This window comes from Lathyrus oleraceus, chromosome 5, assembly GCF_024323335.1.
Source record: "Lathyrus oleraceus cultivar Zhongwan6 chromosome 5, CAAS_Psat_ZW6_1.0, whole genome shotgun sequence".
NCBI lineage: Eukaryota > Viridiplantae > Streptophyta > Magnoliopsida > Fabales > Fabaceae > Lathyrus > Lathyrus oleraceus.
This window is the reverse complement of record NC_066583.1, coordinates 389,157,936-389,230,024: the sequence shown is the minus strand read 5'-3', so window position 1 is coordinate 389,230,024 and position 72,089 is coordinate 389,157,936. Positions and strand designations below refer to the sequence as shown.

Below are 72,089 nucleotides of genomic sequence, written 5' to 3'. Positions count from 1 at the left end.
ATATTCGAAGGCAACATCCGAGGGACTATAATTTATTTTATGATGATTTAACCGAAGGGTCTTTGCTAAGGGTATCCCCACGTTCGCGGGACATGACCGTAATATCGTAATCGTAAGGCAACAAAGAGAGGTCCAAGATCACTTATTCAAAGGCAAAGTTTTACAATTAATTATATAATTAGGATGAAACTCCACATTAAAATTATTAAAAATAATATATTAAAAAATTAATACATTAGAAATTAATACATTAAAAAATTAATTTAGGGTGAAACTCCACAAGGGTATCCCACAAATAAAGTGGAATACCTAGCCAATAACCTTTTCCTGGGATATGTGAACCTTTACGAAACTCAAAAAAAGAAACATGTCAGAACACCAAATCAGGGTGCAATCGAAGATTACACCGGAGAAATATCACAACAATAAATAGGATAGGATGAATAATGCATGGCTATGATAAAACATAAAAAAAAAAAACAGAATAGAAAAATCAGCTACTGTCTCGTTCGCCTCTGCCTCGCCTAGCGAAGGCCAGGCGAATACTCGCCCCAGGCTCGCCTAGCGAGGTGCTAGCGAGCGGCCATGGGTTTTGAATTTGAAAACAGCCCCACGTTAGGAACTTTGAATTTTATGGCATTTTATCACAGGAATAACATGATCAAACATTCAGGGTATTCAGGCATATTTAAATTCCCATACGAAAGCAAATTATATATCAACATTTAATCATGATGCATTATATATGTAGATATGGCCAATTGAAAGTATAAACAATAGAGATACGCAAACCTGTTTGCCAATTCAAGGTTGAAGGGATTGACCACTTGTAGTATCGGAATAAGTTAGGCAGCGGGAATTGGACGGCGATGGCTTCGGTGCAGATGGGCTGCCTTCAGGGTTTCTTTACTCTGAATTCTCCGGGTAGGCAGGGTTCCTATGCCAAAACTTCTATTCGTTCTTCTCTGTTCTCCTCCTCTTTTTTTTCCCAGTGAATCTCCCAGTGTAACTCCAAGTGTGACTCCCCTACTGAAACTTCAGTATTTATAGACTAATTTCGTGGGTAATGGGCTTGGAATGAGGGAGACCCAAGTCCAAAATAATTTGTTATATTTTATTTATTTATTTATTTTAATTATTTAATTAATTAAAAAAAATTTCTTTTCTTTTTTTTTTTTTTTTTTTGGGCTCAGAATGAAGCTCGAAATTTTTGTTGTCTGTCAGCTTCGCTAGGCGAGCGCGTAGCGAACAGGCCAGTTTGGGCCATTTTCTGGATTGGGCCATCCGTGAGCTGGGCCTTTGTTTCTTCAAGATCAATGTTATATATGAGTCGGAATGCCTTGCAAAATATCTTGAAATATTAATGGGCAAATTTTGGGGTATGACACACACCATTCTCCTATATTTTTGGCATCAGAGACGTTGAGGCCTATTTGCACGCCTGACCATTTGCCACGTGAAGACCTTTGACGCGGAATACTTTTGGAAACAGTTACAACAAGTGACCAATATAAATAGTAACCTTACGGAAAACCCAAAAGGTTACACGCTTCTTCGCCGTTTTCTCTTTTTCGCATTTTTTCTCTCCCAGCAGTACAAGCGCATTTTTTACAGCATTACTTTTACAATTTTTATATTGTTTCCTTTTCAATTTCTATTTTCTTTTCCAACAATTAATTAATTTTTCGCATAGTAGTTTCTACACCGGAAACTATTGTGTACCTTTCACTAGATCTAACCTTACGTTAGACCCTAGATTTTTATTCCTTCACTTTTATTTTTCTGTCTGATTGAAGAATTCAAGAACAAATCCAACCGGTCTGTGGTGGAATGTTCAAGACTGCTATTTAATTACTCAGGTTCTTTAATTATAGTTTGAATTTATATATGCTTTGTTTTACTGTTTATTTATGTTATCTGCCTGAGATGAAATTATTTATGCATGCTGATTATTTAGATCTGTTTAGTATGTCTGGCTAATTTATTTAGGTATCGGTATGTAAAGTTAGCGGAATGAAGGAATCAAAACTAAGTTGGTTTAATTAAGTTTAAAATCAAAATCACTCTTTTTACGGTCTCAATTTACAGGTTTAATAACAAAGTTTTTGTACGAAAGTAAAAGGCATAAAGAAGTTAAAATCAATAGAACGAGAGTTTGAGTTTTTAACTGGACAGTGTAAATTGGACATTAATTCTAGATCAGGGCGAAAGCAATTTTTAGAATAAATTAAATTCTAATATTTTTCAAAAAGTATTTTTAAAGGTTGAATGTGAGGACGAGAGTTAAGCATTTGAATTTAATTGTATGACCTAAGTCAACAGAGCGAGAGTTTGAGATAAGGGTATTTAAACGATTAGTGTTTTCTTAAAAGGAGTTTCTACGGACCTTATTGTTTTCAAAAAGTGGTTTTTGACTTAACTAATAAGTGACAGCTACGTTAATATAAAACCATAGTTTATTCAACAGAGCGAGAGTTTGAGATAAGACTTTTAGACAATAGTGTCAACTGAAAGGATTTATTTTAAAACCAAGAAACCAACGAAGAATTGATTCCCTAATTACGACGAACTGCATACCGATATCCGCTTAACTGATATTTAATTTAGATCCTATTTTTTTTTAGTTTTAACTTTTTCCCTAATCAATCAAAGTATTATCTGCCTTAGCTTTACGAAGTAACCTTAGAAAACGGTATATCGATTCATAAGTCCCTGTGGGATCGATATCTTTTAAAACTACGCGATAGAACTGTGCACTTGCAGTTTGTACCCCAAATTCGACTCATAAAGTCGCGATCAAGTTTTTGGCGCCGTTGTCGGGGACTTTTATTTAACTCGATATCGTAACTCTTCTGTTACGCTGTAGAGACTAAGGCTTTTCTTTTTTCTTTTCTTTCTATTGTTGATTTGTATGCCACATACTCGCTCACAAGGCGAACCGTACTACTTACGAATCAACGATATCGAACTATATCTCCGAGTCTTACGACGAATTCGGGAATATCGTGCTGCAAACAATCTCCCTCCTGTCGAAATTCCTGATTTCAAAAATCTTTTCCCTTCTATACCCGAGATGGCAGAACCAGCTCGTGCTCTTCGAGATTACACCGCTCCATCGCAAGATGAGCCGCATTCGAGTATTGATCCACCCGCAATCGAAGCAAACAACTTTGAACTTAAACCTTCACTGTTGCAGGTAGTACAACAGAACCAATTCTCTGGAAATCCTACCGAGGATCCGAACCTTCATTTATCCGTATTTGTCCAATACGCTGATACTGTTAAAGCTAACGGTGTCACTTCAGAGGCAATTCGACTTCGTCTTTTTCCTTTCTCGTTAAGAGATAGCGCTAGAAGATGGCTTCAATCTCTTCCTTCCAACTCAGTCACCACATGGAACGAGTTGAAGAAAGTTTTTCTTGCCCGATACTTTCCGCCGAGCAAAACAGCTATGTTAAGAGCCCAGATAAATGGATTTAAATAGAAAGATAACGAATCTCTCTTCGAAGCATGGGAAAGATATAAAGACATGATGAGACTTTGTCCACACCATGGTTTAGAAGACTGGTTAGTAATTCATACCTTCTATAATGGTCTCCTGTACAACACGAGGTTAACAATAGATGCCGCCGCAGGTGGTGCACTAATGAACAAACCTTATGCTGATGCTTACCAACTTATCGAAAGCATAGCCCAAAACCACTATCAGTGGGGAAGCGAACGAACAATGGTGGAAAAACCTCAAACGAAAACTGGAATGTACGAGATAAGTAACCTTGATCATGTTAATGCAAAAGTGGATGCTCTGGTCCAGAAAATTGAAAGTTTAAATGTATCACCTCCAGCCACCGTGGTTGCCATAACTCAGAATTGCGAAGTCTGTGGAATCCAAGGTCACACTCCTGCAGATTGTCAACTCCTAACAGGAATCCAAGCGGAGCAAGTAAGCTATGCTAAAGGAAGCCCCTACTCGCATACCTATAACTCAAATTGGAAGAATCATCCCAATTTTTCATATAAGAGTAATAACGCTTTATACGCACCTGGACAATCTCCAAATCAAGCCCCAGCTATACCTCAGGGATATCAAAAGCCAATCCCATCTACATCTAACAATAACGCCCCTAGGAAATCCAACTTGGAAATCATGATGGAAAACTTTATAGCCTCTCAACAGCAAACCAATAAAGATCTCTTAAACCAGAATGTACACACTGGCGAACAAATAAAATAACTAGCAAGTAAAATAGATGCCCTGGCTACCCATAACAAAATGCTGGAAACGCAAATATCACAAGTAGCTCAACAACAAGCGCCTACTGCTGCCCCAACTGGTACATTTCCTGGCCAACCCCAACCTAACCCGAGAAGCCACGCTCATGCAATTATACTGAGAAGTGGAACGGAAGTGGAAGGACCGTCTGACCCAAGGATAGAAAACCAAAACTCTAAAAAGTCAACTGAGGAAGAAAATAAACCTAAGGAAAAGGAAGAGAGTAATAAGGAAACCATAGAAAAGAAGGAACCTTATGTACCTCCACCACCTTATAAACCACCTATCCCTTATCCTCAAAGGCTTATTAAAACCAAAGATGCGGGCCAATTTAAAAAATTTGTTGACCTACTAAAACAATTAAACGTCACAATTCCGTTTACAGAAGCTATAACGCAGATGCCATCATATGCCAAGTTCTTAAAAGAAATTCTTTCTAATAAAAGGAAACTTGAAGATAGCGAAACCGTTACACTCACCGCTGAATGTAGCGCTATAATCCAGAATATGCCTCCTAAACTTAAAGACCCAGGTAGTTTCTCTATACCCTGTCACATAGGAAAATTTGTCATTGACAAAGCCTTATGCGATTTAGGAGCCGGTATTAGTGTTATGCCTTTATCCATATGCAAGAAACTGGAAATGGGAGAATTAAGACCAACTAAAATGTCTGTGCAACTAGCAGATCGTTCCGTTAGATATCCTGTAGGAATTCTTGAAAACGTTCCAGTGCGCATAGGTCAATTCTACATTCCAACTGATTTTATAATTATGGACATTAGAGAAGATGAAGTTACACCCATTATACTGGGAAGACCGTTCTTAGCAACTGCCGGTGCAATCATAGACGTAAAACGAGGACGACTCACTTTCGAAGTAGGAGAAGAGAAAATTGAGTTCATTCTTTCCAAATTTTTGAAAGCACCTGCAATAGAAGATACATGTTACTTCATGGATATCATCGATGAATGCATAAAAGAAACAGAGTTAGAAAAAGACAAATCATCTGACTATCTTGTAGAAGACAAACTTAACCAATGTTTGGCAATAACACCGGACCCTACGCAATGCCTTAAGAAACCAACCCTAGATCTGAAAACACTTCCCAAAAATCTGAGATATGAATTCCTAGACTTAGAACTTGAACGACCAGTGATAGTTAATGCAGACCTAGGAAGACTCGAAACAGAAAAACTCCTGCATATCTTAAGAAAATATCCAACCGCACTAGGATACAACATCACCGATCTTAAAGGAATAAGTCCTTCTATTTGTATGCACCGCATCATGCTAGAAGAAGACTGTAAAACTTCTAGGGAACACCAGAGGAGACTAAACCCAATCCTGAGTGAGGTAGTGAAGAAGGAAATAACCAAATTATTAGAGGCAGGTATCATATATCCTATATCTGATAGCAAATGGGTTAGTCCTGTACACGTAGTACCAAAGAAAGGAGGTGTAACAGTCATTGAAAATGAAAAAGGAGAAACTATAACCAAACGAATCGAATCGGGATGGAGAATGTGCATTGACTATAGGAAACTAAACAAAGCAACCCGAAAAGATCATTTCCCTTTACCATTCATTGACCAGATGTTAGAACGGTTAGCAAAACATTCACATTTCTGTTATCTAGACGGTTATTCAGGCTTCTTTCAAATACCAATTCATCCTGATGACCAAGAAAAGACAACGTTCACGTGTCCTTTTGGTACCTTCGCTTATAGACGAATGCCATTTGGCTTGTGTAATTCTCCTGCAACCTTCCAAAGGTGCATGATGGCAATATTCGCCGATTTTCTCGAAAACATCATGGAAGTATTTATGGATGACTATTCCGTATGTGGACAAAGCTTTGAGGAATGTCTTGAAAACCTAGAAAGAGTTCTAGAGCGATGTGTAAAAGTAAACCTAGTACTTAATTGGGAAAAATGTCACTTTATGGTACAAGAAGGAATTGTTTTAGGACACATTATATCAAATAGAGGAATTGAAGTAGACAAAGCCAAAATAGAGGTAATCGAAAACCTTCAACCCCCGAAAACTGTGAGAGAAGTACGAAGCTTCTTAGGACATGCCGGTTTTTACCGACGATTCATTAAAGACTTCTCTAAAATAACTAAACCTGTAACCGGACTATTGATGAAAGATGCTGAATTCGTATTCGACAATAACTGTTTAGAAGCATTTCAAACGCTTAAACAATCACTGATCTCCGCGCCCATAATGCAGACACCAGATTGGAACGAACCATTCGAAATAATGTGTGATGCTAGTGATTACGCTGTAGGTGCTGTTTTAGGACAACGAAAGGATAAAAAGCTTCACGTAATATATTACGCAAGTAGAACTCTAGATGAAGCACAAATGAATTACGCCACAACCGAGAAAGAACTCCTAGCAGTAGTGTTTGCGCTAGATAAATTTCGTTCTTACTTGGTCGGAGCCAAAATAATCGTCTACACTGACCACGCTGCTATCAAATACCTCTTAACAAAAAAGGATGCTAAACCTAGACTCCTAAGGTGGATCCTGTTGCTACAAGAGTTCGATTTGGAAATCAAAGACAAGAAAGGAACTGAAAACGTAGTAGCAGATCACCTCTCGAGACTTGAGAACCTTGAACCGGAAAGAACATCAATTAACGATGATTTCTCGTACGATAAGCTTATAGCTACTTTGGAAGAAAATAACGCTGATAAACAGGTAGAAACCACCTTAGCTATATCTGTTACACCGTGGTACGCTGACCTCGTCAATTATTTAGCTGCCGGAATAGTTCCACCTACTTTATCCTACCAGCAGAAGAAACGATTCTTCTATGACATAAAACACTATTACTGGGATGACCCCTTACTCTTTAAAAGAGGCCCCGATGGTATTTTCCGTCGGTGTATACCCGAAGAAGAGGTAGAAAATATAATCCAACACTGTCACTCCGCTCCTTATGGTGGACATGCAAGTACATCCAATACCTGCTCTAAAATCCTACAAGCCGGTTTTTATTGGCCAAATATATGGAAGGATGTGCATGTAGCTATTAAGAAATGTGACAGATGTCAACGCACAGGAAACATATCTAGACGTGACGAGATGCCACAGAAGGGCGTTTTGGAAGTAGAGATTTTCGACGTGTGGGGGATAGACTTCATGGGACCTTTTCCATCCTCTTTCGGTAACAAATACATACTCGTGGCGGTTGACTACGTTTCAAAATGGATTGAAGCTATAGCTTCTCCAACAAACGACACACGAGTAGTAACTAGACTCTTTAAGAATATAATATTTCCAAGATTTGGTGTCCCAAGAATAGTAGTCAGTGATGGTGGATCGCATTTCATATCCAAGGTACTCGAAAAACTACTGCTTAAGTATGGCGTAAGACATAGAGTAGCGACACCTTACCACCCTCAAACAAGTGGGCAAGTGGAAGTGTCTAACAGAGAAATCAAACAGATATTAGAAAAAACAGTCGCCACCACAAGGAAAGACTGGTCATTGAAATTACCAGAAGCTTTATGGGCTTACCGAACTGCTTACAAAACTCCCATAGGGACAACCCCATTTAAGCTTATTTATGGAAAATCCTGTCACCTCCCGGTAGAATTAGAACATAAAGCCTATTGGGCTATTAAAAATCTAAATTTAAACTATAAGGCCGCCGGTGAAAAGAGAATCCTTGATATAAGCGAATTAGAGGAACTCAGAAGAGACGCTTACGAAAATGCCAGAATCTACAAAGAAAGGACAAAACAATGGCATGACAAGCGCATATCAAGGAAAATCTTCAAACAAGGCGATACAATCCTTTTATTTAACTCTAGGCTAAAGTTATTCCCGGGAAAACTACGATCTAGATGGTCAGGTCCTTTCCAAATCACAAATGTTTTTCCCAGTGGAGCGGTAGAAATTAAAGGCAAATCTATGGAACCGTTTACCGTAAACGGGCAACGTCTAAAACATTATCACTATGCAGAAAACAATGAAGATTCGCAAGTCTTGCACTTAGACGAAATGCCTCCAGAACTTATAGATTATAATTGATAGTTTTTATGTCGAGCTTGCGACATTAAACAAAGCGCTTAGTGGGAGACAACCCACCAATATTTATTTCTTCCTTAATTATTCTTTTAAATTTTATTCTTTCTTAATTTATTTTAATTTATTAAAAACCTTTTTCTTCTTCTTTCGGCATTTGGCCAAATCCTGACTAAAACTCATGTTTTTTTTTCTTTTCTCTAGCTAACATTTACCTGATGGGACAAATTGATCGTATGGGTATCAAATTCAGAGGGAAAGCTCAGAAACAAAAGTTTGAGGAACTAGCCACGAGAGAGATGCTACCTAGCTTGTATGCTGATGACTGGGCAATGACTGCCCTTGGACTAAGACAAAGTGTCCTGTATTTGTTGAATCAGATTGGGTGGGAAACCTCTCCTATCCGTAGACATTTCGTCACTTACCGGAGACTAACACTAGAATTCCTTAGTTCCCTGATCTATCTACCCAGCCATGGAAAAGGAATAAGCAGAGGTTTCATCCAGTTCAGAATGTTTAACATGGAGTACCAATTTAATATTCAAGACTTTACCAACCTTTTAGGTTTCCCTACCTCCTTTGACACATTCACAGTGAGCCAAGAAGAACTTTTTGAATATAGAGAACTTGAACACTTCTGGGGTAACTTGACTGGAAATGACGATCCCGAGGAACATGAGTTTCTCTCTGGAAACATACATAACCCGGCCTTCCGTTATTTCCATAAGATCCTGACCCACACCTTATTTGGGAAGAAGCCAAACAGTACCACAGTTTCACGTGATAAACTCTTCATCATATTTTGTGCTTCCCAGAACCGTCCAGTAAACAGTGCCACTTTTATGTTGGCAAACTTAGACCACCTTATCCAAGAGGAACGAGCACCAATTCGAATAGGCGGTCTGATAACTATGATGGGTAATTCTATCGGATTACGTCAACCTATGCTTGACTTAAGCCCTTTTTGTGGCATTACTATTATGAGTATACCCTTCCTCTTCAACACTATGTTTATAGCAAACCTAGGGTCTGATGAGTTTGAGCTTATAATTAATAACCAAGTTCTTTGCCTATTCACCATGCCCGATCCTAGGACTAGTGTCCATAACCGCAATAACTGGCTCTACAATCTGAACGCAACACCCTCTCCTGCTAGATCCATTGAATCCATCCAGGACTATGAGATTTGTGATGACCAGATTCCTTATGCCGAATCTGACCCTCAGACACCCTCTGGTTATTATGATATTGATCCTCCTCCTCAACCTGTTCAAACCGAAGAATCGGCAATACCCGACCTTAGACATCATATGCCCGGATCTGATTATAACACTGCCATTGAAGCTTTGATGTCAGAAGAAGACGTCCTCAGAGAAGAGTTCGCTAGCATGAGACACGACTTTCTGGGAAGCATGAACCGTATGACAAATCAGTTTCACAAGTTGTTAAACCGTGTTAACTCCTTTGCTCCTTCGGCCAGAGATCTGCAGATGGATAGAATTTATTTTTCTTTATTATTTAGTTTTAAGTTAGATTATTCATTAATGTTATTTCAATTTATGTTCGTATTTGTTTCTCTTTCGCATTTTTTTTTTGTTTTTTTTTTCTTCCAATGTTACATTATGATTATTTTATTGAAGCTATTTATTTATTTTACTTTATTATGCAATATCTATCAATAATGCTCTCTACTGCTACTGCCTACTGTCGCATCCGCGAAAAACAACCGGCGGGCTAAAACAAAACAACACAGAGCCGCCACCGTGCGTTATTTATCCCAAAAGAGGGAAAGGAAACGCTCGAAGTAAACCTGGGAAAAGCATGGCCTCGCGACCAAAGAGAATGGGATCGGGAGTCGGTTATGCGAAGGGAAGGTATTAGCACCCCTACGCATCCGTCGTACTCGACGGGATCCATGCTCTAAAAGAAAGAAAAGGTTGCTAAAACAAACATCACACACACACACTGAAGACAACACAGGTGGGGAAAGGGGAGAGGGCTCGCTAGGACATCGCATCCTATGCCTACGTATCTCGTCTGGAACGAGAATCAGAGCTACCGTAGTTCGGCTCACGCACGCCGAAACAAAACACACGCACAAAAAGGCAAACATGGAACCCGAATGCCAATTGCTGGACTTACATCAGCTTCCGAACCAAACAAACCCACACTGGAAACCAGATGCCACTTGATGGACTTATACCGGACTCCAAGCACACAACAAGAGGATACGGAATGCCAATTGCTGGGCTTACATCCATCTCCTACACACACAAGAAGAACAAGCAACAAGCTACTAAGGAGTCGGGAACTCGAGCCTAGCAACTGTCAAGCAAACACACACAAGAAGAAAAAGGGTGAAAAACAAAAGGGTGCCCGGAGAGATCTCGTACGACCTCCTGCCTACGTACCTCATCTGGTATGAGGATCAGGGCAACGTAGTTCCCCTTAACAGGGGAGATACTCTCTCCTAACCAGAGACTGGGAAATGACCAACTAAAAGGGAGACTGACTCGAGCCTAATAGTTATCATGTATTCCACAATTGTCCTAGGTTGAGTTTTCTATCTACTTGCACAGCAGCAAGCTAATCCTAACCAGGCAAAGCAAAGCATGCAAGCACAATCAAAACAAAGCAAACATTCACAGTTAGCACACACTATATACATACAGATGTGGCTCAATCAAGGGTTAGGCTGCAAAAGCAAGCCAACTGTATCAGGGTGAGGTTAGCTCTTAACCCTGACATTGAGAGTCAGGGTGAAGCTGATGAAAGGTGAGTGAAGATTAGACTTCACAGCTCTTATCCCTAGCCAGGGAGAGCTTCAGACAAAGAAGTGTGGGTTCAGAAAGTGGGAACCCTTCTACACTTATGACTCTGACTCAACTGTACAATTGTACAAGGATCTTGGGTTAATATCCCAATGCATCAACACCAGTTGTGTGAGCAGAGGGACGACTCAACAGAAGAGCAGGAGATGGATTGCACATCTCTTGTGTCTGCCAATTGCCTTATTCAAGGTCTTTTCCTGCTTGGGGACAAGGATAAACAAGCACAATCATTGCCTCTTAAGGAGGACTTCAGACAGGTGCCTGACCAAGTAACAGACCAGGTCTTCCAGACTACATGGAGTTAGTGATGTTATACCTCTATTGGTTAATCAACCAAGCAACAGCAAAAGCGAGTTCTCAAGGAACTATAGCAACTAAGGTACCTGAAATCAATCTAGCATGATCAGTATACAGCTCAAACAGTTAAACAGACAAGTTAATGATTACACAGTTAACTGTACACAAGCAATGCATCAAGCAAAGCATAAGCCAATGCTCAACATAAATGAATTAGAAACCATCTACAAAACAAAATTAATGTTAATCAACATCAATCAACTTAGCAACTCAAACCAAGTGCATTAATTCCTCCATTCCATTTGCCTTTTGTCCTGAAACACAATCCAAACATGAGAAACAAAACCCTAGGACAAAGCCTAGGGTCCAATAGGGATCAAAAATTCAAAACAGAACATGAAAATTATCAAAAATCAAGTTCAATCAATTTAGAAACAAATCCAATTGATCCCATGCTCATATCATTCATCAATTTCATTTCATGAAAGAAATAGTGCAAAACATGTCATTTAGAAGCTCATTGGACCAAACAGAATGCATCAAGTCAAATACAAACCACAACAATTCAATAAATCTCCAAACAATTCATGGCTAAACAGCATCCATAACATATCAATCACACCAAATTTCAAGTTAATTGGACAATGGGAAGCAAGTCAATTAAATTCATCAAGTTAAGTCATGCTCATACAAGTCCAAACAAGGCACAATTTCATGTATCAACTTCAAGCAAGCATAAAACAGTGTATGAACATGATAAATGCACCAAACCAAAACCATGACAAACTTCAATGTGTCTATAATCACTCCACAAAATTTCAAGTCCATCCAATACATATCCAGAATTTCACAAAACATTTAAGAACATGACTCACAAAAGATCCACATTCGGTCAAACAGAAAGGAAATTCTCAATCAAATTGGAAACACATCCAAAAATTCCAGAAAACTTCACATTTGAACCTAACATCCATAAATATCAACATGCCAAATTTCAGCTCATTTCAAGTTCATATGGCATGGCAACAAAATTCATGAAGCTAGACAAAAAATGGTGTCACACAAATTGTCACACCTCTAAAGATCATGTCATATCTCTCAATCCAGGAACTCAAAAATCACAAACCATATACCATAACGTCCATAAAGGTTTCTAGAATAAGCATGCAAAATTTCAATAATTTCTAATTAAGCATCATCATTTCATGATCAAAATACCAAGCAAGGTGCAACAAATGACACATCCAAGCAAACCCTAGGCCATTCCAAAAATTACACGTGCACAATTTCCACAAAAATCACCAAAAAATAGTAGAGACTACAAGGATCATTCAACAAAAAATCTCACATTATTTGGACAAAAATTGGATGAGATATGAATTTTCTAAGGTCATGAAAAATTAAAAAAACGTGAAATGAAGGCATGAAGTTATATGAAGCACATGAAAAATAAATGGAAAAGCCAAATGAGAAAGCGCTCTAGCGGAGAATCGAAGCGAGGTCCGAATTTGAAAAAGTGGCGCCCAAACACATTCCAGTATGAACAGTAACGCGGAATTTGGATCTAGCAAGGCTTTTTTTGAAATTTTTCAAGTGTTCTTCATGTTCTTCACACATTCATAGGTCCAAGAACAAATCTCCACCAAATTGGACAAACTTTATATCAACGGAAAGGTCTTTCAACGTACATCATGAATCCATAATTATTTAAGCCTAATTCCTCATGATTTAAAAAATTCGAATGTAAACATGTTTGTGCATAAAACTTCAAATCATCATAACTTCCTTGTTTCTCAACCAAATTTAGTGGTTCAAATTGCAGAATTCTCTACTAAACAAGATCTATCCAAAGCATCAATCAATTTCAAGAATCATTGAAGTCGAAAACTCACCTTAATTTGAGGACAGTTGCTAAATCGCGCGTTTTAGGCCTTGAAATGTGAAAACAGAACTTCTATGATGCTTGTAGAAGTGAATGGAACAAGTCTTGTTGCTCAATTACGCACGATCTTGATGAAATCTTGAATTGCCATTGTTGAACCTCACTTTAACAGTCCAAAATTTGGCTTGGAAATGATGAATTCTTGCTTCAATTAGCTTCAATAATGCATGTGGATGATGAAACAATGAAGATCTAAGCAAGGTTTTTGAAGAAATTGCAAAAAAAGTGAAGATGAAAAGTTGAGAGAATTGGAGATTTTGGATCTAGATCTGAAATTCTGTTATGATTTTTCATGAAAACAGTTATGATTAGCAATATATATGTGATGTTAATCATGTTAGTAATCAAGATTAGTGTTAATGAAGTGGATTAGTGAAAATGCATTTTCATGCTAAATGGCAATTTGGTCATTTCACCTCACTTATGCCAAACCAATGTAACAGTGAAAATTCTTTGTTGCAGCAAGTTACAAATGGTGTATGTGAGCTAATGCAAAAGGAATCATGTGAAAACAATGAATATTTTGCAAAATCACTTTTTCCCTCCACTTTTAAAAATTAAGTCCACTTGAAAAATGGCCTTTTTATGTGATGAGTTTTGATGAAATGTAATGATGGAACATGATATTACATGTCAAATGGAGTTTGCTCAAAGAAACCTCACTCAATTTGGCCTTTTGGTTCAAGAGTTATGCCACTTTGAAGTTCAACTTTTTTGGACAATGATCAATCCATAACTTGCCAACCACACATGAGAAATTCATGTTCTTGGACTTTTTGGAAAGGTGAGAGCAAGATCTACAACTTTCATGTTGAACAAAATTTCATTTGAAGCATGCAATTTTGAATTACAGGTCACTTTCTATTTTTGGAAAGTTTCCATCTGACTTTATTTTCTTCATTCTTGATGTTTGAAATGTCAAATGAAACTTGTTTGGACATGAATGAAGTGTATCTAACTCTCTCCCACCTCCAAATCCATCAATTCAGGCACAGTTGACCACATTTGACTTTTGTTGACTGATAGATGAATTTCAGCTTGACTGATGCACTTGAGCTCCAAACTCCTGATGAAATGGCTCAATGATGCAACCCTAGCTTCCATAAGCTCAATATAATCATATGATGATCCCCATATCCATTGAAAACCTCATCTCCTTCACAAGCCCTGATTGGCCCAGTACAACTGATTAGGGTTGACCAGAGGTCAAAACCCTAATCTCAAGGTATCTGATCAAGCATGATGAATCTCTTGGTGATGACAAGACCATGATGATGATGATGTACCATTTCAACCAAGATAAAGCTCAACCTCCTTGAGAAATCATGAAACCCTAATTTGAATCACAAACCCTCAGATGGCTAGTGATCAATTCAATCAATGAAACCCTCAGCTTGCATCTCAACCTCTTTATCTTCTAACCAAGACTTATGAGGATGACTTGCACAATGTTTCCACATGATATGCAAATATGTAATGCCTAATGACCTAAAAATGATATGCAATATGTTAAGCTAGTCCCAAGAGAGGAGGGCAAATTTTGAGGTGTTACAGCTGCCCCTATTCAATCCACTGTGAACTTGTCGATATGAATAGCCTCGGCTTTCAGATGACCAGGATGAAGAGTGATTGAATACCAAGAACAGACGAACAATTTGCACTCTGATGGGAAATAATTAACAATGCCTGTCAGAATCGGCAAAGAACACAATCTTGAAGAAAAATCCGTCTGGTACGGAGAAAGTCGGCCTGATCACCGAAACAGGACCGTCGACCTGTATACCAAAATAAATGGTAACACAGGGATAACCATGGCCTGATCACCACATCCGCTGGGGATTATTACTACTTTTCTTTTTTTTCTTTTCTTGAACCCCGAAATTTTCTGATGATTACTCTCTTTTTCATTTTCTTGAACCCCGAAAATTTTCTTTCGCGTAAATGATCCCAGATCACCGCATTGGAACCCCGACATCCTGTTTTCCAAATAATGAACCCCATTCTCCATTTGAACCCCAGTCGCCTGACGATAACTTGTGATCGCCATTGTGAACCCCGTTCTCCAGAAAATGCCGCAACATTTCCCTTTCTCCATTTGAACCCCACTCTCCAGAAAATGCCTCAACATTTCCTTTTCTCCATTTGAACCCCGCTCTCCAATTTCTTGTGATAATTCCGCTGGCAACGTCGGAAATAACACCAAACACCACTCTGAGGGCGACATATCAGAGGGTACACCTTCGACCAGACATTAACCAATGACTGGGAGGAAACTCGACGTTTACTGGACATCGAATCAATGATGTTGACAGACACCAAAGAAAACTCGACCAGACACTTACTGATGACTGGGAGGAAACTTGACGTTTACTGGACATCGAACGATGATGTTTACAGACATCGAACAATGATGTTTACTGGACATCGAACAATGATGTTTACAGGACGTCGAACAATGATGTTTACTGGACATCGAACAATGATGTTTACAGGACATCGAACAATGATGTTTACTGGACATCGAACAATGATGTTTACAGGACATCGAACAATGATGTTTACAGGACATCGAACAATGATGTTTACTGGACATCGAACAATGATGTTTACAGGACATCGAACAATGATGTTTACAGGACATCGAACAATGATGTTTACTGGACATCGAACAATGATGTTTACTGGACATCGAACAATGATGTTTACAGGACATCGAACAATGATGTTTACAGGACATCGAACAATGATGTTGACTGACACCAAAGAAAACTCGACCAGACAGGGATCGACACGACACTTACTAGTATCGCAAGGACGACATCCACCTATGTCAAAACCAGGCAGACGCTTGCCAGGGACTAACTGGGAAATACTGGTGCTCCAAAATCCCGATGCTGAACTTCTTAGAGTAACATCTTCCAACTTCTGTCGAAACCAATTCTCAAACGATGACCACGGCTTGAGTCGCGCTGATCGCGTAACATTTCCGTCTCTGTCCGACGGAAAAGTCTCCTCCAGTATCGCACTACTGGGGAATATTGACGTCACAATGCTAAACTCCTCAGAGCAACATCGTCTCCATCCGGTGAAGCCAAATCTCAAGCGGTAACCACGGCTTGAGTCGCGCTGATCGCGTAACCTTTCCATCTCTGTCCGACGGAAAAGTTTCCTCCAGTATCGCACTACTGGGGAACACTGCTGACCCGACGTCATGATGCTAAACTCCTCAGAGTAACATCTTCCAACTTCTGTCTCGCACGACAGGAATCTCCTCCAGTATCGCGCTACTGGGGAATACTGTTGATACCGTACCAAACTCCTCGGAGTAGCATCTTCACCTTTGGGCAAAACTACCTCTCAAACGATGACCACGGTTTGAGACTAGCTTATGCTTGCAATATGATGCATGATTGATTTTTCTGCGTAATGCTCCATAATTATGGAAATGCTACGCGATTTATTATGCATTATGCTATGCTTATTTTTTCCATGATGAATGTATAAAAAGCATCCCCCTCAAGGGACTCTTCTGGGGAGCTCGATACACTCTGCTGAGGAATTCGTCAACACTCCAATTTCCACCCTGATGGGGAATATCACTGCTGCTGGGGAAAGGCAACCCTTGCTGGGGATAACCTTCTTCTTTGGACCCAATCCGCTTGGGGAATTGCCGGGGAAAGAACCACCAACGCTCTGTGGGGATACACCAGTCTTTGACTTGCTGGGGATATCAATCCCGGCTCTGCTCGGGGAAACCACCACTCACAGATACCTCCGCTGGGAAACAGCAACCTTCAGGCTTGGCTGCTGGGGAAGCATCGATCTACAACCTGCTGGGGATAACCATCCTGACCCGGCTAGGGAAGCCACAGACCTTGAATCTGCTGGGGAATCAGTCATCCGACTCTGCTTGGGAAGGATGAGGAAACTCTGACAATGAACACCCGTCGACTCGTCGAACCATGGCATTCATATCCAATTCCCATGTCAGCTTTCCAATTTTGAGAACTCCCAGACTCGTCTGGACCTTTTCCGCTCCATCATCTTGTATTCCCAACCGCTCCGCACTCGACGGAAAGCGAACTCCTGGGATTTATACAGTCTTTTCAATCTTCAAACTTTGAAGAGTCTTCTTTATTAATTCCAAGGATCGTCATACGTCTTGTATTCTTTTTCACCGTTCTCATCCATTCATTTGTCCCTGACCGGACTCCATGGGGATTTGTTTTGTCAAAAGCTTCCACACCACAACCTGCAAGTGAGTGAAAATACCTAACAGCACCTGCAAAACAGATCGTTAGAAAAAAAACGTGCCCCAGGCGTGTTAAGATTTCAACACTTGGGTCACTCAACCTTCCGAATAAGATTTCAAGCTTACAATCTTATAAGCATGCATTGGAAGGGACCTGTATGTTTTAAAATGCAAAGATTCTTTATCAAAATAATCGGATGTTTTTGCAATCAAAGCGGCAATGAAAAACAAAAACAAAATTATTTGACTGAATATGCATTTTATTGATTGAAAAGTGTGGCTCATAACCGAGCAATACAAAGGAAGCAATTCCTGAAAAGAGGTAATTGCGTACAAAAGGAAAAATCTATCCTAATGGCAATGTGAAACCCGTGATCTCATCGAGTCTCAACTCGGTTACACCCCATATATCCTCAGACTCTCTGTGCTTTCTGCCTTCTGAACAAGACGTTTCCGATTGATCCCTACCGGGGAATTATCCATGTGCCTTAACCAAAGCACAAACGATCATGCTAGACGCAGTTGTTCGTTTCAATCCCTCTTTTGCCTGGACCGCCCTTTCGGGTTTTTAGTCCACCGGGATACCCTTTTTTGCCCAAGTCGCCTTTTCAGGTTTTCGACTTGCCGGGTGTACAGTTTTTCTTTTTATCCCTAATTTTTGCCCGAACCTTTTCTTTCTGTTTTTTGGTTCGCCGGGATGCCCATTTTTGCCTGGACTATTTTATTCTTTTCGTCCAGCGGGTCTCTTTATACGAAGTATTTTTTAACTGCGTCCGCGTTCACAGGGGATGGAAAGTCCTCGCCATCCATGGTCGTCAGCAACAAGGCTCCGCCAGAGAAAACCTTCTTGACCACGAATGAACCTTCATAATTGGGTGTCCATTTGCCCCTACGATCGTTTTGAGGAGGAAGGATCCTTTTCAGCACCATATCACCTACTTGATATACCCGAGGTCGTACCTTTCTGTCAAAAGCACGCTTCATCCTCTACTGGTATAACTGCCCATGACAGATGGCTGACAGCCTCTTCTCTTCAATTAGGCTCAACTCTTCGTACCGGGTCCTTACCCATTCCGCCTCTTGCAATTTCACATCCATCAGGACTCTCAAAGAGGGAATTTGAACCTCAACCGGTAGCACGGCTTCCATCCCATATACCCACGAGAATGGCGTTGCCCCAGTAAATGTGCGTACCGCCGTTCGGTACCCAGGATACCAACTTCCTACTCAATCACACCGTCGGTACATTCAAATGTTATCCGGGCAACAAAAGGAATTGGGATCCTTTCGGTGTAACCAAAGCAGTAATAACTCCTTCACATTAGCCCCATCAGACATCAGAATCCGTTCGGATTCGGGGTCAGGCCCCTCCTCCGGGATCGGTTACTCTCAATCTTTCGATTTGAGCACCTCGAGATGTCCTCATCAGGGAACTCAAACCTCACCGGTTGATAATCCTCTACGGGTTGTGGGGCAACGTAATCAGACAATACACTCCCCTTGATTGCTTTCTGAGAGGTATATCGAATATCGTATTAAATCAAAATCATTGGCCCTTTCGCAACCTGTCCGGTCATTGCTGGCTCTTCAAAAATCTACTTGATCAGATCCATCTCGAAATCCACAAAGTGGTATGAACCAGCATACACGGTCTCGGTCGGCGAGCAGCCTATGCCAAAGTACATCAAGTTTTCTCGAACAGTGAATGTATTGTTTCACAGTTGGTAAACTTTTTGCCAAGGTAAATTGCATGCTCTTTTCGACAAGACTTGTCATGCTGACCCACTACACCTCGTAGACCCCTCGAAGGCCGTCAAGTACAGATTAACAATTGCTTCTCCCACAGGAGGCATAAGAATCAGAGGTTCCTGCTACTCATTCTTTTTATTTTTTTTTCAATGCCCCTTGGCAATCATTATTTCACCTGACCGTTTTTTTTCCCAACAGCTTGAGTATAGGTTCACACGTGGATGTTAGAGGAGATGTGAACCATGACATGTAGTTCAATCTACCTAATAGACCACGAACCTCTTCTTCTGTTTTCGGTTCAGGCATTTCTTGTTTTTTTTTTAGCAGGATCAACCTCGATTCCTCTTTTCCAATGAACCCCAGCGGCTTACCGGACCGCACTCTGATAGTGCCCTTATTTGAATTCAACCTCAGTTTGAATTGTCTCAACTGGTCTACTCAGCTTGGCCAGATCTGCCAGATGCCCCTCTTCTGCTTGGGACTTTGCTATCATGTCATCAACATAGCATTCAATTTCATGATGAATCATATCATGAAACAAAGTCACCCTGATACGTGGCACCGACGTTCTGCTTCTCTGGAGGACAGTCTTCTCTCCATGATAGCTTGTGTATAATGACATCGGTATCCGACCCTGGCCTATCCTGACACGACCAGGCGAAGGTGTCCACATGCTCCTTCAATAAGACTACCATTCTGCTCTCGACTCGCCTTTGAAACGGCCCCAATTTTCATTTCCTTTCTGACCTCGACGGCACTTGGAATAACAATCTTGACTCGCTCCTCGTGCGGCTGAATCACCTTCTCCTCTTATTTCAACAACCTGGCTAATTCCAGCAGGTCACAATCTTCTTCGCCTTCTTCTTCGGCATGATAGATCGGATTGTCGAAGTCATATGAGGTGTAACCAAATTGTTATCAATGAGATCCGGAAAATTACTGTTCGGAGCCGGAACGAGACAAATCAAAAAGGGGGAAAAATGAAAACAAACATTGCCATTTTTATTTGTTTTTATTTTTAAACTGTAAAAATAAATGAAAAATAGGGAACACCGCTTTTTATTGAAAAACATCCATTCATTTATGATGCAAAATGTTGCAAAATGAAACATGAGGTGGCCCTTACAATGAACCATTACGTTTCGGGCAAAACGTATGGCTTTCATGCAGATACAATCAAAAACAAAAAAATTACTCTTCCAGTAGAATGACAGTGATGATCTTTTCAGGCCTTCCAGTTCCCTGGTACGCACGGCTTTATCCAACCATCAAACTCGCAGTCACTGTCAGTCCCTTCACCTACCGCATAGGCGTGATCCGAATCTTCAGCAATTGCACCCACCATCGCCTGACCATGTGCCGACATGGGATTGGCATTAACATTCGGTGATGGTGCAAAATTGATGGCCTTGGAGTCTACCAAATCCTGGACAACATGCTTGAATGCTCTACAACCCTCAATGTTATGCCCCGGTGTACCCGAATGGAATTCACACTTGGCGTTCTCATCATAGTTAGGAGGCCTTTGATCTGATCTTAACGGAACCATCGTCCTTGGCTGAACCAACCCAAGATCCATCAACTTTTTAAACAGAACAGCATACGTCACGGGCGGCTTATCAAAATGGCGATCAATCCCCTTTCCTCTCACCTGATATCCGGCTCTCTGTTGAGGTGGCTGATGTTGCTGTCGTACTGACTGATTACCAGCAGGGGTGGTTACCGCAGCAGTGTGCTGGTAGTAACGATCCCTACCGTGTCCTCTCTGGGCATACACAGCACTCGATTCACCTTCATTCTTGCGCTGACCATTCCCGAATGGCTTCTTCGATGCTGATGACGAAGCATTACCTTGTATTTTCCCCATTCTTAGCCAACTTTCAATTCTTTCTCCGGCCACCACAATGTCTGCAAAGTTAGTCACCGGGCATCCAACCATTCTCTCAGCAAAAACCCCTTGCAAGGTCCCCATGAATAGATCAGACATCTCCCGATCCACCAGCGGAGGTTGAACTCTGGCCGCCAACTCCCTCCACCTTTGTGCATATTCTTTAAACCCTTCGCTCGGCTTCTGAGACATACCCTGCAGCTGGGTACGGCTAGGAGCCATGTCAGCGTTGAACTGGTACTGTTTAAAGAATGCATCTCCGAGATCCTGCCAACTCTTGATATCCGAAGACTTCAACTTGGTATACCATTCAAGAGATCCACCAGACAAACTGTCTTGGAAAAAGTATATCCAGAGCTTCTGATCTGTTGTATAGGCAGAGATCTTCCGGACAAAGGCCTGAAGATGAGTTTCCGGGCAGGAACTGTAACACCCTTCTAAAATACCCCAATAATTAATTAATTCAACAAAATATAAATCAGAGTAGATATGCAATTTAAGGGTGTCACACTTGACACTTCACACCATTCATCAAAATAGCTTGTCATGCTCATTTATAAATCAAATTAAGACATTGCACAATTCGCAGCGGATAGAAGATCTAACAGTATACAAACCATGTAACACATTACATGTAAACTGTTCAACAACCAACAAATGAAACAAGGTAAAACATCCCGTCCCGATGTTACATCTACCAGAGCATGACCCACTAAGGAACTACACAAGACTCCAAGCACTAGCTTCTACTCAATCACTGCTCGTTACCTGAAACATAGTTGTAAGGGTGAGTTCCTCAATCGATATAATAAGCATTATAAAATATCATGTAATGCTAAGTAAATTAACACATTTCATCACCCAAATCAGATCACACATTCAGCAACGGCAACATCAATTCAAAATCATAATCATACTCAACTCAACACCAAACACACGTATAATATTGGAATACATCCATTCATATTATACGCCATACATACATTATGCAATGAGACTCCATGCATGCGGTACCGACTATTCGTGAACACATAGTTCAACCTCACCGATCAAATCCAGATACGGCTACCAAGCTCACTAGTCCCACTCATTTGAGACCTAGTGACTCACATCACTAATTCCTCACCATGGGAATTAGCTACCACCCCAAGGGCTATGCTATGCACGCTAAATCACCTAGCATGCAAACATCAACAACAATCCACAATAACTCATCACTAATTCCTCACCATGGGAATTAGCTACCACCATAAAGGCCATATTATGCACGCTAAATCACCTAGCATGCAACCATCAACAATCCATAATGAACATATGCTCACACTCTAAGCCATAAACAGTCCATTCACAATTTCATACATAATAGATATATTCACAACATTATGCACACCATCATACATCATCAATACAATTATCACAGAATCATATCATGTCATGCCACATAATCAATCACAGCATTAGCACACTCTACTAATACCTACACTGCTCAAAACAACGGGAATTGATCCCTCCCATATCATACACCAATATAGGCCAATCATCAATTATTCACAATATTTAAAATATCAGTTTTTCTACTTTTCAAACAGTGTTAACCGGTTAACGCCCTGGGTTAACCGGTTAACGCAACACAGAACACGCTTCCTGGCACATTTTAACAGTGTTAACTGGTTAACACCCTGGGTTAACTGGTTAACGCAAGACAGACAGCAATATTTCACAATTCATAACAGTGTTAACCGGTTAACACCCTGGGTTAACCGGTTAACGCAAGACAGAAAGCTGTTCCTGCGCTAACGCGAAGCAGAATGCAGAATTCTCCGCATTTTCCGCCGTTGGAGGACTTCCGGACCTCCGATTCCAATTCCATAAAAAGTTACACGTTCGGAAAATCACAACTCATCCAAATATAGATTCAATCACAGTTTTTAACGAAATTTGATCATCACAATTTGCAACATTCATCATCCAAATTAGGGTCAATTCAACGGCTTATTACTACCCATTACATGTTAACCCATAATACCCATTAAACGACGATAAACCTCCCTTACCTGAGTTAATCCGGCAAATCCTTTAGCTTCAAGCTTTTCCCTTCTTCAACCCTCGTTCTCTTGCTCTTCCTCCTTGCCCTTTTCTCCCTTTCTGTCGCTTCTCTGGTTTTCACGTGAAAAACCCTTTTTACCAAATGGAACTCTTTATATATATTCCAACTTATTATTCCAATAATAATAATTCCAAATAATATTCCAATAATAATCCAATTATTTAATTAAATTAATAAATATACTATTAACTTAATTTAAATAATTATCATATTTTATCGGGGTGTTACAACTCTCCCCCACTAAAAGAGTTTTCGTCCTCGAAAACATACCTCAAGTGAATAACTCTGGATAAGACTCCTTCATCTGACTCTCACGTTCCCAAGTCACATTGCCACCTGCTGGTCCTCCCCAAGCTACCTTTACCAAAGCAATCTCTTTACCCCGCAACTGCTTCAACTCTCGATCCTCGATCCTCATAGGTGATATTTCAACAGTCAGGTTATCTCTCACCTGTACATCATCTACTTGGACTACATGCGACAGATCAGGAATGTACCTCCTCAACTGAGACACATGAAAAACCTCATGCAAATTCGCAAGTGACGGCGGTAAAGCGATACGATAGGCTACCTCCCCTATCCTCTCCAAAATCTGATAAGGACCAATAAATCGAGGTGTCAACTTCTTCGACTTCAAGGCTCGACCAACCCCAGTTATCGGAGTAACACGAAGAAACACATGATCTCCCTCTTGAAACTCAAGTGACTTCCTCCTCTTGTCGTGATAACTCTTCTGACGACTCTGAGCAATCCTCATCTTCTCTTGAATCATCTTAATCTTTTCCGTAGTTTGTTGAACAATCTCCGGTCCAACCACAGCACTCTCACCGGACTCATACCAACATAAAGGTGTCCGACATCTCCTACCATACAAAGCTTCAAACGGTGCCATACCAATGCTCGAATGAAAACTATTGTTGTAGGTAAACTCAATCAAAGGTAAATAACAATCCCAAGCACCTCCCTTTTCCAAAACACAAGCCCTCAAAAGATCCTCCAGTGACTGAATCGTCCTCTCAGTCTGACCATCAGTCTGCGGATGATATGCAGAACTCAATCTCAGCTTAGTTCCCAAAGCCCTCTGCAAACCTTCCCAGAACTTCGATGTAAATCTAGGATCTCTGTCCGAAACAATACTCGACGGAATACCATGCAAACTTACAATTTTCTCAATATACAACTCAGCTAATCTCTCTAACGGATAATCCATTCTGATCGGAATGAAATGAGCCGATTTAGTCAATCTGTCAACAATCACCCAAATAGCTTCAAAATTCTTAATTGTCCTCGGTAAACCTGAAACAAAATCCATACTGATACTATCCCACTTCCACTCTGGAATAGCCAACGGTTGCATTAGCCCAGACGGCTTCTGATGCTCAATCTTTGACTTCTGACAAGTCAAAAAAGAATAAACAAAACTCGCAATTTCTCTTTTCATTCCCGGCCACCAAAATAACTTTTTCAAATCATGATACATCTTCGTAGCCCCAGGATGAATACTCAGGCCACTACGATGTCCTTCCTCAAGAATACTCTTCTTAAGTTCGGTAACATCCGGAATACACACCCGATTACCAAATTTCAAAACACCATTCTCATCAACTCTGAATTCACCACCTTGACCTTGATTCACTAGAGTCAACTTATCAACCAAAAGCACATCGGATTTCTGACCCTCTCTAATCTCATCCAGAATACCACTCGTTAACTTCAACATTCCCAATTTAACACTATTGTGAGTACTTTCACACACCAAACTCAAGTCTCTAAACTGCTCAATTAAATCCAATTCCTTAACCATTAACATAGACATATGCAATGATTTCCGACTCAATGCATCAGCCACTACGTTTGCCTTACCCGGATGGTAATTCAAACCAAAGTCATAATCCTTCAGAAACTCTAACCATCTCCTCTGTCTCATATTCAGCTCTTCCTGATCAAACAAATACTTTAAACTTTTATGGTCACTGAAAACCTCAAATCTTGACCCGTACAAGTAATGCCTCCATAACTTCAGAACAAATACCACAGCTGCCAACTCTAAATCGTGTGTCGGATAGTTCCTCTCATGAACCTTCAGTTGTCTCGAAGCATAAGCTACAACCTGCTTATTCTGCATCAAAACACCACCCAAACCCAACAATGAAGCATCACAGTAAACCTCAAATGGTTCCGATGGACTCGGTAATATCAGAATAGGAGCAGTAGTTAACCTTCTCTTTAACTCTTGGAAACCTTCTTCACATTTTGAATCCCAAACAAACGCTTGGCCCTTTCTAGTCAACATCGTCAACGGTAACGCCAACTTAGAAAATCCCTCAATGAATTTCCTATAATAACCTGCAAGTCCAAGAAAACTCCTTATCTCAGAAACTGACTTCGGAGCTTCCCACTTAGATACCGCTACTATCTTAGAAGGATCAACAGCAACACCACCTCTTGAAACCACATGACGAAGAAAACTAACCTCTTCTAACCAAAATTCACACTTGGACAGTTTAGCAAATAACTTCTTTTCTCGTAGAACTCCTAAAACCACTCTCAAATGTTCAGCATGCTCTTCTTCAGATTTCGAATACACCAAAATATCGTCAATAAACACCACAACAAACTTGTCTAGGTACGGATGGAAAATCCTATTCATATACTCCATAAATACCCCAGGCGCATTAGTCACACCAAAAGGCATTACAGAATACTCATAATGTCCATACCTTGTTCTGAAAGCAGTTTTCTGAATATCCTCAGTTTTCACACGTATCTGATGATACCCCGACCTTAAATCTATTTTGCTGAACACACTCGCACCAACCAACTGATCCATCAAATCATCAATCCTCGGCAAAGGATACCGATTCTTGATCGTCACTTTATTCAGTTGCCTGTAGTCCACACACAACCTCATAGTACCTTCTTTCTTCTTAACCAATAACACTGGTGCACCCCACGGTGACACACTCGGACGAATAAACTTCTTATCCAACAGATCTTCCAGCTGACTCTTCAATTCAGCTAACTCAACAGCAGACATACGGTACGGAGCCATCGACACCGACCTAGTACCAGGTACCAAATCAATCGAGAACTCAACTTCACGCTCTGGCGGTAATTCATGCACTTCTTCAGGAAACACATCAGGAAAATCACATACCATGGCTAGATCGCAAATCACCAGTTTATCTTTAGCCTCCAAAGTCGCTAACAGCATAAACAACTGATCGCTCGACTGGGTGAGTCGAGAATGGGATACAAACTGCAAGTGCACAGTTCTATCGCGTAGTTTTAAAAGATATCGATCCCACAGGGACTTATGAATCGATATACCGTTATCTAAAGTTACTACGTAAATCTAAGGTGAAGATGTTTGATTGTTTGGGGAAAAACTAAGAGCTAAACTAATGTCTAGATTAAATATTAATAAAACGGATATCGGTATGTAATTCGTCAAAACTAGGGAATCAAGTCTTTGTCGGTTTCTTGGTTTTAAAATGAATCGTTTCGGTTAACTTTATTGGTTAAAGGTTCTATCTCAAACTCTCGCTCTGTTGAATAAACCATGATTTTATATTAATGTTGCTGTCACTTATAATTAAGTCAAAAACCATATTTTGAAAACAATAAAGTTGCAGAAACTCTTTTTAAGAAAATACTGACCGTTTTAAACACCCTTATCTCAAACTCTCGCTCTGTTGACTTAGGTTATATAATTAAATCCAAATGCTTAACTCTCGTCCTCACATTCAATCTTTAAAAATACTTTTTGGAAAAGGTCAGAATTTAATTAACTCTAAAACTTGCTCTCGCCCTGATCTAGAATTAATGCCTAACTTACACTGTCCAGTTAAAATCTCAAACTCTCGCTCTATTGATTTTAACTTCTTTATGTCTTTTACTTTTGTAAAAAATCTTGTTATTAAACCTGTAAGTTGAGACCATAAAAAGATTGATTTTGATTTTAAGTTTAGATAGACCGACTCAGTCTCGATCCCTTATTCTGCTTACTTTACATACCGATACCTAGGCAAATTAGCCAGACATGCTAAATAAACAAGAATTTATATCATGCATAAACAGACTCATTCCAGGCAGGCAATATGAATAAACAATAGAATAAAACATTAAAAATTAAATAACAATTAAAGAACCTGAATGCGTAATACAATGGTCTTGAACACTCCACCACAAGCCGGTAGGATTTGTTCTTCGATTCTTCAATTAAGCAGTAAAATAAATCAAGGAAATAAAACTCGAATATAACGTAAGGTTAAATCCGGTATAAAGTTGCACAGTAGTTTCCGGTGTAGAAACTATTACGCGAAAAAATATCTAAAAGCTAAAAACGGGAAAGATAAATTGCAAGGGAAAAGAGAAAGTAAAGCTTGCAAAAGAAATAAATAAAATGAACAATGCTGGAAAGGAAGAAAAATAAGCAAAGGCGTGAAAGGAAAATTTGGCAGAGCTTCCGCAAAACTGAGCGTGCAAAAACTGTCTTTACGGCAAAGAGAGGAGATGGCTATTTATAATAGCCTTGGTAACTGCATTCCGTTCCCTACGAGTCTTCAGCATGGCTAAATACACGGCTTGGGAATAGGACACGAAGTCCTCAACGTTACTTCCATTCTTCTGAGAGCGTAACTTGCGCCAAAAAGCTAGTGGACTGGTGTGACGCTCGTCACACCATGTGTGACGTCCGTCACAAGGCTACTTCGCGTGACGCTCGTCACAACCCTTGTGACGCCCGTCACAGGGGCAACGTGCGCTTTCTTTTGGGCTGGGCTTGGTCTTGGTTATTTGTTTCCTTTTTATTGCTTTTTACACCTCCTTTTCTTCCCTTTTTCACTTTTGCTTCAAAATGGGTACCTGATGTAAATAGAAAAGAAATACTGCATAATATCTGATAAAATGGGATAAATTAAAGTAAATGATAATATAATCTAATTAAATTAAGTCTTAAAATGTGATATAATTTCATGTTATCAAACTCCCCCATACTTAAATCTTTGCTTGTCCTCAAGCAAAATTCAGTATAGAACTTGTTAAAAGTTTTAGCCAGATGAAATTTCAAAGCACACATCAATTCGTACTAGGTTGCGAATGGATTTTTGTTTAGGAGGACTTGAGTTTAATCTTGACATCAACAACCACCGTTACAACTTAGATAACCCTATTTTTATGCCAATCAGTTTCAAGTACCCTATGATAGCTATCCTGGTTCCTTTAGTCTTATTTTACCCGTTTTCATTCTAGCGAAATCACATTAAGCCCTTTATCTTTTCGCGCACATAGTGGAGTAACCGGTTAGTGATTATGATCCGCTTTTAGCTAGAAGTTCTGGTATATAAGTCGGATAACTTCATTATTCAGTCCATTGCAAATTGCGGGGGATCGAACCGTAGTCCGCCCTACCAAGTTCAGTACCAGATTCCTACTGAACCAACTCATAATGGATCTTTCGTATTGTGCTTTTGCATGATCTGCAACCTTTAGATTAAATGATCTGGTAAGGATCACCTAATTTAATTAGTGCATTTCTTGATATATTTATATATTTTAGGTTACTTTGGGGATCATTCACTTATATTCATCGGCTCTCCACGTAGTTTGCTATTAAGATGGTGCTGACTTCTGTATAAACTACTTGGGGTTGCCATAGAACTAAAAGTTCAAGGAATTGGTATAATAGGTACTTTATCCTGATCTAGCATATTGAGGTTCTCAGAGCGTTGTTACGGTAATGGTTTTGTTTTGATCTCACTCAAGTTTTATAAAGTAAGCAACCTTTATACTTATTGGGTGTGTTAAAATTTTTGTTATGGCTCAGGAAATTGAGGGGAATAGATAATAGAAAATTTTCACACTTAGGAACTTAACTTAAATAAATATATATATATATATATATATATATATATATATATATATATATTATATATATATATATATTTATTTATTTTTTACAATAGAGAGAAAAAAAAAAGGGAAATAACAATGAAAGGGAGAGTACATAACTTAAAAAATGAGAATGGAAAGAATATTGTTTCCCCCCCATACTTAAACTAAACATTGTCCTCAATGTTTTAAGGAAATGAAATACAAGATGGAAAGGAAAAAGAAAATAACAACTAAGGCTGCCTTCCGCCTCTGGTTCTTGGACCTGGTGATCTTTGACGTATGTCTAAGTTGTCGAACCTGCTAAACAACTCAGTAAATCGCTGGTCGGTTATGGCATTCCGAGCATCCTGTTGCTGTTGCATTTGACGCATCATCTGCATCATCTCTGTATTCTGTGCCTGCATTCCATCGATAGCATCCATAATGTCATCGTTGGTCGCAGGCCTTCTTCGTCGACGACGTTGGGAGGATGGGCCGGCTGCATTACTGGAAGGGTTTAGCGGGACTGATTGTTGTGTTGGCGGATGATCACCTTGTTCCATTTCTTCAAACTCATCTGTTTGCTGGTTTGTTTGTGAAGGCTCGGTGGTTTCAGGAGCGCTAAGATCGTAGAGGTGGCGGTCGGGGTTTGTGACATCAGTTAGGGTGGTATTGGGTAGCACAACACTCGGGACTGCTTGGTTGTTCACCATAAGATAATAGCCTCCGCCTACTCTGTTTTTAATCAGGCGGCTGGAGCGGCAATAGCTGATATCCATAGACAGGGGAGGTAGGGATTCTAAAGTTTGGAGTTTATCCCCTAGGTTCAGGCCAAGTGCTATGGAGGTTATTAATCCACCAACTATAAAGGGTTGCCGGCCTCTAGCACATAAGGTGCGGATATGATGAAAGAGAAAAGAGGTGGCGTTTACCTGAGCATCCGATTCGAAAACGCACTGGAGGAAAAATAACTCCTTTGAGTTGACCTTACTGTTGTTTGGTCTTCCAAAAAGTGTGTTTTGCAGGATACGGAGAAAATAACGGATGGTGGGGTTATGGATGTGGGAGAGAAGGAGTCCTTCCCAGTTGTAGGTATTTATACCGGAAATTTTCTTAAAAAGATCGAAAACTAGAACTGTGTTCCAGTTTGAGGTTGGAGGGATTCTGGCATGCAGCAGACCTTCTGTGGGAAATTGTAGCATGGCACTCAATTGGCGTTGGGTTAGAGAGTACTCGGTGTTAAACATACGGAAGGTTGCGGTACCGGTCAGAAATTCACCTTCACCGGCGGGAGTGGTGTAGTCGTAAGAACTTAAGAATTCTAAGGTTAGGGAAGGGTAGGTGGGTTGGTTATGGGTGCAAAGGAAGGTTAAATCGGCTTTACGGAGCATCCACTCGATACCTTGGAGTAAGCCCAATTGTTGTAAACAAGTTAAATCGGGGTACCTGGTGGAAGCGACGCCTCGCTGTTGGAAGCGCTCGAATTGCTCTTGCTGATAGTTGTCATCTCCGGATCGGAAGATGATATTTCCGAAATTTTGATTTCCCGCCATTGTGATGAATTTTTGAAGGGATGATTTGGAAAGGAAAAGAAGTGTATTTGATATGAGAGAATTGTTTTGTGGTGAATGAAGGAAGTTTTGGTAGGTATTTATAGGAGAAGGATTGGAAGGTAGAAAGAAAAAGTGGTTGAAAAGTAATTAAGTGTGGTAAATGAAAAATGAATGGGGAATGTAAAAAATTAAAGTGTAACGTTCGTCTCCAACGGCTCCTTAACGTTCACTTGTCTGAAGGGCGTTACGCTCGTCACAGGGGTGTGACGTTCGTAACAGGCGTTTTGCGTGCCGTTCGTCATGGAGTGTGTGACGCTCGTCACACCTCCTTTTTGGCAAGGCTTCAGTGGCGCTTCACAGAATTACTTTGGTAGCGTATTTTAATGTTTCATTTTGCTTATGATCATTTTTAGTATGCAATTTTAATGCATTGTGCACGCTTACTTGCTTTGTATAATAATAATAATAGGTAACAACAGCAGAGCATAATAGCCATTGCATAATAAAATTAATTAAACAGCTTCAATAAAAATGATCATAATGTATTACAGGGAAGGAAAATAATGAAATGAAATAGAAATAAACATGAATTCAAACAACATTAATGAAAAAATCTAGCCTAAAACTAAATAACTTAGAAAGAAATATAACTAAATTCCATCTATCTTCGGATCTCTGGCCGGAGGAGTAAAAGAGTTAACATGATGCCGTAACATACGTAACTGACTTGCCGTGCTGCTCATGTATTCTAGGATTTCAAGTCTCAAGTTATGGAAATCTTCCCTGAGGGCGTCTTGCTCTGACATCAAGGCTTCAATGACTGTTTTAATATTTGTTCCTGGCATATGATGTCGGAGATCAGGCATGACTGATTCTTCGGTCAGGACAGGCTGAGGAGGAGGATCAATATCATAGTAGCCGGAAGGTGTCTGAGGGTCAGATTCAGCAAGAGAGATATGGTCAACATAGTGCTCATAGTCGTCACAAATCTCATAATCCTGGATGGATTCAGTGGATCCAGCCGGAGTTGGGGTTTCATTCAGGTTATAGAGCCAGTTCCTTTGATTATGAACACTAGTTCTAGGATCGGGCAAGGTGAATAGGCAGAGAACCTGGTTATCAATAATAAGCTCGAACTCATCAGACCCTATGTTTGCTATAAACATAGTGTTGAAGAGGAAGGGTATACTCATAGTAGTAATGCCACAAAAAGGGTTAAGGTCAAGCATAGGCTGACGTAGTCCAATAGCATTACCTATCATAGTGATCAAACCGCCTATTCTAATGGGTGCTCGCTCATCCTGGATAAGGTGGTCCAAATTAGCTAACATAAAAGTAGCACCGTTTACTGGACGGTTCTGGGAAGCACAAAATATGATGAAGAGTTCATCACGTGAAACTGAAGTACTATTTGGCTTCTTCCTAAATAAAGTGTGGGTCAGGATCTTATGGAAATAGCGAAAAGCCGGGTTATGTATGTTTCCAGAGAGAAACTCATGTTCTTCGGGCTCATCATTTCCACTCAGCTTACCCCAAAAGTGTTCAAGCTCTCTATATTCAAAAAGTTCTTCCTGGCTTACAGTGAATGTATCAAAGGAGGTAGGAAAACCCAAAAGGTTGGTGAAGTCTCTAATATTAAATTGGTACTCCATATTGAACATTCTGAACTGGATAAAACCTCTGCTAATTCCTTTTCCATGGCTAGGTAGATAGATTAATGAACTAAGGAATTCTAGTGTGAGTCTCCGGTAGGTGGTGAAATGTCTCAGGATAGGGGAGGTCTCCCATCCTATCTGATTCAGCAAAAACAGGACACTCTGTCTCAGTCCAAGGGCAGTCATAGCCCAATCATCAGCATATAAACTAGGTAGCATCTCTCTAGCGGCTAGTTCTTCAAACTTTCGTTTCTGAGCCATTCCTCTGAACTTGATACCCATACGATCAAAATGTCCCATCTGGTTAGTGTTAACTAGAGAAAAGAAACATGAGTTTAAGTCAGGATTTGGCCAAATGCCGAAAGAAGAAAAGAATTATTATTATTATATATATATTTTTTTTCTTTTTGAATAAATCAATAATGAATACTAAATAGAAATTAAAAGAAATAATTAAGAGAAAAATAGGGAAATGATAATAATAATAGAATAATAAAATAACAGATTAATTTGTGGGTTGTCTCCCACTAAGCGCTTTGTTTAAATGTCGCAAGCTCGACAAAGAAACTGTTAAATATAGTCTATGAGTCCTGGGGGCGTTTCGTCTAAGTGTAGAATTTGCGAATCCTCGTTGGTTTCCGCATAGTGATAATGTTTCAGACGTTGCCCGTTTACGGTGAACGGTTCTGTAGATTGTCCTTTTATTTCTACCGCTCCACTGGGAAAGATTTTAGTGATATGAAAAGGTCCTGACCATCTGGATCGTAGTTTTCCCGGGAATAACTTTAGTCTAGAGTTAAATAAAAGTACTGCGTCGCCTTGCTTGAAGACTTTCCTTGATATACGCTTGTCATGCCATTGTTTTGTTCTTTCTTTATAGATTTTGGCATTTTCATAGGCGTCTCTTCTGAGTTCCTCTAATTCGTTTATGTCAAGGATTCTCTTTTCACCGGCGGCTTTATAATTCAAATTTAAATTTCTAATAGCCCAATAGGCTTTATGTTCTAATTCTACCGGGAGGTGACAGGATTTTCCATAAATGAGCTTAAATGGGGTCGTCCCTATGGGAGTTTTATAAGCAGTTCGGTATGCCCATAAAGCTTCTGGTAATTTCAATGACCAATCTTTCCTTGAAGTGGCGACCGTTTTTTCTAGTATTTGCTTGATTTCTCTGTTAGATACTTCCACTTGTCCACTGGTTTGAGGGTGGTAAGGTGTTGCTATCCTATGTCTCACTCCATATTTAAGTAGTAGTTTTTCGAGTACCTTGGATATAAAGTGTGATCCACCATCACTGACTACTATTCTTGGGATGCCAAATCTCGGAAATATTATATTTTTAAAGAGTCTAGTTACTACTCGGGTGTCATTTGTTGGAGAAGCTATAGCTTCGATCCATTTTGATACGTAGTCAACTGCCACGAGTATGTATTTGTTACCGAAAGAGGATGGAAAGGGTCCCATGAAGTCTATCCCCCACACGTCAAAAATCTCTACTTCCAAAATACCTTTTTGTGGCATCTCGTCACGTCTAGATATGTTTCATGTGCGTTGACATCTGTCACACTCCTTAATAGCCGCATGTACGTCCTTCCATATAGTTGGCCAATAAAAGCCAGCTTGTAGGATTTTAGAGCAGGTCTTGGATGTACTTGTGTGACCACCATAAGGCGCAGAGTGACAGTGTTGGATTATATTTTCTACCTCTTCTTCGGGTATACATCGACGGAAAATACCATCGGGGCCTCTTTTGAAAAGTAAGGGATCATCCCAGTAATAGTGTTTTATGTCGTGGAAGAATCGTTTCTTCTGCTGGTAAGATAAAGTAGGTGGAACTATTCCGGCAGCTAAATAATTGACTAGATCAGCGTACCATGGTATGACAGATATAGCTAAGGTGGTTTCTACTTGCATGTCGGAGTTGTTCTCTTCCAAAGTAGCTATGAGTTTATCATACGAGAAATCATCATTAATGGATGTTCTTTCTGGTTCAAGGTTCTCAAGTCTAGAGAGGTGGTCTGCTACTACGTTTTCAGTTCCTTTCTTGTCCTTGATTTCTAAGTCGAATTCTTGTAGTAACAAGATCCATCTTAGGAGTCTAGGTTTAGCATCCTTTTTTGTTAAAGGGTACCTGATAGCAGCGTGATCAGTGTAAACTATTATTTTGGCTCCTACCAGGTAAGAACGAAATTTATCTAGCGCAAATACCACTGCTAGGAGTTCTTTCTCGGTTGTGGCATAATTCATCTGCGCTTCATCCAGGGTTCTGCTAGCGTAATATATAACGTGAAGCTTTTTATCCTTTCTTTGTCCTAAAACAGCACCTACAGCATAATCACTGGCATCGCACATTATTTCGAATGGTTCATTCCAGTCTGGTGTCTGCATAATGGGTGCGGAGATCAATGCTTGTTTAAGAGTTTGAAATGCTTTTAAACAGTTATCGTCGAATATGAATTCAGCATCTTTCATCAACAGTCCGGTTAAGGGTTTAGTTATCTTAGAGAAGTCTTTGATGAATCGTCGGTAAAAACCGGCGTGTCCTAAAAAGCTTCGTACTTCTCTCACGGTTCTTGGGGGTTGAAGATTTTCGATTACCTCTATTTTGGCTTTGTCTACTTCAATTCCTCTGTTCGAGATGATGTGTCCTAAAACAATTCCTTCTTGTACCATAAAGTGGCACTTTTCCCAATTAAGTACTAAGTTTACTTTTACACATCGCTCCAGAACTCTTTCCAGGTTTTCAAGGCATTCTTCGAAACTTTGTCCGTATACAGAAAAGTCATCCATGAATACTTCCATGATGTTTTCGAGAAAGTCGGCGAATATTGCCATCATGCATCTTTGAAAAGTTGCAGGGGCATTACACAGACCAAACGGCATTCGTCTATACGCGAAGGTACCAAAAGGGCATGTGAATGTTGTCTTTTCTTGGTCATCAGGGTGAATTGGTATTTGAAAGAAGCCTGAATAACCGTCTAAATAACAGAAATGTGAATGTTTAGCTAATCGTTCTAACATTTGGTCAATGAATGGTAAAGGGAAATGATCTTTTCGGGTTGCTTTGTTTAGTTTCCTATAATCAATGCACATTCTCCATCCCGATTCGATTCGTTTAGTTATAGTTTCTCCTTTTTCGTTTTCAATAACGGTTATGCCTCCTTTCTTTGGTACAACGTGTACAGGACTAACCCATTTGCTGTCAGATATAGGATATATAATACCTGCTTCTAATAACTTGGTTATTTCTTTCTTTACTACCTCACTTAGGATCGGATTTAGTCTTCTCTGGTGTTCCCTAGAGGTTTTACAGTCTTCTTCTAACATGATGCGGTGCATACAAATAGAAGGGCTTATTCCTTTAAGATCGGTGATGTGGTATCCTAGTGCAGTTGGATATTTTCTTAAGATATGTAGGAGTTTTTCTGTTTCGAGTCTTCCTAGATCTGCATTAACTATCACAGGTCGTTCAAGTTCTAAGTCTAGGAATTCATATCTCAGATTTTTGGGAAGTGTTTTCAAATCAGGGGTTGGTTTGTTAAGACACTGCGTAGGATCTGGTGTTATTGCTAGGCATTGTTTAGATTTGTCCTCTAAAAGATAGTCTGATGGTTTGTCTTCTCCTGACTCTGCTTCTTTTATGCATTCATCGATGATATCCATGAAGTAACATGTATCTTCTATTGCAGGTGCTTTCAAGAATTGGGAAAGAATGAATTCAATTTTTTCTTCACCTACTTCGAAGGTGAGTCGTCCTCGTTTTACGTCTATGATTGCACCGGCAGTTGCTAAGAATGGTCTTCCTAGTATAATAGGTGTCGTATCATCTTCTCTAATGTCCATAATTGTGAAGTCAGTGGGAATGTAAAACTGACCTATGCGTACGGGAACGTTTTCAAGGATTCCTACAGGATATTTGATGGAACGATCTGCTAATTGCACAGACATTTTGGTCGGTCTTAATTCTCCCATCTCCAGTTTCTTACATATGGATAAGGGCATAACGCTAATTCCGGCTCCTAAATCGCATAAGGCTTTGTCGATGACAAATTTTCCTATGTGACAGGGTATAGAGAAGCTACCCGGATCCTTGAGTTTAGGGGGCATGTTTTGGATTATAGCGCTACATTCGGCAGGGAGTGTAACGGTTTCGCTATCCTCAAGTTTCCTCTTATTAGAAAGAATTTCTTTTAAGAATTTAGCATATGAGGGCATCTGCGTAATAGCTTCGGTAAACGGAATTGTAACGTTTAATTGTTTAAGGAGATCAGCAAATTTTCTAAATTGGCCTACATCTTTGGTTTTAACAAGCCTTTGAGGGTAAGGTATAGGTGGTTTGTAAGGTGGTGGAGGTACATAGGGTTCCTTCTTTTCTAGGGTTTCCTTATTACTCTCTTCCTTTTCCTTAGGTTCACTTTCCTCAGTGGATTTCTCAGGGTTTTGGTTTTCTATCCTTGGGTCAGACGGTCCTTCCACTTCCGTTCCACTTCTCAATATAATTGCATGAGCTTGGCTTCTCGGATTGGGTTGGGGCTGTCCAGGGAATGTACCAGTTGGTGCAGCGGTAGGTGCTTGTTGTTGAGCTACTTGAGATATTTGCGTTTCCAGCATTTTGTTATGGATAGCCAAGGCATCTACTTTGCTTGCTAGTTGTTTAAGTTGTTCGCCAGTGTGTATGTTCTGGTTTAAGAAATCTTTATTGGTTTGTTGTTGGGAAGCTATAAAGTTTTCCATCATGATTTCCAAGTTGGATTTTCTAGGGGTATTATTGTTAGGATTCGGTTTCTGATATCCTGGAGGTATAGATGGGGATTGATTTGGAGACTGTCCAGGTGCGTATAAAGCATTATTACTCTTATATGAGAAGTTTGGATGGTTCTTCCAATTTGGGTTATAGGTATTCGAATAGGGGCTTCCTTGAGCATAGTTTACTTGCCCTGTTTGGATTCCAGTCAAGAGTTGACATTCCGCAGGAGTGTGGCCTTGGATTCCACAGACCTCGCAATTCTGAGTTATAGCAACCACGGCTGCTGGAGGTGATACGTTTAAACTTTCAATCTTCTGGACCAAAGCATCCACTTTTGCATTGACGTGATCAAGGTTACTTATCTCGTACATGCCAGTTTTCGGTTGAGGTTTTTCCACTGTTGTTCGTTCGGTTCCCCACTGATAGTGGTTTTGGGCCATGCTCTCGATAAACTGGTAAGCATCAGCATAAGGTTTGTTCATTAGTGCACCACCTGCAGCGGCGTCTATTGTTAACCTTGTGTTGTATAAGAGACCATTATAAAATGTGTGAATTACTAACCAGTCTTCCAAACTATGGTGTGGGCAAAGTCTCATCATGTCTTTGTATCTTTCCCATGCTTCGAAAAGAGACTCGTTGTCTTTCTGTTTAAATCCGTTTATCTGGGCTCTTAACATAGCTGTTTTGCTTGGTGGAAAATATCGGGCAAGAAAAACTTTCTTCAACTCGTTCCATGTGGTGACTGAGTTGGAAGGAAGAGATTGAAGCCATCTTCTAGCGCTATCTCTTAATGAGAAAGGAAAAAGACGAAGTCGAATTGCCTCTGAAGTGACACCATTAGCTTTAACAGTATCAGCGTATTGGACAAATACGGATAAATGAAGGTTTGGATCTTCGGTAAGATTTCCAGAGAATTGGTTCTGTTGCACAGCCTGCAACAACGAAGGTTTAAGTTCAAAGTTGTTTGCTTCGATTGCGGGCGGAGCAATACTTGAATGCGGTTCATCTTGCGATGGAGCGGCGTAATCTCTAAGAGCACGAGCTGGTTCTGCCATCTCGGTTAAAGAAGGAAAATCTTTGAGATCAGGAAGGTCTATAGGAGGGAGATTGTTTTCAGCACGATATTCCCGAATTCGTCGTAAGACTCGGAGATATAGTTCGATATCGTTGATTCGTAAATAGAGCGGTTCGCCTTGAGAGCGAGTGCGTGGCATACAAATCAACGAAAGAAAGAAAATAGAAGAAAAAGAAACCTTAGTCTCTACAGCGTAACGGAAGAGTTACGATATCGATTGAATAAAAGTCCCCGGCAACGGCGCCAAAAACTTGATCGCTCGACTGGGTGAGTCGAGAATGGGATACAAACTGCAAGTGCACAGTTCTATCGCGTAGTTTTAAAAGATATCGATCCCACAGGGACTTATGAATCGATATACCGTTATCTAAAGTTACTACGTAAATCTAAGGTGAAGATGTTTGATTGTTTGGGGAAAAACTAAGAGCTAAACTAATGTCTAGATTAAATATTAATAAAACGGATATCGGTATGTAATTCGTCAAAACTAGGGAATCAAGTCTTTGTCGGTTTCTTGGTTTTAAAATGAATCGTTTCGGTTAACTTTATTGGTTAAAGGTTCTATCTCAAACTCTCGCTCTGTTGAATAAACCATGATTTTATATTAATGTTGCTGTCACTTATAATTAAGTCAAAAACCATATTTTGAAAACAATAAAGTTGCAGAAACTCTTTTTAAGAAAATACTGACCGTTTTAAACACCCTTATCTCAAACTCTCGCTCTGTTGACTTAGGTTATATAATTAAATCCAAATGCTTAACTCTCGTCCTCACATTCAATCTTTAAAAATACTTTTTGGAAAAGGTCAGAATTTAATTAACTCTAAAACTTGCTCTCGCCCTGATCTAGAATTAATGCCTAACTTACACTGTCCAGTTAAAATCTCAAACTCTCGCTCTATTGATTTTAACTTCTTTATGTCTTTTACTTTTGTAAAAAATCTTGTTATTAAACCTGTAAGTTGAGACCATAAAAAGATTGATTTTGATTTTAAGTTTAGATAGACTGACTCAGTCTCGATCCCTTATTCTGCTTACTTTACATACCGATACCTAGGCAAATTAGCCAGACATGCTAAATAAACAAGAATTTATATCATGCATAAACAGACTCATTCCAGGCAGGCAATATGAATAAACAATAGAATAAAACATTAAAAATTAAATAACAATTAAAGAACCTGAATGCGTAATACAATGGTCTTGAACACTCCACCACAAGCCGGTAGGATTTGTTCTTCGATTCTTCAATTAAGCAGTAAAATAAATCAAGGAAATAAAACTCGAATATAACGTAAGGTTAAATCCGGTATAAAGTTGCACAGTAGTTTCCGGTGTAGTAACTATTACGCGAAAAAATATCTAAAAGCTAAAAACGGGAAAGATAAATTGCAAGGGAAAAGAGAAAGTAAAGCTTGCAAAAGAAATAAATAAAATGAACAATGCTGGAAAGGAAGAAAAATAAGCAAAGGCGTGAAAGGAAAATTTGGCAGAGCTTCCGCAAAACTGAGCGTGCAAAAACTGTCTTTACGGCAAAGAGAGGAGATGGCTATTTATAATAGCCTTGGTAACTGCATTCCGTTCCCTACGAGTCTTCAGCATGGCTAAATACACGGCTTGGGAATAGGACACGAAGTCCTCAACGTTACTTCCATTCTTCTGAGAGCGTAACTTGCGCCAAAAAGCTAGTGGACTGGTGTGACGCTCGTCACACCATGTGTGACGTCCGTCACAAGGCTACTTCGCGTGACGCTCGTCACAACCCTTGTGACGCCCGTCACAGGGGCAACGTGCGCTTTCTTTTGGGCTGGGCTTGGTCTTGGTTATTTGTTTCCTTTTTATTGCTTTTTACACCTCCTTTTCTTCCCTTTTTCACTTTTGCTTCAAAATGGGTACCTGATGTAAATAGAAAAGAAATACTGCATAATATCTGATAAAATGGGATAAATTAAAGTAAATGATAATATAATCTAATTAAATTAAGTCTTAAAATGTGATATAATTTCATGTTATCAACAACTCTGCCCCATCTACTACTGCCTCATTCACCTGCCTTGCTGATAGAAACAAACTCTTTTCTTCCTCAATCTCAGGCCATATTATGCACGCTAAATCACCTAGCATGCAACCATCAACAATCCATAATGAACATATGCTCACACTCTAAGCCATAAACAGTCCATTCACAATTTCATACATAATAGATATATTCACAACATTATGCACACCATCATACATCATCAATACAATTATCACAGAATCATATCATGTCATGCCACATAATCAATCACAGTATTAGCACACTCTACTAATACCTACACTGCTCAAAACAACGGGAATTGATCCCTCCCATATCATACACCAATATAGGCCAATCATCAATTATTCACAATATTGAAAATATCAGTTTTTCTACTTTTCAAACAGTGTTAACCGGTTAACGCCCTGGGTTAACCGGTTAACGCAACACAGAACACGCTTCCTGGCACATTTTAACAGTGTTAACCGGTTAACACCCTGGGTTAACCGGTTAACGCAAGACAGACAACAATATTTCACAATTCATAACAGTGTTAACCGGTTAACACCCTGGGTTAACCGGTTAACGCAAGACAGAAAGCTGTTCCTGCGCTAACGCGAAGCAGAATGCAGAATTCTCCGCATTTTCCGCCGTTGGAGGACTTCCGGACCTCCGATTCCAATTCCGTAAAAAGTTACACGTTCGGAAAATCACAACTCATCCAAATATAGATTCAATCACAGTTTTTAACGAAATTTGATCATCACAATTTGCAACATTCATAATCCAAATTAGGGTCAATTCAACGGCTTATTACTACCCATTACATGTTAACCCATAATACCCATTAAACGACGATAAACCCCCCTTACCTGAGTTAATCCGGAAAATCCTTTAGGTTCAAGCTTTTCCCTTCTTCAACCCTCGTTCTCTTGCTCTTCCTCCTTGCCCTTTTCTCCCTTTCTGTCGCTTCTCTGGTTTTCACGTGAAAAACCCTTTTTACCAAATGGAACTCTTTATATATATTCCAACTTATTATTCCAATAATAATAATTCCAAATAATATTCCAATAATAATCCAATTATTTAATTAAATTAATAAATATACTATTAACTTAATTTAAATAATTATCATATTTTATCGGGGTGTTACAGGAACTCCCATTATATTTATCAAATGCGGGCGCTTTGAACTTTTATGGGATCACAACCCCCTCAACTAGCCCCATGTTCGACATGTTGACAAATCCCGGAGTAGCATGGCTTTCCAGAGCCCTTACCTTTTCTGCCAGTAACTGAATTTCTTTGCTTTGTGGTTGGACACCATATTGCCCAAATGGCTCATTCAGCATGGAGAATTGTTCAGCCTTTCTATCTTCCTCTCTGTCATCTTCAACCCCAAAGAATGGCGGGAATATACTGTCTTTCATATTCTGACCAGGTTGACCACCAGCAACACCAAAACCAGCAGTATTATGTACCACACCCACTGTTGTTCTTTTGCCGCCTTCTCGAGAACCACCCAGCCCCTTGTTGGAGACACCATCCGGGTTCACACCACTATTAGCCGCTGAAGCCCGCTCGAGCTTTTCAACTTTGTCAGCCAGCGCTTTCTGACCAACTGCAAAACCCTGCATGATGTTGATCAGTTCGTTCATTTTCTCTTTCAGCTCGAGAACATCTGTATTTGGGAGATCCATCAGTCTGGGAGTGTTGCGTCGAGTGAAGTATCTGTGAGGACGGGTCGAGTGCAAAGGTACAGTTCTATGAGCACGAGCAATGATTCCTGAAACAATCAAACACATTAGAACTGATACCTGCAAAACAGCAAACAGGTTAACATGCATGAATGCAACGTCTATCCATACGAGGAAGCTTCTGTCTTTTGATCCTGGTTTCATCGAGACAGGTAATATTTCGACAATAACATTCTGACATCAGGATGTCTCTCAACCAGATTCTCAATCAATAATACTCCCCATATGGCTAGACATAAGTTCGATGCAGATGAATGCAAGATGAGAATGATGCTGATGAATGGATGCAATGCATTGTGTCATCCTCCAAGTCATCCGAACATCTGTTGCTCTGAATCACAACCCTGATCTCTGAACTGATCACAACCATCCGAAGGAATATGTAACCACAAATCCCACTAAAGGGTTCCGAAATAAACGGAACTGAAAGATACATCATCATCATCACCAAACAATCTCTGAGCAGATAACCACAATCCTCTGAATCGGCCCGGGGAATCCTGAAATAAACGGATCCCCACTGATAAATAACACGGACAAAATTCCGGCATCTCGGAAAGAAATGTCCATAAATCCGACTTATAAATAGGACTCTGATCAGCGGAACCAATAGTCACCATCAAAGTCACCATCTGAACATGCATCTGTAAGAATCACCCTCCCCTCACAGGTAAATTCTAATCAGGTCATCCTAAGGCGGATAATAGTCTCGACAATCGGGCAAAGATACTCAATGGGTTTGCCCTTTCGGGTGTGCCATTGTAGCTCCCTTAAGATCGTCTAAACCAAAGATCCGGGAAATGATCGATCACCAGAGTCAATAGTTCAAAAGAGGTAACCCAACCAAAGTGGAAAACCCCACTGAGGAAGAGCACTCTCAGATGAACCTCGTCCGGCTTGTGGTATGTCACGTCGCAACAACATGCCCAACCAGCATGTGAGGAACGTGAGACCACACTAATCCTAGGTGTGTACTCGGGCCTGGGTTTTAGCCCCACTCAGAACACCCACCCCCAAAACAGAGGAACCACCTGCACAGAGGACGGCAACACGATAGTATGATGCATGCAAATATTTATGCAAATATATACACAGTCAGAATAATAAATGCAATAAATAAAGCGGCACAAGCAACCTAAACTATCCTAAAACACTAGGAGAGACTCGCTTAGGGAAAATGGACCAGCAACAGGTCAACTTCCAGTCCCCAGCAGAGTCGCCAGCTGTCGCATCCGCGAAAAACAATCGGCGGGCTAAAACAAAACAACACAGAGCCGCCACCGTGCGTTATTTATCCCAAAAGAGGGAAAGGAAACGCTCGAAGTAAACCTGGGACAAGCATGGCCTCGCGACCAAAGAGAATGGGATCGGGAGTCGGTTATGCGAAGGGAAGGTATTAGCACCCCTACGCATCCGTCGTACTCGACGGGATCCACGCTCTAAAAGAAAGAAAAGGTTGCTAAAACAAACATCACACACACACAATGAAGACAACACAGGTGGGGAAAGGGGAGAGGGCTCGCTAGGACATCGCATCCTATGCCTACGTATCTCGTCTGGAACGAGAATCAGAGCTACCGTAGTTCGGCTCACGCACGCCGAAACAAAACACACGCACAAAAAGGCAAACATGGAACCCGAATGCCAATTGCTGGACTTACATCAGCTTCCGAACCAAACAAACCCACACTGGAAACCAAATGCCACTTGATGGACTTATACCGGACTCCAAGCACACAACAAGAGGATACGGAATGCCAATTGCTGGGCTTACATCCATCTCCTACACACACAAGAAGAACAAGCAACAAGCTACTAAGGAGTCGGGAACTCGAGCCTAGCAACTGTCAAGCAAACACACACAAGAAGAAAAAGGGTGAAAAACAAAAAGGGTGCCCGGAGAGATCTCGTACGACCTCCTGCCTACGTACCTCATCTGGTATGAGGATCAGGGCAACGTAGTTCCCCTTAACAGGGGAGATACTCTCTCCTAACCAGAGACTGGGAAATGACCAACTAAAAGGGAGACTGACTCGAGCCTAATAGTTATCATGTATTCCACAATTGTCCTAGGTTGAGTTTTCTATCTACTTGCACAGCAGCAAGCTAATCCTAACCAGGCAAAGCAAAGCATGCAAGCACAATCAAAACAAAGCAAACATTCACAGTTAGCACACACTATATACAGACAGATGTGGCTCAATCAAGGGTTAGGCTGCAAAAGCAAGCCAACTGTATCAGGGTGAGGTTAGCTCTTAACCCTGACATTGAGAGTCAGGGTGAAGCTGATGAAAGGTGAGTGAAGATTAGACTTCACAGCTCTTATCCCTGGCCAAGGAGAGCTTCAGACAAAGAAGTGTGGGTTCAGAAAGTGGGAACCCTTCTACACTTATGACTCTGACTCAACTGTACAACTGTACAAGGATCTTGGGTTAATATCCCAATGCATCAACACCAGTTGTGTGAGCAGAGGGACGACTCAACAGAAGAGCAGGAGATGGATTGCACATCTCTTGTGTCTGCCAATTGCCTTATTCAAGGTTTTTTCCTGCTTGGGGACAAGGATAAACAAGCACAATCATTGCCTCTTAAGGAGGACTTCAGACAGGTGCCTGGCCAAGTAACAGGCCAGGTCTTCCAGACTACATGGAGTTAGTGATGCTATACCTCTATTGGTTAATCAACCAAGCAACAGCAAAAGCGAGTTCTCAAGGAACTATAGCAACTAAGGTACCTGAAGTCAATCTAGCATGATCAGTATACAGCTCAAACAGTTAAACAGACAAGTTAATGATTACACAGTTAACTGTACACAAGCAATGCATCAAGCAAAGCATAAGCCAATGCTCAACACAAATGAATTAGAAACCACCTACAAAACAAAATTAATGTTAATCAACATCAATCAACTTAGCAACTCAAACCAAGTGCATTAATTCCTCCATTCCATTTGCCTTTTGTCCTGAAACACAATCCAAACATGAGAAATAAAACCCTAGGACAAAGCCTAGGGTCTAATAGGGATCAAAAATTCAAAACAGAACATGAAAATTATCAAAAATCAAGTTCAATCAATTTAGAAACAAATCCAATTGATCCCATGCTCATATCATTCATCAATTTCATTTCATGAAAGAAATAGTGCAAAACATGTCATTTAGAAGCTCATTGGACCAAAAAGAATGCATCAAGTCAAATACAAACCACAACAATTCAATAAATCTCCAAACAATTCATGGCTAAACAGCATCCATAACATATCAATCACACCAAATTTCAAGTTAATTGGACAATGGGAAGCAAGTCAATTAAATTCATCAAGTTAAGTCATGCTCATACAAGTCCAAACAAGGCACAATTTCATGTATCAACTTCAAGCAAGCATAAAACAGTGTAGGAACATGATAAATGCACCAAACCAAAACCATGACAAACTTCAATGTGTCTATAATCACTCCACAAAATTTCAAGTCCATCCAATACATATCCAGAATTTCACAAAACATTTAAGAACATGACTCACAAAAGATCCACATTTGGTCAAACAGAAAGGAAATTCTCAATCAAATTGGAAACACATCCAAAAATTCCAGAAAACTTCACATTTGAACCTAACATCCATAAATATCAACATGCCAAATTTCAGCTCATTTCAATTTCATATTGCATGGCAACAAAATTCATGAAGCTAGACAAAAAATGGTGTGACACAAATTGTCACACCTCTAAAGATCATGTCATATCTCTCAATCCAGGAACTCAAAAATCACAAACCATATACCATAACGTCCATAAAGGTCTCTAGAATAAGCATGAAACATTTCAAGAATTTCGAATTAAGCATCATCATTTCATGATCAAAATACCAAGCAAGGTGCAACAAATGACACATCCAAGCAAACCCTAGGCCATTCCAAAAATTACACGTGCACAATTTCCACAAAAATTACCAAAAAATAGTAGAGACTACAAGGATCATTCGACAAAAAATCTCACATTATTTGGACAAAAATTGGATGAGATATGAATTTTCTAAGGTCATGAAAAATTAAAAAAACGTGAAATGAAGGCATGAAGTTATATGAAGCACATGAAAAATAAATGGAAAAGCCAAATGAGAAAGCGCTCTACCGGAGAATCGAAGCGAGGTCCGAATTTGAAAAAGTGGCGCCCAAACACATTCCAGTATGAACAGTAACGCGGAATTTGGATCTAGCAAGGCTTTTTTTTGAAATTTTTCAAGTGTTCTTCATGTTCTTCATGTTCTTCACACATTCATAGGTCCAAGAACAAATCTCCACCAAATTGGACAAACTTTATATCAACGGAAAGGTCTTTCAACGTACATCATGAATCCATAATTATTTAAGCCTAATTCCTCATGATTTAAAAAATTTGAATGCAAACATGTTTGTGCACAAAACTTCAAATCATCATAACTTCCTTGTTTCTCAACCAAATTTAGTGGTTCAAATTGCAGAATTCTTTACTAAACAAGATCTATCCAAAGCATCAATCAATTTCAAGAATCATTGAAGTCGAAAACTCACCTTAATTTGAGGACAGTTGCTAAATCGCGCGTTTTAGGCCTTGAAATGTGAAAACAAAACTTCTATGATGCTTGTAGAAGTGAATGGAACAAGTCTTGTTGCTCAATTACGCACGATCTTGATGAAATCTTGAATTGCCATTGTTGCACCTCACTTTAACAGTCCAAAATTTGTCTTGGAAATGATGAATTCTTGCTTCAATTAGCTTCAATAATGCATGTGGATGATGAAACAATGAAGATCTAAGCAAGGTTTTTGAAGAAATTGCAAAAAAAGTGAAGATGAAAAGTTGAGAGAATTGGAGATTTTGGATCTAGATCTGAAATTCTGTTATGATTTTTCATGAAAACAGTTATGATTAGCAATATATATGTGATGTTAATCATGTTAGTAATCAAGATTAGTGTTAATGAAGTGGATTAGTGAAAATGCATTTTCATGCTAAATGGCAATTTGGTCATTTCACCTCACTTATGCCAAACCAATGTAACAGTGAAAATTCTTTGTTGCAGCAAGTTACAAATGGTGTATGTGAGCTAATGCAAAAGGAATCATGTGAAAACAATGAATATTTTGCAAAATCACTTTTTCCCTCCACTTTTAAAAATTAAGTCCACTTGAAAAATGGCCTTTTTATGTGATGAGTTTTGATGAAATGTAATGATGGATCATGATAGTACATGTCAAATGGAGTTTGCTCAAAGAAACCTCACTCAATTTGGCCTTTTGGTTCAAGAGTCATGCCACTTTGAAGTTCAACTTTTTTGGACAATGATCAATCCATAACTTGCCAACCACACATGAGAAATTCATGTTCTTGGACTTTTTGGAAAGGTGAGAGCAAGATCTACAACTTTAATGTTGAACAAAATTTCATTTGAAGCATTTTTGGACACGTAATTTTGAGGAGAAAAACTTTCCATTTTTGGCAATTTTGAATTACAAGTCACTTTCTATTTTTGGAAAGTTTCCATCTGACTTTATTTTCTTCATTCTTGATGTTTGAAATGTCAAATGAAACTTGTTTGGACATGAATGAAGTGTGTCTAACTCTCTCCCACCTCCAAATCCATCAATTCAGGCACAGTTGACCACAGTTGACTTTTGTTGACTGATAGATGAATTTCAGCTTGACTGATGCACTTGAGCTCCAAACTCCTGATGAAATGGCTCAATGATGCAACCCTAGCTTCCATAAGCTCAATATAATCATATGATGATCCCCATATCCATTGAAAACCTCATCTCCTTCACAAGCCCTGATTGGCCCAATACAACTGATTAGGGTTGACCAAAGGTCAAAACCCTAATCTCAAGGTATCTGATCAAGCATGATGAATCTCTTGGTGATGACAAGACCATGATGATGATGATGTACCATTTCAACCAAGATAAAGCTCAACCTCCTTGAGAAATCATGAACCCCTAATTTGAATCACAAACCCTCAGATGGCTAGTGATCAATTCAATCAATGAAACCCTCAACTTGCATCTCAACCTCTTTATCTTCTAACCAAGACTTATGAGGATGACTTGCACAATGTTTCCACATGATATGCAAATATGTAATGCCTAATGACCTAAAAATGATATGCAATATGTTAAGCTAGTCCCAAGAGAGGAGGGTAAATTTTGAGGTGTTACACCTACATGACTTATTAAAGAAAAATATATGTATGCACTATTATGCAACGTAGAATAGCATGCAGGGAAATTTAAATAGCAAAATAAAATAATCTGAAGCAAAACAAAATATTAAAATATAAATAAATCACTATAATTATTATGAAGAACGCAACCAGTAACCCCTGTGACGAGCGTAACACCTTCAGACTAGGTGAACGTTACAAAGCCGTTGGAGACGACCGTTACACCATTTCACCTTTTTACCTTCCCCATTTATTCACATTAACCCACATTTATTTACTTTTCAACCACTTCCTTTCCAACTTCCAAATTTTTTCCTATATATACCCACCATACCTTTCTTCCTACATCACAACCATTATATACCATCAAATACATTTCTTTTCTCTCCAAATTACTCCTTCAAATTCATTCATCAGTATGGCGGGAAATCAGAATTTCGGAAATATCATTTTCCGATCCGAAGATGATAATTATCAAAGGGAGCAATTCGAGCGTTTCCAACAGCAAGGCGTCGTCTCCACCAGGTATCCTGATTTAACTTGTTTACAACAATTAGGATTACTCCAAGGTATCGAGTGGATGCTCCGCCTTGCCGATTTAACCTTTCTATGCACTCATAATCAACCCACCTACCCATCCCTAACCTTAGAGTTTTTAAGTTCCTATTCGTACAACACTCCCACCGGTGAGGACGAGTACTTAACCGGTACCGCAACCTTCCGTATGTTCAACACCGAATACTCCTTATCCCAAAACCAATTGAGCACCATGCTACAATTCCCTGTAGAAGGTCAAGTCCACCCTAGAATACCTCCAAACTCCCAGTGGCACATCAACGCCTTCGACCTCTTTAAGAAAATATCCGGCGTAGATACCAACAACTGGGATGTGCTCCTTGCTTCCCATATACATAACCCAACCATCCGGTACTTCATCCGCATCCTGAAAACACTATTTTTGGTCGACCGAACAACAACAAGGTCAACGCAAAGGAGTTATTTTTCCTCCACTGCGTCTTCGAGCTGGATACTAAGGTAAACGCCGCATCCTTCCTATTTCATCATATCCGCACCTTATGTGCTAGAGGCCGTCAACCTTTTGTAATTGGTGGATTGATCACCACAATAGCACTTGGCTTAAACCTAGGGGATCGACTCCAAACTTTAGAATCTCTACCTCCCCTATTTATGGATATCAGCTACTGTCGGTCCAGCCGCCTGATTAAGAACAGAGTAGGCGGAGGGTATTATCTTATGATGAACAACCAGGAAGTCCCAAGCGTTGTTCTACCCAACATCTCCCTAACAGATGTCACAAACCCCAACCGCCACCTCTATGATCTGAATGCTCCCGAAGCTACCGAGCCTTCACACGCCAATCCGTCTACTGACGAGTTCGAAGAAATGGAGCAAGGTGATCATGCTCCTGCACAACAATCAGTTCCGCTCAACCCTTCCGATAATCCAGCTGGTCCATCCTCACGACGTCGTCGACGAAGAAGGCCTGCAACCAACGACGACATCATGGATGCTATTGATGGTATGCAAGCACAGAATCTCGAAATGATGCAAATGATGCGCCAAATGCAACAACAACAGGAAGCGAGGAATACCATAACCGACCAGCGGTTCACTGAGTTGTTCAGCAGATTTGACGACTTAGAAATACGTCAACGATCACCAGGTCCAAGAACAAGAGGCGGAAGGCCACATTGACTTTAGTTTCCTTTTCCTTTCTTTTTTGTATTTCATTTCCTTAAAACATTGGGGACAATGTTTAATTTAAGTATGGGGGGGAAAACCGTGTTCTTTCTATCCTCCTTTTTCTTTTTTTTTTCAAGTATGTATCTTTCTTTTCATTGTTATTTCCCTTATAAAAAAATAAAAAAATAAATAAAAAAAAAAAATTTATAATATAGATTTATTTTAAGTTAAGCCCCTGGTGTGAAAAATTCCTATTATCTATTCCCTCAAATTTTCATAAGCCATAACAAAAATTCAACACACTCAGTAAGTATAAAGGTTACTCATTTTATCGAACTTGAGACAAATCAAAACAAAAATTATTACCATCACAACGCTCTACAAACCTCAACATGTTAGATCAGGATAAGCACCTATTATACCAAGTCCATGGACTTTTAACCTTATAGTAACCCCGAGTAGTTTATACGAGAAGTCAGCACCATCTTAATAGCAAACTACGTGGAGAGCCGATGAATATAAGTGAATGATTCCCATAGTAACATAAAAAATATATAAATCAGGAAATGCACTAAGTAAGTTAGGTGATCCTTACCAGATCATTTAATCTAAAGGTTGCAGATCATACAAAAGCATAATATGAAAGATCCATTATGAGTTGGTTCAGCAGGTATCTGGTGCTGAACTTGGTAGGGCAGACTACGGTCCGATCCCCCGCAATTCGCAATGGACTGAATAACGAAGTTATCCGACTTACGTACCAGAACTTCTAGCTAAAAGGGGATCAGAATCACTAACCGGTTGCTCCATTATGTGCGCAAAAAGATAAAGGGCTTAATGTGATTTCGCTAGAATGAAAACGGGTGAAATAAGAGTAAAGGAACTAGGATAGCTATAATAGCGTGACTTGAACTGGTTTGCATAAGGTGGGGTTGTCTGAGATTGTGACGGTGGTTGTTAATGTCGAGATTTAACTCAAGTTACTTCTAAACAAGGTTTACATGCAACCTAGTACGAATTGATGTGTGTTTTGAAATTTCATCTGGCCAAATCCTTAAAACAAGTTCTATACTGTATTTTGTTTGAGGACAAGCAAAGATTTAAGTATGGGGGAGTTTGATAACATGAAACTATATCACATTCTAGGACTTAATTTAATTAAATTATATTATTATTTGCTTCAATTTATTTCATTTTATTCGATATTACTCGGTATTTTCTTTCTATTTATCTCAGGTAGTTTATTTGAAGCACAAGTAAAAAAAGGAAGAAAAAGAGGTGAAAAAGGAATGGAAAGAAGCAAATATCAAAAAGCCAAAGCCCAGCCCAAAAGCACAAGCGTTGTGCCTGTGACGAGCGTCACAAAGGCTGTGACGAGCGTCACGCTTTGCCCACTTGTGTTACGAGCGTAACACATGGTGTGACGGACGTCACACCATTCTCCTATATTTTTGGCATCAGAGACGTTGAGGCCTATTTGCACGCCTGACCATTTGCCACGTGAAGACCTTTGACGCGGAATACTTTTGGAAACAGTTACAACAAGTGACCAATATAAATAGTAACCTTACGGAAAACCCAAAAGGTTACACGCTTCTTCGCCGTTTTCTCTTTTTCGCATTTTTTCTCTCCCAGCAGTACAAGCGCATTTTTTACAGCATTACTTTTACAATTTTTATATTGTTTCCTTTGCAATTTCTATTTTCTTTTCCAGCAATTAATTAATTTTTCGCACAGTAGTTTCTACACCGGAAACTATTGTGTACCTTTCACTAGATCTAACCTTACGTTAGACCCTAGATTTTTATTCCTTCACTTTTATTTTTCTGTCTGATTGAAGAATTCAAGAACAAATCCAACCGGTCTGTGGTGGAGTGTTCAAGACTGCTATTTAATTACTCAGGTTCTTTAATTATAGTTTGAATTTATATATGCTTTGTTTTACTGTTTATTTATGTTATCTGCCTGAGATGAAATTATTTATGCATGCTGATTATTTAGATCTGTTTAGTATGTCTGGCTAATTTATTTAGGTATCGGTATGTAAAGTTAGCGGAATGAAGGAATCAAAACTAAGTTGGTTTAATTAAGTTTAAAATCAAAATCACTCTTTTTACGGTCTCAATTTACAGGTTTAATAACAAAGTTTTTGTACGAAAGTAAAAGGCTTAAAGAAGTTAAAATCAATAGAACGAGAGTTTGAGTTTTTAACTGGACAGTGTAAATTGGACATTAATTCTAGATCAGGGCGAAAGCAATTTTTAGAATAAATTAAATTCTAATATTTTTCAAAAAGTATTTTTAAAGGTTGAATGTGAGGACGAGAGTTAAGCATTTGAATTTAATTGTATGACCTAAGTCAACAGAGCGAGAGTTTGAGATAAGGGTATTTAAACGATTAGTGTTTTCTTAAAAGGAGTTTCTACGGACCTTATTGTTTTCAAAAAGTGGTTTTTGACTTAACTAATAAGTGACAGCTACGTTAATATAAAACCATAGTTTATTCAACAGAGCGAGAGTTTGAGATAAGACTTTTAGACAATAGTATCAACTGAAAGGATTTATTTTAAAACCAAGAAACCAACGAAGAATTGATTCCCTAATTACGACGAACTGCATACCGATATCCGCTTAACTGATATTTAATTTAGATCCTATTTTTTTTAGTTTTAACTTTTTCCCCAATCAATCAAAGTATTATCTGCCTTAGCTTTACGAAGTAACCTTAGAAAACGGTATATCGATTCATAAGTCCCTGTGGGATCGATATCTTTTAAAACTACGCGATAGAACTGTGCACTTGCAGTTTGTACCCCAAATTCGACTCATAAAGTCGCGATCATATATGAACAAAATACCATTTCCATTGTGTTCATTAGGTGATTTTGAGTGAAATTGGATGCTTGCATGTTACTATTCACGTCCAAATTAGGCCATGCACCACACTTTTCCAAATTTGCAAAACACCTCTCATTTTCACTAATCCTAATTAACTCATGCCTAATTCTAATTTGGATGTGATTAGTAGAGCATATATAAACCAAATCATAACAGAATTGTTCATAATCACAAATTCTAGATCTAGAAAAAAATTTCCCTCCAAATTTTTCTCTCATTGGAATTCAAATTTTCTCCACACAACCACACACTTTTTTGATAGATTCATCATCCTCATGACATTTGGAGCATGATTCATCCATTTTGTGTGGAATTTGAGCAAGGTTTGAAGCATGTCAAGCATATGAACACATCAATGGCAAGTGCAAATTAAGCAAGATCTAGGTCGTGGCAAGCATCCATTTCTACATCAAGCTTCATAACAAGAGTGGAGAAGGAGATTTAGAGGCTTAGGAAGCTTGAACACACTGTTTTCATCCACTGCTCTTCAAGAGGTCAAAAATTCGAATTTCATAAATCTTGATTTTATGTACATAAACTTGTAGAGCTTTCATCACTGAGAATTCTGATATAAATTTCATGAAATTTGGATGAAAAACGAAGAAGTTATGTTGATTTAAAGTTTAGATCTAGAAACTTCTTTGCTTCGATCCAGAAAATATATTAGGAATTAGGCTTAGATAATATGATATTTGAATTCTACACTCAAAGACATTTCCAACGGTATATAGTTTGTAAAATTCTGGAAATAAAAGTTGCAGCTCCGCCGTGTACACGGTCGGAGAAGAGCGTCTGGTGTGGCGGCGAGGGTTATGTAGAATGAAGCTGCTTTTTCTGTTGCGCCAAGGCAGTTTGGCCGAGCGGGTGGCTTAGTGTGCTTGTGAGGCGCATGCATCCTCACTTGTCTAGAATGTTTTGGTTTTGATTTTATGATTTTACCATTTCTGAATTTTGAATTGTGGATGATTGATTGAACATGTATGCTTTTGGACCTTGCTTTATTCTTTCTATCATGAAATGCTTGATATAGATCCAAATGCCATGAAATTTTGCATGATGATTCTTAACATGTTGATGGATTTGTGTGATTTTATTTGGCATTTTTTGCTATTGTCTTCACTGTTTGGGACACATGTACTTTAGGTGTGACAATTTGTGTCACACATTTGGTTGATCAACTTATGCAATTTAATTTCCATGCCAATTGATCTTTGATGCTTCTGATTTTTTGTGTGATGATCATGTTAGATGTGTTGAATGTTCATGAATTTTTCCAGAATTATTTGAATCATTTCTGTTTTGATTGAGAATTTTCATTCTTAATGTTCAAATGTGTGCCTTGAATTGGTCATTGACTTCTCTTGCCTATTACATGAACTTGCCTATTGATTTTGGTTTGGTCCTTTTTAGGACTTGTTCTTGATTGATTAAATATGATCCATGTCAAATATCAAGTTCTGTTTTGGCTTTTTGATCCACTTTTGACCCTAGGCTTTGACCTAGTGGTTTGTTACTTACCTTTGAGTTGTGAATTTCAGGTTCAAGTATGCATCTCCATGATTGATGTTGCTCCTTCAATTGAGCTTGATCATATGTTGTTATTGGCTAACATTTGCTGTTTTATAGGCCTTGATGATGGTTTATTTGTGTTTATGGATCATGTGTTGCATATTGGGGTTGTCTGTGTGATATTGACTGTTGTTGACTATTGTCTGGATTTTGTACTGATTGGTTTAGCTGTTTCCACAGGTACCTAAGTTGCTTTAAGTTCATTTGAACTTTGCTTTGCATTGCTTGTGGTTGGCATACCACTTAGGTATAATCCCTAATCTTCATGTAGTCTGGAAGACTTGTCATGTTACTTTGGCAGGCACCTGTCTGAAGCCCTCCTTAAGAGGCAATGCTGGTGTTTGTTTAATTTTGTGCCAAGCAGGTAAAGTCCTCTCAAGAGGCAATTGGCAGATAAAAGGGATGTGCAATCCATCCCATGCTATTCAGTTGTGTCATTCACTTTGCTCACACACCATGTGTTGATGCATCTTGAATAAGAACCCAAGATCTTGTTGTGTCAGTCATGTGGAGAAGAGTTCCTTCATTCTGAACTCCCACACTTTCCATTTTGATTCATGCTCTCCCAGGCCAGGGATAAGAGATATGAGGCATAATCCTCATCTCCATTTCATTTGCTTCACCCTAACTCTCAATGTTAGGGTAAGAGCTAAAAACACCCCATTCCAGTTGGCTTGTTTCTACAGCCCAGCCTTGATGAGCCAATTGTTTGCATATAGTGTGTGTGCTTGCTCTCTTGTGAATGCTTGTTTGCTGTTTATTTGCTGTTTCAACTTGCTGCCTGTGCGAGTTAGGTTATGTTAGATACCTCAACCTAGGACTATTGTGGATTATATGATAACTATTAGGCTCGAGTCAGTCTCCCTTCTAGTCTGTCATTTCCCAGTCTCTGGTTAGGATAGAAATTTCTCCCCTGTTAAGGGGAACTACGTCGCCCTGATCCTCATACCAGATGAGGTACGTAGGCAGGAGATGAGCTGATCTCTCCGGGCGCCCTTTTTCTTTTTCACCCCCTTTGTGTGTGTTGGAGTCTGACATAAGTCCAGCGATTGGCAGTTGGTTTCCTGTATCTTGTTCGCTTGTTGGAGTCTGACGTAAGTCCAGCGATTGGCAGTTGGTTTCCTGTGTGTGTTTGTTGGTTCGGAGTCTGATGTAAGTCCAGCGATTGGCATTCGGTTTCCAGGGTTGCCTTTGTTTGCGTGGAGTCTGACATAAGTCCAGCGATTGGCAGTCGGTTTCCTGTCTTTGTTTTGTTTGGCGTGCGTTAGCCGAGCTATGAGTGCTCTGATTCTTCTCCGGTCAGAGAAGATACGTATGCATAGGATGCGATATCCTAGCGAGCACGTTTCCCCTGTCCCAAACTATGTCGCCCTGATCCTCATACCAGATGAGGTACATAGGCAGGAGATGAGCTGATCTCTCCGGGCGCCCTTTTTCTTTTTCACCCCCTTTGTGTGTGTTGGAGTCTGACATAAGTCCAGCGATTGGCAGTTGGTTTCCTGTATCTTGTTTGCTTGTTGGAGTCTGACGTAAGTCCAGCGATTGGCAGTTGGTTTCCTGTGTGTGTTTGTTGGTTCGGAGTCTGATGTAAGTCCAGTGATTGGCATTCGGTTTCCAGGTTTGCCTTTGTTTGTGTGGAGTCTGACATAAGTCCAGCGATTGGCAGTCGGTTTCCTGTCTTTGTTTTGTTTGGCGTGCGTTAGCCGAGCTACGAGTGCTCTGATTCTTCTCCGGTCAGAGAAGATACGTATGCATAGGATGCGACATCCTAGCGAGCACGTTTCCCCTATCCCGAACTACGTCAACTCTGATGTCTGTGCCTGACAGACTACGTAGGCCCAGGATGCGACATCCTGCCGAGTTACCTTCTTCCATCTTCTTTCTGTGTTTGTTTCCAGCGTGTGTGCAGTCTGTGAGCAGTCTTTAGCAACCTTTCTTCTATTCTTTCTGAGCGTGGATCCCGTCGAGTACGACGGATGCGTAGGGGTGCTAATACCTTCCCTTCGCATAACCGACTCCCGATCCCATCTTTCTCTGGTCGCGAGACCATGTCTTTTCCAGGTTTACTTCGAGCGTTTCCTTTCCCTCGTTTGGGATAAATAACGCACGGTGGCGGCTCTGTTTGTTTGTTTTTCCCGCAGGTTTTTCGCGTAATGCGACAACTGGCGACTCTGCTGGGGACATAAAAGTTGACCTCTTGCTGGTCCATCTTCCCTAAGCGAGTCATTCCTAGCGCTCTCTAGGATAGTTTAGGTTGCTTGTGCTGCTCTATTTATTGCATTTATAATTATTATGTTGTATATATATTTTCATAAATGTTTGCATGCATCATATTATCATCGTGCTGATTCTGTACAGGTTGGGTCCTATGATTTGGGGTGGGTGTTCTGAGTGGGGCTAAAACCCAGGCCTGAGTATACACCTAGGATTAGTGTGGTCTCACGTTCCTCACATGTTGGTTGGGCATGTTGTTGTCACGTGACATACCACAAGCCGGACGAGGTTCATTTGAGAGAGCTCTTCCATTGTGGAGTATTCCACTTTGGTTGGGTTACCTCTTTTGAGCTATTGACTTCGGTGACCGTTCTTTCCCGAATCTTTGGTTTAGACGATCTTATGAGAGCTGCAACGACACACCCGAAAGGGCAAACCCGTTGAGTATCTTTGCCCGATTGTCGAGACCATTATCTGTCTTAGGATGACCTGATTAGAATTCACCTGTGAGGGGATGATTCTTACAGATACATGTTTGTAGGAGAATAGCCATCCATGGCGCAGCGGAATATAAAAATTTCTCCATTTAGTGATCCTTACGAATGAGCATGATCAGTGATAGAATCGTTACCTCTTGTGGCGATTCAAACCTTTGGTGCAGATCTCTGATAATGATCAAAACCTTTGATACAGATCCACGGGGCGATCACGAACGTTGAACGATGACAACGTCTCTACTCAGTCCACACGAACGGATTCCTTCAATCGCAGTGCTAGCTGTTATGAGTGAAGGCTTTGAGTGAGAGAGAGATACGAAATTCCAACTCTTCAGTTGTGTTGTATTCCCATACAAAGCTTCTGCACAAGAGCTCTATTTATAGAACCACTTGTGTGGGCTTCAAGCCAAAAAGCCCACTTAAGTGCATTTTGGCCTATATCTCATAATATGCCAAAATCACTTAAGTACTTGGTACCTTACCATATTTCGTATTCTACTTAAGTACACCGTACCTTACGATGTTCCTTAATTATTCTATCTCTCATCAATCCGTCCTTTGTGTGTGACCCTATAGGTTTTCGCGACGTTGGCAATTATATTAAATCACGCATTTAACATAATAAACAGTGAGCGGTATCTAGCAACACATCACTGCTACCCAAGTCACGAAAATGTCATGTGATCTGACAAAACCTCCTGTGATAATAATTATGTGTATAATTACCCCTTTGCCCTTATGTCTATATTGAACACAAGGTATAGACCGTGTCACCCTTGTCCAGTTCAATATTGGGCCCATAGACATTTATTCTGTTACGCAGGTGTCATACCCCAAAATTTGCCCGTTGATATTACAAGGCATCTTTCAAGGCGTTCCGACTTGTTCTGCAAGGCACTGACATCAAATGGGCAAAAGCCCAGCTCACAACAGGCCCAGTTCAAAAGTGGCCCAAACTAGCTTGCTCGCTAGGCGAGCAATTCCTTCGCCTAGCGAACACTTCGTCATGACACTCGCCCAGCGAAGCATCAGATCCAGAAAAAAGCCCAGAATAGTTTGCTCGCTAGGCGAGCAATTCCTTCGCCTAGGGAAGCTTGCGGAAATCTGAAGTTTTGGACCTCATTTTAAGCCCAATTAGGTCACCACCACTGCTACTATAAATACCAGCTCCTCTGCCACGAAACAGACACAGACGAAGACGGACGGAAAAGGACGGAAACCCTAGCACCGAAACCCTGCGGATCCAAAGAGTTCGGAAGACGGAAACCCTGAAGGCCGCTCACCCGCGCCGAAACTCCCGCCGCCCAACTCAATCCGGTCTCCAAACAGTCAATCCCTCTCAATCTTGCAATTGCACACAGGTTTGCGTATCACCGCTGTTTTACGTTTCCAATTGATATTCCTTACCTACATGATGCATTCCGATTAAAGTTTGATGTAGTCTAATTTCGTATGTGAATCTAAGTATGAACATCCTGTATATTTCTATATGCTATGCCTGTGATCGAATGCCATAATAGTACAGGTTGTCGGAAGTCATGCTGCTGCCAAGCTCCAAACCCATGGCCGCTCGCTAGCTCATCGCTAAGCGAGCCTGCAGCGAGCCTTCGCTGAGCCTTCGCTAGGCGAAGCAGAGGCGAACGGGACAGTGACTGCTTTGTCCCTTTGCTGTTCTATTTTATGTGTATTTAATTATGATTTTGCATCGTTTGGCTTGAACTCATAAACTGTTATGTGCATTTTATGGTAATAGTCAAATCATATTTTATCCTAATACTCTAACCCGTGCGTTGAATGGTGTAAAAGCTTTCATATCCCCAATGAAGTGGCCGACTAGGTACTCCACTTTACGTGTGGGAGACCTTCGTGGAGATGGATTCCAAATTACTTCACTTTAATGTGAAGATTCATATTGATTGCCTAATTAATTTTAATGTATTAATTCTTAATGTATTGATTTTAATGTATTGATTTTAATGCGGAATCATCCCAATCACCTAATTAACTTTAAAATATGGACTCTAAATAAATGATATCGGACCTCTCTTTATTACCCCACGATTACGGTATTACGGTCATGTCCCGCGAATGTAGGGATACACTTAGAAAAGACCCTTCGATTAAATCATCATAAAATAAATCATGGTCCCTCGGATGTTGCCTTCGAAAATACGATTTTGTCCCTCGATGATCCTTCGGTGTAGCCTACGGTTAAATGATGATCGTCCCTTCGAATGCTAAGGTATCCTTACAACTGTTGCCTTCAATGACCTATCGATGACCCTACGGTGACCCTTAAACATCCAAAGGGTAAGATTACTTACTTCTCAATAGTAAGGACAGTTTTACCCTCATAAGGATAGGAAATGCCCATAACGACCTCAGGAAGGTATAACTCTCAATTACTGGATCATAACCTAAAACATTTTCCACCCCTCACACTTTACACTTTACAAATCCTAGAAAATCACCACTTGGTATACATTCATACTAGAATCATTACCGAGTTATATTTTTCTAAACCATTTTCAAAATCAAATGAGATAAATACTTTGTATACATTCATACGAGAATCATTACAAAGTTAAACTCTCTTTCAAACATTTTTTAAGCAATTCACCGACACTTTTCAGACAAAAATATAAGTGATCCAGTAATTAAGAGCCCATGGATAACCATGGATACAAAGGGTGCTAACACCTTCCCTTTGTATAATGTACCTCCCGAACCCAAAATCTATTGAGGTCTTTCCTGTTCTTTTCCACCTTTCCTTATTGGATAAAAGAAAAGTCGGTGGCGACTCTTGCTATCCGCGACATTGCGATTAAAAAACAAAAGTCCAGTTCACCGTATGACAGAACTGGCGACTCTGCTGGGGACACTTTAAAAAGAGAGGTTACCTTAAAAACAAGATCACTTATTCCAAATTGTCTGATTTACTTTTAAGGGATTGCTTGGGTATTTTTGAGTGAAAGATCCTACACCCGGATCTAGTGTACCTTAGGTAAGTAGCAATAGATCATCGCGATTATCCGGCGTATACTGGAATGGTTAAAATGATGGCTACGGTTAATGTGACACTTTGGATGTCCTGATGTTCCTCATGTTTACTTGAGGAAAAATTTGGCATTCGCGTGGTGTCATCAAAGCATTAACCAGACCTTTAGAACCCTAATTGACTCATCCTAGCCATTAGAAAGTAGTGAGATAACTGACTTCGGTTCCGACTGGGGTTGGTTGAGACTCGATACTACACTCTTTGAGATTGGACTTTAGGGAAGCTTCGGTCAACCACTTGGTGTTGCACTGAAGTGGACTTGAAGGAAGGTCAATGATTGGAGATCCTTTTAGAACCCGGTTACTATTCTAGGACAGGTTGAACCAACTAAACTTCAGTGGGGAGGGTACTTACCTATGGAACTCATGCAAGCCTTAAAACCTAGGAATGATGGTTGTGTGACTTGCTTGTGCTTGTTATTTATTTAACCTCATAACATCATAACATCATAACATCATGACATCATAACATTGTACTAACCATTTCAAGGACTTAGGGATTTAACTTTGCTCTGTTTTGTATGAAAAAAAACAAAAAAAAAACAAAAAAAAAAAACAAAAAAAAAGTTTCCCTTTTCGGTAGTTTATGCAAAGTTAAATTCCAAAAGGCCTTGAAAACATTTCATGCATTGCATAGCATAACATAGCATAACAGGTACTCTAAAGGGATCAGTGTTCTCACGGTTTTCCTCCACACAGAAAAATGGACCTCGAACAAACTGTCAAGGATCTCCATGCTCAGAATGCTCAACTCCAGGAGATGATCTTGAACTTATCCAGGGGGCAGGAGGAACTGAAAGCTCTCTTGCTCGAGAAAAAGAAAGACAAGAAAGCTGTGAGTTACATTAACCCGGGAAGAAGGCTTAAAGGACAGGCTGCGGGAATCAAAATCAGAATTCCGAAGGATCAAGAAGAGGAAACAGAGACAGATTCAGAAGATGAGAATGCTGATCCTTTCAACCCTGAGGATGACGATGAAGATTACGAGAATGAACAGTACTCTCCAAAAGATGGCAAGTACAAGTTGCTGGAAGAACGCATGCTAGCTATGGAAGGTCAGAAGGCGCCCGGTCTGGATTTTGAAAGTTTGGGTCTAGTCTCCGATGTGATCATTCCTCGCAAATTCAAGGTCCCCGCTTTCACTCAGTATGATGGGGCATCTTGTCCTCAGATGCATCTGAGAGCTTACGTGAGAAAGATTCAGCCGTATACCACTAATAAGAAGCTCTGGATCCATTTCTTCCAAGATAGTCTGTCTGGCACACAATTGGAGTGGTATTATCAGCTCGAGAGCTCTGACATCCACACATGGATTGATTTAGCAACTGCTTTCTATAAACAGTACCAGTATAATTCTGAACTAGCGCCTACTCGGCTACAGTTGCAGAATATGACTATGGGATCTAAAGAAAGTTTCAAAGAATATGCTCAAAAGTGGAGAGATTTGGCTGGCAGAGTCAAACCCCCTATGACTGATCGAGAATTAGTGGACATGTTCATGAGCACACTGACTGGCCCATTCTACAGCCATCTATTGAGGAGTTCCTCATTGGGTTTCACTGAACTTATATTAACAGGTGAACATGTTGAAAGTGGCATTCGAAGTGGGAAGATACAGGCGACTATCTTTGATCCTCCGGAGACTCCTAATGGCATCACTGCTCCTCTGCCTAATCAGGGCGAGACTGTCAACGCCGTGGAAGATACTGATAACGATTGTGACTTGGATAGCTGGATTTCCCCAACAATTGGTGACGGACTCGACAATTGGAAGGCTGAAGACACTATCCCGATTTCCTTTAGTCGAGAGTAATTGTTATTGCTATTTTAGTATTTCAAAAGCATTATGTCTATACCCGGGGCATAATAGCTAATTTTAAGGGTTTGTCATTTTCATAAGCATATTCATATTCAATAAATCAATGGACTTTTTGCATTCAAATATTGCGCTCTTTATCTTTCCTGTCATTTTTCAAACAAGCTATGTTTTCTTGCACACACTCACGTAACAATTTGCCGATCCATATCCACTCTGGATCCTGTTGGTAATGACTCTGCTACTGTTCATTATGACTTTGAAAATCCGATCTACCAAGCCGAGGATGGAAGCGAGGAAGATTGTGAAGTCCCTGGAGAACTTGCCAGACTGGTACTACAAGAAGAAAAGACCATACAGCCGCATGAGGAATCAATTGAAATTGTAAATCTGGGTACTGAAATAGACAAGAGAGAAGTCAGAGGTTTCTTGGGACCCTTGAATTACATTGCCCGATTCATTCCACACTTGACTGCTACCTACAAACCCATTTTCAAATTACTAAAAAAGAAAAATCGAGAGATGGTATGGAATGATGAATGACAAAATCAAGAAGTATCTCCCAGAACCTCCCATCCTGATATCACCAGTTGAAGGAAGACCTCTAACTATGTATTTGACCGTGTTAGAAAATTCAATAGGGTGTGCTGGGGCAACATGACGAGTCTGGTCGAAAAGAGCATGCCATACACTGCCTTAGCAAAAGGTACCGACTGTGAAACAAGATACTCACAGCTCGAGAAAGCTTACTGTGCTTTGGCTTAGGCTGCTCGCCGACTAAGACAGTATATGTTGAATCATACCACTTTATTGATTTCTAAGATGGATTCTATCAAATATCTACTTGAGAAACCTGCTGTCTCCTGAGAGAGTTATCACTGATAATGGTACTAAACTGAACTCTACACGCAGTTCAAAATAAAGCACCATAACTCTTCTCCGTACCGGCCAAAGACGAACGGCGCCGTGGAGGCTGCTAACAATATCAAGAATATAACAGTAATATACAAAGACCGGCAGGAGATGTTACCTTTTTCTCTTCATGGTTACCGCACTTCGACAGGGGCAACCCCTTTCTCTTTAGTCTATGGAATGGAAGCCGTTTTACCAGTGGAAGTTCAGATTCCCTCTCTAAGAATTGCGAAAGATGCAGGCTTAGATGAGGATGAATGGATTCAAACTCGACTCGATCAGATAAATCTGATTGATGAAAAGAGACTTGCGGCTGTTTGTCATAGGCAGATATATCAGAAGCGCATGACCCAAGCATTTAACAAAAAGGTCAAGAGACAGGTGTACCAACTTGGCGCCTTGGTGGTCAAGCGTATCATTCTACCACAAGGTGATCCCAGAGGCAAATGGACTCCCACACACGAAGGGCCATTTGTAGTTAAGAAGGTATTCTCTGGTGGAGCCATGATGCTTGCTACAATGGATGGCGAAGAGTTCCCGCATCCTGTGAACGCTGACATAGTTAAAAAATACTACGCATAAAAGAGACCCGCTAGGTCGACGTACCTAGGCAAAAGTAAGGGCATCCCGGCGAACCAAAAGGGTTCGGGCAAAAAATTAGGGATAAACATATAAAGACATACACCCGGCAAGTCGAAAACCTGAAAAGGCGGCTTGAGCAAAAAAAGGGTATCCCGGTGGACTGAAAACCTGAAAAGGCGGTCCAGGCAAAAATTAGGGATTAAAGCGTGTGACTATGCCCCGTTCTCTGTCTGCTTCAACCAAGTTCAAGGGACTGAACAAGCCAATCACTTTCATCTGACAGCAGGAGATGAGAGGCTTGAAGACATAATGACAGTAGTGGAATTAAAATCAACAGGACTTTTTCTGCATAGCTTTGTCTTCGTTTCTTGACGATTTCCTCTTACTAGGATTTCTGTCTCCTTGTACACAAATTGCCTGTTTATAGGCCCTCTTTCTAAATCAATACAATTCTGTTTCAAAAAAAAATGCTTTTGTTTTACTTTCTCTATTTTGTTTGCATAAACGTCCATTGATTTAATTTGAATTGATATATGCATTTGAATATGATCAATGTTTATCAAAAATACATGCCTAAAATGGAAATTGCAATTACTACGAGACTTCAGGACCAAGGAGAAGGTCTAACCATGCTTTCCAATGAATCCATTGCTAATTCGATTCCCCGGCAACGCCAATTATTCCCCAGAAGAGAGTGGCATTACTAGACAAATGGGTCATCTTTTCCATCCCCAGCCAGACTCTGTGGAGTGTTTTCACCGTCAGACAGAAATCAAGCATCCCCCAGCCGAGACAGGGTCATCAATACCAATGTCTCCGACCGGCAGACTGAGATTTATCTCCCCAGTAGTGTTCCCTGGAGGAATGTTCAGACGCATAGTGCATTCATTACATCACTTCATATTACATACCTGCATACAATGCTCACATTTACTTCATTCCGCATCATATACTTTACATCATTTCATAACATATACATGCATACACATGCATACCAGGTCCGCAAGCATAAAACATCTCATGCATCATGACATTGCATGAAACTAACTTCATTTTTCAGGTTAATTATCCTCCTGATACAGTCAAAATAAAGATCCATTCAGACGGACATCCTTATCAATTACAAATACGGCTTTCAGATATACTCCATGTCAACATTCATTCTGACATCCTCCAAATGGTGGCATCTCTAAGCCCATCCCAGACATTTATCGCAAATACAGCATACACAAATACTATCAGATATAGCCTAGCGTACGGTTCATCCTGATTCATCTCAACATATGACTCCTTCAACTCAAATACGATCTAACGCACGATCCATTCTGACCTTCAACAACTCAGATACGATCTAACGCATGATCCATTCTGACCTTCAACAACTCAGATACGATCTAACGTATGATCCATTCTGATCTTCAACAACTCAGATACGATCTAACGTATGATCCATTCTGATCTTCAACAACTCAGATACGATCTAACGTATGATCCATTCTGATCTTCAACAACTCAGATGCGATCTAGCATACGATCCACTCTGATCTTCAACAACTCAAGTAAGGTTTAATGTACGACCAAGTTAGACCTTCATCTCCTCAGATGCTACCTTCGGACAGGTACATTTCTGAATGGTAGTCTAGTATACGGCTACTCCCTTATTCAGATGCTACCTTCGGACAGGTACATTTCTGAATGGTAGTCTAGTATACGGTTACTCCCTTACTCAGATGCTACCTTCGGACAGGTACATTCCTGAATGGTAGTCTAGTATACGACTACTCCCTTACTCAGATGCTACCTTCGGACAGGTACATTTCTGAATGGTAGTCTAGTATACGACTACTCCCTTACTCAGATGCTACCTTCGGACAGGTACATTTCTGAATGGTAGTCTAGTATACGGCTACTCCCTTACTCAGATGCTACCTTCGGACAGGTACATTTCTGAATGGTAGTCTAGTATACGGCTACTCCCTTACTCAGATGCTACCTTCGGACAGGTACATTTCTGAATGGTAGTCTAGTATACGGCTACTCCCTTACTCAGATGCTACCTTCGGACAGGTACATTTCTGAATGGTAGTCTAGTATACGGCTACTCCCTTACTCAGATGCTACCTTCGGACAGGTACATTTCTGAATGGTAGTCTAGTATACGACTACTCCCTTACTCAGATGCTACCTTCGGACAGGTACATTTCTGAATGGTAGTCTAGTATACGGCTACTCCCTTACTCAGATGCTACCTTCGGACAGGTACATTTCTGAATGGTAGTCTAGTATACGGCTACTCCCTTACTCAGATGCTACCTTCGGACAGGTACATTTCTGAATGGTAGTCTAGTATACGGCTACTCCCTTACTCAGATGCTACCTTCGGACAGGTACATTTCTGAATGGTAGTCTAGTATACGACTACTCCCTTTAATGCAGATTCAGCCTAACAGACGGCTCATTCTGTTACTCAGATGCTACCTTCGGACAGGTACATTTCTGAATGGTAGTCTAGTATACGACTACTCCCTTTTCAGCGGATTCAGCCTAACGGACGGCTCATTCTGCAACTCAGAGACGATCTGGCGTACGATCCATTCTGATCTTTCATCCCCATCAAAGTCATCCGCCTAACGAACAGCTCACTCTGGTACTCAGATATGATCTAGCGTATGATCCATTCTGATCCCTTATCCCCAGCAGTATATAGCATACTCTGACTCCCCAGCGAAGTCGACAGCATAATGGATGACTCACTATATGGTCTAGCGTATGACCCGGTGTGACACCCATGTCTCCAGATATCGTCTAACGTACGACGCAATCTGGAAATCTCCTCATCAAGCTACCTGGATGGCATCTTTAAGCCCATCTCCGTCAAGACTAATTGACAAGCGCAAATTTTCGGGGCATTCTAGTGTTCAATAATCTTCCACCTCCAGACCACGAATGGTGCACATACCATTCTACTCTCTCGGTTCAAGAATATTGAACAGGGGCAGCTGTCATACCCCAAAATTTGCCCGTTGATATTACAAGGCATCTTTCAAGGCGTTCCGACTTGTTCTGCAAGGCACTGACATCAAATGGGCAAAAGCCCAGCTCACAACAGGCCCAGTTCAAAAGTGGCCCAAACTAGCTTGCTCGCTAGGCGAGCAATTCCTTCGCCTAGCGAACACTTCGTCATGACACTCGCCCAGCGAAGCATCAGATCCAGAAAAAAGCCCAGAATAGTTTGCTCGCTAGGCGAGCAATTCCTTCGCCTAGCGAAGCTTGCGAAAATCTGAAGTTTTGGACCTCATTTTAAGCCCAATTAGGTCACCACCACTGCTACTATAAATACCAGCTCCTCTGCCACGAAACAGACACAGACGAAGACGGGCGGAAAAGGATGGAAACCCTAGCACCGAAACCCTGCGGATCCAAAGAGTTCGGAAGACGGAAACCCTGAAGGCCGCTCACCCGCGCCGAAACTCCCGCCGCCCAACTCAATCCGGTCTCCAAACAGTCAATCCCTCTCAATCTTGCAATTGCACACAGGTTTGCGTATCACCGCTGTTTTACGTTTCCAATTGATATTCCTTACCTACATGATGCATTCCGATTAAAGTTTGATGTAGTCTAATTTCGTATGTGAATCTAAGTATGAACATCCTGTATATTTCTATATGCTATGCCTGTGATCGAATGCCATAATAGTACAGGTTGTCGGAAGTCATGCTGCTGCCAAGCTCCAAACCCGTGGCCGCTCGCTAGCTCATCGCTAAGCGAGCCTGCAGCGAGCCTTCGCTAGGCGAAGCAGAGGCGAACGGGACAGTGACTGCTTTGTCCCTTTGCTGTTCTATTTTATGTGTATTTAATTATGATTTTGCATCGTTTGGCTTGAACTCATAAACTGTTATGTGCATTTTATGGTAATAGTCAAATCATATTTTATCCTAATACTCTAACCCGTGCGTTGAATGGTGTAAAAGCTTTCATATCCCCAATGAAGTGGCCGGCTAGGTACTCCACTTTACGTGTGGGAGACCTTCGTGGAGATGGATTCCAAATTACTTCACTTTAATGTGAAGATTCATATTGATTGCCTAATTAATTTTAATGTATTAATTCTTAATGTATTGATTTTAATGTATTGATTTTAATGCGGAATCATCCCAATCACCTAATTAACTTTAAAATATGGACTCTAAATAAATGATATCGGACCTCTCTTTATTACCCCACGATTACGGTATTACGGTCATGTCCCGCGAATGTAGGGATACACTTAGCAAAGACCCTTCGATTAAATCATCATAAAATAAATCATGGTCCCTCGGATGTTGCCTTCGAAAATACGATTTTGTCCCTCGATGACCCTTCGGTGTAGCCTACGGTTAAATGATGATCGTCCCTTCGAATGCTAAGGTATCCTTACAACTGTTGCCTTCAATGACCTATCGATGACCCTACGGTGACCCTTAAACATCCAAAGGGTAAGATTACTTACTTCTCAATAGTAAGGACAGTTTTACCCTCATAAGGATAGGAAATGCCCATAACGACCTCAGGAAGGTATAACTCTCAATTACTGGATCATAACCTAAAACATTTTCCACCCCTCACACTTTACACTTTACAAATCCTAGAAAATCACCACTTGGTATACATTCATACTAGAATCATTACCGAGTTATATTTTTCTAAACCATTTTCAAAATCAAATGAGATAAATACTTTGTATACATTCATACGAGAATCATTACAAAGTTAAACTCTCTTTCAAACATTTTTTAAGCAATTCACCGACACTTTTCAGACAAAAATATAAGTGATCCAGTAATTAAGAGCCCATGGATAACCATGGATACAAAGGGTGCTAACACCTTCCCTTTGTATAATGTACCTCCCGAACCCAAAATCTATTGAGGTCTTTCCTGTTCTTTTCCACCTTTCCTTATTGGATAAAAGAAAAGTCGGTGGCGACTCTTGCTATCCGCGACATTGCGATTAAAAACAAAAGTCCAGTTCACCGTATGACAGCAGGATTGGCAAATTCCATCTAGGACACTCATGTCCCTCAGCATGCTTCGTGGAGTACCCATCAACTGTCTTTATGGTTATCCAGTTACGGACAACGTTGGATCAGCAATAAAGCACTCGACTCTACATCTAGGATCCATAGTGGTTTCAGGTCGAAGAGTGGTATACACTATTATCACCATGAGAATAACTTATGACACTTTGCATAACTTTCTATATAGTATTCTCATAGCGGGTCAATCCGGTATAAATATTACTCCTAATATTCATACCTATGTTTAAGACTTGATAACTCTTTATCCATGATCCATGAGATGTGATCATCAGTCTACAAACATAATAATCTTAATGCTTTAATGTTATCCCACTTCACATTAAAGCTCGACTACGGATACTTTAAGAACAGTGTCCTTATGTTTAATGTGTTCTCATGATTAAGTCACACTTAATACATTAAACGGACTATCTATTCTAGGGACTTTATTAATCAATCATAATAAAGAAAATGCCTTTTATTATTAATAAATAATTCGATACAAGTACCAAAAAATATTGGCCTCTAGGGCTTACACCAACAATCTCCCACTAGCACTAGAGCCAATCATGCATACCCCGTATGCCCATTGATCTAGTATGGCCGTCATGCTTCTGCTGCGCAAGAGGCTTTGTCAGTGGGTCAGCGACATTGTCAAGTGTAGGTACTTTACATATTTTCGCACAACGCCTAAGTATGTGTTTGGATCGTTGGTGAGATCTAGGCTCCTTAGCTTGTGCGATAACACCATTGTTATCATAATAGAGACCAATGGGATCCACAATGCTAGGGACTATGCCAAGTTTATTGATCCAAACAGCTTCCTTTGCTGCACTTAAGGCAGCAATATACTCGGCCTCAGTTGTAGAATCAGCAACTGCATCTTGCGTTGAACTTTTCAAGCTCACAGTGCCACCATTTAAGCAAAACACATAACCAGATTGGAATCATTCATATTAAAGCGTCTCAGCACTTTGTCTATGTATGTACTCTGACTTAGGCCTAGCAGTTTTGTGATCTATCTCTATAGATTCTGATTCCTAATATATAGGTTGCTTCACCTAGGTCCTTCATAGAAAAGCATTTCCCCAACCAAGACTTTACTTGTTGCAGGGTAGGGATATGGATTCCAATGAGTAATATGTCACCTACATATAATACCAGGAATACGATCATGCTCCCACTAACCTTCTTGTAGACACAAGGCTCATCTTCGTTCTTGATGAATCCATACAGTTTTACTGTTTCATCAAAACAAAGATTCCATGAGTAGGTCACAGACTCATCTTGATCCATGAGTAATACATCACCTAGATCAGATATCCATATATCTCAGGTAGGTGACGTATCCTGCCTGACCTACGCTGGTCTTGTTCTACTTGAGCAGGTTGCTCTTACACAACTACTTGTGTTTCCTGCTCTAGTTCCTCCATAGGTATATCGATACTTTGTGATTCTTGAATTTCTTCAAGCTCTACTTTCCTCCCACTGATTCTTTTGGAAATAAAATCCCTTTCTAGGAAAACTCAAGTTTGAGCGACAAACACTTTGCCCTCAGAAGGATTGTAGAAATAATATCCTCTTGTTTCTTTAGGATACTCCACAAATAAGCATTTGTCAGATTTGGGCTCAAGCTTAGTTGAAATTTGTCGTTTCACATAAACTTCGCAACCCCAAATCTTCATGTAAGACATATGTGGTCTCTTACCACTCCATATCTCATATGGTGTCTTTTCAACCTTTTGGATGGAACACGGTTAAGTGTGTAAGCTGATGTTAATGGTGTATGTCCTCAAAAGGAGTTTGGAAGATTGGTGTGACTCATCATGAATCGGACCATGTCCAACAGGGTTCGATTTCTTCTCTCAGATACATCCTTCCATTGGGATGTTCCAGGAGGAGTAAGTTGGGATAGGATCCCACACTCTTTCAGATGGTCATCAAACTCTAGGATTAAATACTCATCACTTCGATCTGATCGAAGAGTTTTAATATTCTTACCTAGTTGGTTTTAACTCGTTAGGTTTCACCCTTTTGTATTAATGTTATTAATAGGCATTTCAAGATCAAGGACATATAGTCCATTGTTCATTTGTGCAGTAGCATAGAATATATCATTCAAATAAATTGAGCAACAATTGTTCTTTATTATAAATGAAAAACCAAACTTGTCCAAACAAGCAATGGAAATAATATTCCTGCTAATTGCAGGTACATAATAACAGTTCTCTAACTGAATTATTAAACCACTAGGTAAAGTCAATACAAAAGTTCCTACGGCTAAAGCAGCAACCTTTGCTCCATAGCCAACTCGTAGGTCGACTTCACCTTTTGCCAAATCTCTACTCCTTTTTAGTTCCTGCACATTTGTACAAATGTGAGAACCGCATCCAGTATCTAATACTCATGATGTAGAAGTAGATAAATTAATAACAAAATTACCTGAAGTTGAAGTCTCTACTCCATTCTTCTTATCTTTCAGGTACTTTGGGCAGTTCCTCTTCCAGTGTCCGGTCTTACCGCAATGGAAGCAGGTGCCTTCTTTTGCTATGCCTCCACTAGGCTTCAAAGCAGAAGTGGGTCTGGGATTGGCAACTTCCTTGCCCTTCCCCTTATCACTATGCTTAGTGGGCCTTTTGTTCTGTCTCTTTCCATTTCCGATCATCAGAATGGACTTCTCTTTTGACTTCAGATTCTGCTCGGCAGTTCTTATCATGGCGAGCAGTTCAGGAAGAGATTTGTCCATATCAATCATATTGAAATTTAGGACAAATTGACTGAAACTATCTGGCAACGATTGCAAGATCAAATCAGTTGCAAGTTCCTTTTCGAGGGGAAAACCCAATCTCTCAAGGTTTTCCACATACCCAATCATCTTGAGTACATGGGGACCTACAGGGGCTCCCTTAGCTAACTTGCTTTGAAAAAGGGATTTTGAAACTTCAAACCTCTCATGCCTTGCTTGCTCTTGATAGAGCAACTTCAGGTGTTCGATCATATCGAACGCTGACATGTTCTCATGTTGCTTTTGCAATTCTGAGTTCATGGTAGCCAGCATGAGACAAGCAGTTTCATTGGCATCATCGACATGCTTCTTATAAGCATCTCTTTCTGCCTTAGGTGCAGAACTAGGAGGTTCCTCTTCAGGAACAGGTGTCTCCAAGACATACAGCTTTTTATCATGTTTGAGGACAATCCTCAGGTTTCGGTGCCAATCCAGAAAATTTGTCCCAGACAATTTTTCCTTATCAAGGATTGATCGCAGGATGTTGTTAGAGGTGTTTGCTGTCATGGTAATCTACATAAGGATTAATGAAAATATAAGTATCATTGACATATTCAATTAGGCCTTTAATTAAACATGCTCCCACTATTTTACTCAAAACAAATGACCCTCATCATCTGATTCGGAAAATCCCGTTTGAAGATTTTCTAGTGGGTCGAGATCCATATTTCACTTCGTTCTAAGTCCGCGTAGGCGGATTACACAAAACTAGGTTATTTAGGTAGGAACTCCTTCCAATTG

At 40.1% G+C, this 72,089-nt stretch overlaps 2 non-coding genes across 2 annotated transcripts; one reads left to right on the top strand and one right to left on the bottom strand.

Annotated features, from left to right (window-relative positions):
* Positions 1-3,451: 3,451 nt before the first annotated feature.
* Positions 3,452-3,558, bottom strand: LOC127088875 (small nucleolar RNA R71). The gene has a single exon (XR_007790686.1). It is a non-coding gene; the product is annotated as a small nucleolar RNA R71 (small nucleolar RNA).
* A 34,218-nt stretch (positions 3,559-37,776) lies between these two features.
* On the top strand, positions 37,777-37,883 carry LOC127089119 (small nucleolar RNA R71). The gene has a single exon (XR_007790895.1). It is a non-coding gene; the product is annotated as a small nucleolar RNA R71 (small nucleolar RNA).
* Positions 37,884-72,089: the final 34,206 nt, after the last annotated feature.